The 66347-nt window shown below is 38.1% G+C and overlaps 3 protein-coding genes and 2 long non-coding RNA genes across 9 annotated transcripts; 1 reads left to right on the forward strand and 4 right to left on the reverse strand.

Moving 5' to 3' along the window:
- Positions 1-706: 706 nt before the first annotated feature.
- Positions 707-1374, reverse strand: LOC131310565 (uncharacterized). Its single transcript, XR_009195260.1, has 2 exons — positions 1250-1374; positions 707-1118 (listed from the first exon to the last, which is right to left on the reverse strand). It is a non-coding gene; the product is annotated as an uncharacterized LOC131310565 (long non-coding RNA).
- Positions 1375-7124: 5750 nt separating this feature from the next.
- Positions 7125-13901, reverse strand: LOC131310566 (triose phosphate/phosphate translocator, chloroplastic-like). Of its 2 annotated transcripts, none has more exons than XM_058337652.1 (12): positions 13230-13901; positions 12181-12252; positions 11459-11524; positions 11233-11311; positions 11021-11141; positions 10125-10220; positions 9720-9832; positions 9353-9430; positions 9136-9252; positions 8621-8720; positions 7734-7834; positions 7125-7496 (listed from the first exon to the last, which is right to left on the reverse strand). In XM_058337652.1, exons 1-12 carry the CDS (start codon positions 13520-13522, stop codon positions 7476-7478), a joined length of 1257 nt encoding a protein of 418 aa, XP_058193635.1. In that variant the 5' UTR covers positions 13523-13901; the 3' UTR covers positions 7125-7475. The 2 variants fall into 2 exon arrangements, with proteins under 2 accessions (XP_058193635.1, XP_058193634.1); XM_058337651.1 differs by having other exon boundaries at positions 7125-7499; positions 13230-13900.
- Positions 13902-21128: 7227 nt separating this feature from the next.
- On the forward strand, positions 21129-30336 carry LOC131310567 (uncharacterized). The gene is made up of 3 exons (XR_009195261.1): positions 21129-21333; positions 29423-29611; positions 30233-30336. It is a non-coding gene; the product is annotated as an uncharacterized LOC131310567 (long non-coding RNA).
- A 1517-nt stretch (positions 30337-31853) lies between these two features.
- Positions 31854-51569, reverse strand: LOC131310569 (14-3-3-like protein GF14 iota). Of its 3 annotated transcripts, none has more exons than XM_058337656.1 (7): positions 51337-51568; positions 48888-49194; positions 47205-47292; positions 46993-47102; positions 46729-46877; positions 31983-32032; positions 31854-31874 (listed from the first exon to the last, which is right to left on the reverse strand). In XM_058337656.1, the coding sequence occupies exons 1-7, from the start codon at positions 51407-51409 to the stop codon at positions 31869-31871; spliced, it is 783 nt and encodes a 260-aa protein (XP_058193639.1). In that variant the 5' UTR covers positions 51410-51568; the 3' UTR covers positions 31854-31868. The 3 variants fall into 3 exon arrangements, with proteins under 3 accessions (XP_058193639.1, XP_058193638.1, XP_058193637.1); XM_058337655.1 differs by lacking the exon at positions 31983-32032 and adding an exon at positions 46215-46264 and having other exon boundaries at positions 31856-31874; XM_058337654.1 differs by lacking the exons at positions 31854-31874; positions 31983-32032 and adding exons at positions 45878-46118; positions 46215-46264 and having other exon boundaries at positions 51337-51569.
- A 1007-nt stretch (positions 51570-52576) lies between these two features.
- On the reverse strand, positions 52577-60560 carry LOC131310568 (probable methyltransferase PMT5). 2 transcript variants are annotated; one of them, XR_009195262.1, is made up of 10 exons: positions 60315-60559; positions 58915-60148; positions 58562-58697; positions 58216-58456; positions 55427-55652; positions 55102-55262; positions 54656-54959; positions 54358-54490; positions 53521-53723; positions 52577-52945 (listed from the first exon to the last, which is right to left on the reverse strand). XR_009195262.1 is itself a non-coding variant. In XM_058337653.1 (9 exons), exons 2-9 carry the CDS (start codon positions 59424-59426, stop codon positions 53574-53576), a joined length of 1863 nt encoding a protein of 620 aa, XP_058193636.1. In that variant the 5' UTR covers positions 59427-60148; positions 60315-60560; the 3' UTR covers positions 53199-53573. The 2 variants fall into 2 exon arrangements, 1 of the variants encoding a protein (XP_058193636.1); XM_058337653.1 differs by lacking the exon at positions 52577-52945 and having other exon boundaries at positions 53199-53723; positions 60315-60560.
- Between the last annotated feature and the right edge of the window lie 5787 nt (positions 60561-66347).

The raw sequence follows: 66347 nt of genomic DNA on the forward strand, positions 1-66347 counted from the left end.
CCAGTTTTGGCTTTTTTTTCCCCGTTGTTTCCTTTGGCTGGCTCTCAAGGTTATACCCTTGGCTATTTTTTTGATGTAGTTCTTTATAAAAGAATGGGATGTATGGCTAATTTGTATCGAAATTTAGTTGGACCATGACCTTATTTAATGGCCTTCTGTTTTGTGGTTGTGTTTTGGACTAAGATTCTTGGCAAGTAAGAAATGTTGGGGGGATTTTTTGACAAGTAGTCCATATCCATGTCACGTCGTGTCCTAATGAATTTTTGGCAAGAAATAGCTATTTGTGGTTGTGCTTTCATTAATGTCCATTAGCTGTTACAGAAGAGGCATTTTCCACATGGTTTAACCAAGTAACAAAATATCATGCTACCATTGGTAATGAATGGAAGAACAGATGCCCCTTTTCAATTCCTGTTATTGTTCCAATGGTGTTTGTGAATCTAGATTTTACACTTCACACACTGCAATATTATGTGTCTAGTATTTTTGCTATCCAAGTTGGCTAAAAAATACCAGTGGTTGAAACTGTCCATAAATAAGCAAGCCAAAATAGAACTTCACTTGGTTGAAACTGTGTTCGTATTGTGTCGTGTCCGTAATCGCTTTCATGGATTAGCCCTTGAAAAAATTTAACATAGTTCCGTTGCTTTATGACCTATCCCGACGTCTTGCGTTAAAAACTTACAATAACAACGACAATCAGATAAAACTGAAATAGATATTGTATATAAACATTCACAATCCAATAAATTTAAAACCCATGCCGGGCCATTCTCATCACAATTATCAATTACATACAAAGTTAGGTTTCTCAAAACTAAAACTTGATACTACAACTAATTCCAACAAATTACAACTTGATATTCCAAATTACAACAAATTGATCATTTTTCTTGGCCTTTGATTCATTTGAATAGCTTCAATCTCTTTCACCGCCTTTTCGAGTTCCCTAACACTGCACGAGAAAGACTGGCCTTGAAAGTCCAATGGGAAGCAAATTAAATGGGCAGAGCATCACTCTGTTTGAGCCCCGAAACCACCCCAAAACTCATGGAATAGGGACTGAAACTTCACTACACTTGTACTGCCTTGGTGCCCTCTAAACATAACAACCGCTCCTGCCAAAAAACCAAATACTTGAAGTTGAAGGGGAATAAGGGATACTTTTGGTTAACACTGTTATCTGTTACTAATGGAGTTTGTTAAATCCTTCAATGACTAAGACAATGGTCCCCAAACAAATACTCACCACCAGCTCCAAGCACCTCCTACAAAATGAATAAGAACTGGTATCAATTGTGAAGGATGTATGAGCTTGATGACCCAAAAAATAATGTATGAGCTATAGAACATGAAAGAAATAGCGCTGTCCACCTTAGTCTTACAGTTATTAGCAAACGAAAATCTTCCGCAATCTGACTTTAGCACTGCTTGCAACTACATGATTATCACGGAAAATACTTTTAAGTTTCATAAAAGTAAGCATCAGATCGTAAGTCACAACTACGGAATACTATCCTCTTAGAAATGGCAATAAGACATCCACAAAAGAAACAAGCTATGGAAATAACTATGAGGATGTTATCAGACTAGTACAACTAAAAGCAAGAAAACCGTCTTTCTAATTTCGGACAAACAAATTTTCGCATTTTCGAACAAGCTAAGTCCGAAAAACCTCCGAAAAACAACATCGGCAGCAAGGAAAATCAAAACAGCATCAGTTCATCAACATTGCTTTGATTCAACAAGCAATCACAGAAACGTATTGAATAAATCTCTGGTTGTATCCTAACCAACAAATCCTAATTTTCGAGTTGTATCACAGAAACGTATTGAATAATTTTCGAATTTAAACCCCAATTTTCGAATTAGGGTTTTTTTTCATCAACTCAATTAAGGGTAATAATTGAAACAAGGAGAGAGAAACCTTCGTGGTGGTCGAAGTGCGCAGAAGCCTGGTGGTGATGGCGGTCAACGGCGGTGGGGGAGCGCTGGGGTTCGGTTGTGGTGGAGGAGAACTGGGAAGGAATCTTCTCTGTTAATCGTCGAATTGGGAACGGAAGGGGAAGGAGAAGGGAAAGGAGAAAGAGCTGTTATGTTCCCGACTTTTTTTTTTTTTTTTAAATAGAAAAACGACGTCGTTTTGCAATGGCGTCATGCTGACGTCAGCGGTTGTGTGAATTGTTGTGTGGAAGTTGTTGTGTTTCTAGCATTTTTGATAAAAAGCAGGTTGGTCGGTACGAGTCTGCCATAGCCGACACCGGACTTGTTTAAGACATGCTTGTTTGAACTCGGTTCGATTGTAAACGAGTCAAATTCTTAATGAGCCGAGCCCGGTTAATTTACTAAATAAGTCTTTTTAAATGAGTTGAGCATATAGGACTTTTAAATAAATTGGTAACTCGTCTCCTTCTTCTCAGTGGTGACCAAGGTTGGAGTCCCAGAAGAGGGGGGGCTTTGGGAGCCAGGGTTATAAATAGCTTCTGATCTGGACCTTCCTGTGCTAACCCTAGCTAACACACCTTACTAACACCAACTGATGTATATCGTCTGACAAAAAAAAAAAAATTGAGCCTAGCATATAGGGCTATACGCACAAGCCAAACTATTGCGAGCCGAGCCGTGCTTTCAAGTGTTTAACTCGACTTGTTAACTAAAATAGCCTAAAAGTTGAGCTCGAGCTCGGCTCAATTATTAAATGAGCCAAGCCACAAATTACTCGCGAGCAGCTTGGTTCACTTACAGTCCTATGTTGGGTCCTATCCTATCGTTTAGCAATCAACTCTGGGTATCAATAAAGATAGGTGTGTTGGACCTATTATAGAGCCTCACACAAATCATTCAAGCCATTAATCAATTTTAAAAGCATTGCTTGGGCTTTCTTGTAAATAATCAACTCAATTGAATAAATGTTAAGAGTTTGATTCTCTAGTTCTCCTTCAAAATTCATTTTACATTCAGATTCTGGATTTTGAATGAATAATTGAAACGTTTGACCAAATTAATTAAATAATTCGATCAAGCTGATTTTTTAGACCGCTCAAAAAATTATCTTACAATTAATGAACAATTTAGAACATTCGTGTGGGGCTCTAGATGGACGTGGTTGAATTATCTTACGTTTTTTGTATGGTTTGTTAGATGGACGTGGTTTGACTAATGTTTGGTGTTTTTTAGGACAAAATTTAAAATGTTGTACTCACAAATTTAGATACTCATTTGTCATAACAGACGTGGACTCGTTGATGTAAGATCACCGCTGTTGTGAGTATGTAGTCAGTAGTAGGTAACCACTTTTCTTTTCACTATTCCATCAACATATTTGGATTATGAATATGTTTTGACGAAATACAATAACAACAACAGAAACCATTTAGTTCTCAATCATTAGAGGTATGAGCGGAGGAAGATTGGAGACAGATCTAATCTCCTTTGGCAATATGCAGAAAGTGACTGCTCTCAGAATATCACTGAAACAGGTGGCCCCCTATACCTGTTTAGTTGTGGAACCATACCCCCAAATCAAAACCAAATGTGTAACACTCCGATTTTTCGGAAGCAATATAAAATAAAATCTTAAGATAATTTGCTAAATAAATATAATTTTCCAAAATAAAGTTTGGCTATTACAGTCACAAGATAAATTTATTAATTCAAAATACATTAATTTCAGAGTTGACTCTAGGCTTGATACAAATCCGAAACATACTCGATCTTCGTTCCTGATATTCTTTCCGTGTTGAACTGCAACATCTTTGAATCCTCTCCATTGAATCCTGCGCCCACTGGCAAATTGATCGCCGAAGCAACCGATTTGCTAGGATACAGACGTATCCGTGAGTGATAAATCACCCAGTAGAATAATCCAACCCAACTACCCCTCTTACTTTACAATTAGCAGGTAACAAGATAATATTGAATCGAAGAAGTCAAACAGATATTTTTCACATAAGCCAGTTCATTACTATTCATAACCTAATGTGAAATCTAAGATCTCTCCACAAGATCTTTCCTCCCCAACCGCTAGTCATGCTCGGTCTCATGAGGTCACTTTCCTTTGCTGTCGCAGGTACACCTAAGTTATATACCGAGTGTGCACCCCAATAACTACAACAAAGGAAAAGCTTATCATGCCTGAATCACAACTAGGGTTCGCCTATCTTATATACCACTTCACAATCATCACTGGACACACGCCAGTCTATCAATTCATCACTGGACACATGCCAGTTTCAATCAATTCATCACTGGACACTTGCCAGTTTCAATCTCATCACAAATCCTATCATGTCTCAAAATCACTCCTGCAGGCAATCTAAAAATAAAACTTTACAATTCATCAATTACTTAGTATCGTTTAGATGAATTCTATTCGCATACCACCCCATGTCTTTAGGGTCCAATCTAGCACTCAAATCAAGCAGTGGTACAGCACACAATTAATCGAATAATAAACAAACAATCAGTAAGCAATGTAATCACGCAACTTTTTATGAATGTGTCGTTGCCCTTAATCTTGTGTGGCCAAGGTGATAATAAGTAAGAGCTTTTTAAAAAAATTTAAAAAAAATATTTTTCTAGCCTCTCATTAATTATTTCTAAGTAATTAGATTGATTAAAAACTAATTAAATACATTAATTAGGTAAAAATATTAGAATAATTAACATGACCTTAATAAAAGTCCTAAAGGTCCTATGCAACCAGTTGAGTGTTAAAAGTTGGGTTCGGAGAGTCGATGAATTAATTTAAATGAAGACGTTAAATAAAGTGACCGAAAGTGAAGTAAATAGATAATAAATAATTTTATAAATTAAAATATGTGGAGGTTAACAAAGTTTCCTCCTTGGAATATAAGGAGTCTAAATAAAATTACCCGGGCATTAATAATATGGATATAAGGTCGTAAAGTAATTTTGATTGGAAACACTATAGAAATAACAATAAATAGTAAATTAATAAAAAAAAATTAATTTAACAAGATATCATCTTTGAGATACAAGGAGTCTAGAAAAAATTAGTTTGGATGTTAAAACATTGTTTAGAAGGTCGCAAAGATTTTTCGTTTGTAAACTTTGATAGATAACTAATAAATAATTTAATAAATAGATAATTAAATAAATAAAAATATGATCTTAACAAGTTATGATCTTTGAGGTGTGAAAAGTCTAGAAAAGATCGTCTGGGTGTCAAAAATGGTGTTCAGAAGGTCGCGAAATTGTTTCGAAACGTTTAAAATCAACTCAATCTACCAGATAAATTAAACTGATATAATTAATACATTTTATACTAAGTTGATATTATACTGTAATAAAATAATATCAATTAAGTAATTTTTCATAATATTAATATCAGAAAGATTGTAAAATAAATATCATAAGGGTCATCTTTTTCATAAATAATTATAAATAAAGTGTCGAGCTCAAAAATAATATTAAATTGGTGAATACGGCAGAAAACGCGCAGTGAATTATATTTTTTTCGTTCGGGACATAGGGTTAAGCATATAAACACTTAATATACTTGGAGAAGAGGTCGGATAGGATTATAATATCTTGAATCGGATCGAATTGATTTAAAAACGAATCTTAAATTTTGGGGAAGAAGACTTCAGGTTCTTTGATCGGGAGACTTTAGGATCGGATTGAGGCTTGTTTGGGGATGCTATGGGTTGTAAGAGGTGATCAGGATGGTTGAATTGAGTTTTCGGTTGGGCGTAGTTATGAAACCCATTTTTCTCTCTCTTTCTTTCTCTCTCTAAAACTCAATTGATTGGAGCTTGAGTTTCTTCTGTTTTTCTCTTCTTTTCTGGTCAGTGGAGTGTGGGAAGTATCGTGGGTCAATGGGGTGGGGTATTTATAGAAAAATTTTGGTGGAAGATGATAAGAGTGAATTTAATGGGATTGGGTTCATGAGATTTGGAATGGACGAATTAGGCTTGATTTTAGGGTTAGGGAGGAAGTAGAGATTGAGTAGGAGACGGAGAGACGAAAGGAGTTTGAGGTGAGGGAGGAGAAGGAGTGTGCATGCACGCATGTGTGTAGGAAAAAAATTTAAAAAGAATGCCTGTATATATTGCATGCGTAATTGTATTTTAAAAAAAAAATTGCATTAAGGAAAATAATTCTAATAATATTATATTTAGAAAAAAAAATTGGGTCAAAAATCCGGGTCGTTACAAAATGACATCAGAAAGGGCAGGCCTAGAGACCCAATTCAATTTATGATCAACAAAATTTAGAAATACGAATTGACGATGGATAAGGTTTAGAAAAGAAAAACCTAAAAAAAGAAGAAGAACGTGGTGATATTTGATTTCCTTAATTTTTTAATTTTAGTTAACTTTTTAAGTTTTCCATCATAAATATTTACTTTTTATGTTTCACACGTCGAGAAGAATAGTTGGTTCCAAAAATATGAAGCAAATGCAGTAAAACAACATATAAAAAGAGGAAAGGAAATAAGAGAGAAAGTAGAATCGAAAATATAGAGAAAGTATATTACGTTGTTTTTTTAAAAAAAAAAAAAACTTAATTTCACCTACATTTCTGTATTTCTTTTCTTTCTTCTCATCAAATAAGAACCGAATAAGTTTGGGGATTTTTGTTTTCTCTTCCTTTCTCTTCTTACGAACAAGTTATGACTAAGATTAATTTCATTTGTAGATTTCTGTACATAAACTATCCATGTAAAAAAAGTCATTATAAAGTCAAATCACATTTGTATTTAGAGAAAATGGACGATCCGAGTTCTAAACTGTTTTGACTGTCTATTAGTCATGTAACAAATACAATTCGTTTACATAGATAACAATATTCGACCAAATGAATTTTTATCCCCTAAACCACATATGCTTTGACCATTTCGTCCTTATACTTTTTTTTTTTTTTTTTTGAGTTAGAACATCCTTTGAGTACTTAAATAAGAATCCCGATTGTCATATATCATACTAACTCATAAGTATACTCAATCCTAGTCAGTCCTTCCGTGGAAAATTCGGCAATTTTGGTTGAAGTGCAGAGGCAATTTGGTTGGCATCACATATGACGAGAACTAATCGCATTGCATCGTAACTCTGAACACAATGAATAGATGTAGCTCATTACATTCCAAAAATCAAAAATATTGAACGCGCGGATGCAGCATTAATGTGTAAATTGATGTAATTGTTCTTGAGTATGAAACATTTGTTTCATTTCCCTTGACAAACAAAACACGGCAGAATTGTCTGCTAAGAAAAACATAGTATATATCTACCGGAAGATTTTTACTTTGTGCCAGTATCTCTCTTAAGCTTTTGGTCTTTCTGAAAAAGGGTCAGACCCATAAAGACACGTGTCTTAACAATTTTGGTAGCTCAATGTTGCGCAAAAATTGGATCCTCATGATGTTACAAACGTTTTCCAAAAAACGAAATAGTCACCCTCATCAATAAGCAGGGTACTTCGTAGTCAGGTAGTTTGGCTGCAGACCTCCGTTATGCAGGATCTTGAGCAGCCTTCTGAAATGGAGAAAATCTCTCAGTCCAAATACAACAACAGAGCCAAAACAAGTTAAAATGAGTTAAATAAAGGAAGTGGAACACAACGGATTTATTCAAACTTCATTATCAATCGAAGTGCCATGATTTTGGCGAAACTTGAAAATCTTGGTTTAATGGCCTAACATTTGATAGCATAACCATAGGCCTATTCTATTGGTAGGCCAACAAATGTCGTGGACAATAAACTCTTACCCGTTTTTGCTCTTCCATATTTGCCTTTATAAGGGAGTAGATGGCAACGCCTGCAATGGCTATTACTGTACCAATCCCAGTCTGTGTGGAAATCCTGTTACCTGCCAGATGCAAACGTATAGATGCAAGAAATCAAGTTTGGATGCGCCATCTAACTACTACTGATACATGGAATCCTCAGCAATTCCAGCACATTGCACAGAGCAGCAATAATGGAACACCTGTAATGTCGTATTGAACTGCAGAATCTACTTAGGTTCTAAGTCCAAAGTTACATTTTGACTGGTATAATAACCATTATAATCATGGCTGTTAAAATTATGGGATAGCATGGGGGGAGTGGCTGTAGACGGAAGAGCAAGAAGAAAGCTTGGCGGCCTGCCTATGCTTCATTTGTAGTATTTGGCTAGAAAGGAACAAAAAAAGCACTTTTGAAGAAATGAAGCTAAGTGCTCAAAAACTTAAGACGACTTTCTTGCGATAGTTTTCATATTTGGTATAAAGGATATTTTTCTGAAACCTTTCTAGCAGTTGATTTTACAGGAGAGCTCAACTTTTACATTGAGGCTTTTTTGCTCCTCTTTCGTATACTGGTTGTGCCCCACTTGACCCTTTCGAGACTTGTTCTACAGTACATTACTAACTAAAAAACGAAGAAAAATTTGGGGTAAAAGGGCTCAGGGTAAATCAGCACTTATGTAGAGTCTGCTCAGATGTTTGAGCAGACTTCCTATTGTAGACCTGTCTTAATTCAGCATAACAGGTCTGAATCATGGTGTGCTAACCCTACACAACCGAATATGGAGAGCCTTCTCTACTGACCACTTTTTTGTCTATTTAACAAGTACTGCATTCAAAATCATGTGCAAGGAACATCGAGTAGTTACCGAATACAATAATAGAGAAGCCAATAACAAACACTCGCTTCAAAACATTTCCGACTGCATGTGTAAGAGGTGCAACTCTTTCCAAAGTGTTAGCAGCAACCTGTCATCGTAAGTGTCAAAGTTAGAAACCAATGAAATGTCAACTTTGGCACGTGGTTGATATTCATAAATTTTTATCTGTAAGGGGTTGAGAGCTGTATATATTTGCAAGCAAAACACTCACTAGCTGAATATATGAGCAACAATCACTAGACCCTGTGTCCAAGTTTATTATCTACAGCGAATCTAAGATTTCAGATAGTCACATAGCTGAGCCAAGAAAAAAAAAGAAGCATTGACATATATTTGCATAATGGGGCCATCTGCTGTAGGCATTACATTGCAATCCCACAAGCTTCCACAACATAAGGAATGCAAGCAGAAACATGAAGAGGTCAATGCTGAGCAATGTCTCACTCTGGACTTTTTTTTGACTCATGCAGCAAAATATATAAAAGTTGCATGTGTATCGTTACCTGGTTGTAAAGGTGATAAAACATTCCTATCCAGAACAGATCTGACAATAACTTTTGCAGACCCACTTTCGCAATTGCATCTGCAAATCCATGTTGCATCAGCTGGGGCCCTTCAATCTGAAAGTCCATGAATAGAAACACTCGTGTTGAAATGGGTTTGATTATCAAAACTTCCCCCCATAAAAAAAGATTCGTCAATTTTATCAACCAAACTTACAAATAGTGCTGGTGGGATGCAAACCAGAAGGGCAATTATTGAGATATAAGCATACACATTTGTACTGTCCATTCCCGTCTGTTCAATGAGAAAATTAGACATATAATAAAGTCAAGCAAAAAGCAGGGAGAGAGAGAGAAAGAGAGAGAATTGTGCATGTACAAATGACTGTATAAATATCTGATAAGATTCAAGTTAATGTAGGTACTTTCAGATGCTAGAAGGCAGAAAGAGAAAAATACAACACGACATGGTGTCGGCATCAGCCACTGCCCCATTACGTTGTTCTTCCACACTCCCCCATCCCATACAATTGAAACCATATTTTACGATACAGGAAACAGTTACATTCATGGAGAAACCTTACCATTGCTTTCTTTGAATAGATACTCCTGTAGGTGAATGCAATATTTGAAATCATCGCACTTACAAAACCAGTCCAGTTGAAAGAAAGTTCCGTCAGTGATGCCATTGATACACCTAATATATAATTTTGAGAGGATCATCAAAAAATAGTTTGCTGGGCTTGGTATATAACTAAGTTTTAGTTGCAGTCACATGGCCGACTTGTTCTTTAACAAATTTATTCATGTAGTTCATATGTACAGATACACTTGACTTGTGCACTGAAAAACTCATGAAAAAGTTGTCCAAACTTATTTCTATGACAATAGCACTTTATGATGTAATTTAAACATCAAAACATGAACCAGCACGTTTGATTTGATTAAAGAGGACGAAAAAAGAGAAAGAAACAAAGCTGAACAATTACCAAAAACTACAGGAGCTAAGGATAGCCACAAGGACAATGGAATCTGGTGGCCCAAAACAAACTGAGAAGCAGCAGCACTGAAGAATGGCTCTAGTGCTGTAGAAGAACACACAAACATAGTTAGGTCAACATCAATAAGTATAACACACTTTCAGAAAAAAAATAATCAATTAGTGTAACACGGACTATTAAAAACTCAGTAGTAAGACAATTGATAATCATCAAACCAAGCTTCATATGTATGTCGCGAAATAAATCCACAAAGTACTGCTATAACTATGTAAATAATGTAATATAGTAGAAGCAAAATAGCTAGAACACTATCATCCTACATTCAGTATATTCCCAGTGACTACACGCAAATCTTTTTGATATTAGTTTCGACAGGCAAATTTATGTAAACAACACAAAAAAATGAACCAACAGCAAAGCTGGAATGAGTTTGAATGTCCACGGGTTTGAACAAATATCCTAGGCCATATTTCAAGGGAATAGTATCAGTATGTCATGTTTTCAGAAAACCAAAAGTATCACAATGTCGTCCATACAATAGATAGTTCATCAGCTGCCAAGGATTAGAAACCACGATCTTGCACTGCAACTACCCCTGACACCTAGTGAGGGAGGTAACAAGCGCAATACCAGTACCCCTGATACCCAAAGAGGGAGGTGACAAGCGCAATAACTTGCAGCTTGCATGAAAAGGGATTGGATCTTTTGCAAGTAGGATGCTCAGCATGGGTATCATCACAAAATATCGAACTACTTTGTTATTTAGATAACAAAATGAAAAGAGACCAACGCTAGGTATGTCTATTAAATATAGATAATTAGCAACATAGAGGTACAAAATCAATACAGTTTCTTAATACAGCTTTTCTTTGCAAAGGGCATACCTTTGATGGTATGCGTAAAAGACACAGCTACGGCGGCAAATGATACATTGGACATGACATGTCCAAGGGCATGACAGAACGCTACTGGAGTGAGGAGAGCCAATTGTTCCTTGTCAATTGGCTGCATATACAGATTAGAAATCAAGTAAATAATGCATGACAAAATGTACCCCAGCAGAGAAGTAAAAGAAAACAAAAAGGACAATACTCACAGCACGTTTTGGTAGACCAAAAGCCCAACTAAAAAGGCAATAGACCACACCAACAAGGAGATGTACCACCGATACAAAGCTGCAGGAGGGAAAAAAAGAAGATCTTTTAATCATTTCAACCCATGACCATTATATCTTTCAGAACCAACATTAAGAAGCTGAATAGAGAGCTTAATCTTTCACTAATCTGCCAAACTGTTGAAGTTGTTCAGCAAAGGAAACTTACTATGGATATGGAAAATAATTATAAACCTTCTTGTTCAGAATATTGAAAATGACATTTAGGAAGTACCTGCATAGAATGCACTAAATACTCAGCAAAAGTTTTTATGAACATATTAATAGCCACAACAATTAACTGAAATCTTTACACCCCACGATGCAGAGAGAGTAGGGGCATCACTAGATTCGTAACTCAATTATGACTATACTTTGGCATTCACGATACAGCCTATACATCATAAAGCGTATCCATGTTAGTATGCAATCGCAATCATGCCAGGGTGCAAATTTGAACTCCTAAAAATACACTGATCAATGAATAATAGTGATTAGCGCTTAGACCTTGTTGATTAAACGCCACAAAAGTTTCAGAAGGCTGTCTTATTAATTAGCATCATGAATTCCATGTTCCTTTGAAATCAATTCCAATTAGTAAAAGAGCAGTGCTCAAAACAAAAATATCCGGACACAGAGCCATTCGATGCACACGGCCACCTCATGATGCAGGTGGGCCCCAAGCGCAATGGACAATTACGGATACATTTTTGTACGGATATCCATGTCCAAAGCATTTTCCTTGGTCAAACTGGCTCCAAAGTCACTCACAATGCAGATTTAAAACCAACTTCCGAAAAAAAGCCCACAAAGTGCACAGGATAGGAAAGCACATGCATGATCAATATCCCTTACAACATAATAGACCTTCTTAAGCAAACTAAGGCTTACCACGTAAAGAAAAAGAAACCAGTAACCAGAACTGGGAATTTTTCACCAAAGCTCTTAGAAGGCTTAGATAACCTGAAATTACGATATCAGTAGCTAATAGACAGCGACTAAACAAAGAGAAGACGACAATAAAGTTAGTGTTTGAGTTTTTTTCAGTATAACAAAGAATTAGTTTTTTTCTTACAAAAAAACATATTGTCACAACCTTTTTCATCTTTTGGTTAATAAAAGGCAAACATTTTCGGTTTTCACAAGAAGAAAAACCACAAAATTAAAAGAAAATTAACAAACTTATTTAAGATTTCAGACAACAACAACAACAACAATAACAAAAAAAACTGTTCTTTTTAGTCATTGCCTAATTTCTTTCTCAATTGATTTTTTAGTTTATCTTTTCAATCTTCTCATCCATGTACTGTGTGAATTCGGTGGGGTTTGGCCGAATTTTATTTATGTATCGGACTGTTTTTCTAAAAAAATTATTCTTATGAATTTTGATAGTTTTGCGTCAAATCTTTGTAAATTATTGATTCATCTTGACGAGAAAAATATAAAAAAATTTAAACAAATTAAAGCTTTAAAAAGTTTACTGAGAAAAATTGTCCAAAACCAGATTTTTTTGCCTTGTTTTTTTCTCACTGAAATTTTCAAAATTTTTGGTCACAATATTTAACTTCTCAGATCCTCTCATATGAGACGAATCATTAATTCAAAAAATTTTGACACAAAAAATAAAAAATTAAATTAAATTAAGAAATCCAATAATAAGTAAGGCCAAACATAAGCCAAGTAAATTTTCATAAAATTGACCAAAGGTTTCAAAAAATTCCACTAAAGACAACATACTGCACAAACCGAACAAGGCCGTGGACATCCCAAACAGGGCCTTATGCTTTATTTGAAACTTGAGGAAAAGAAGACAAAGGAAGGAAAAATTTAAAAAAAAAAATCTAGATTGTGAATAGCAGAATTTCCCCCTTATTTTCCTTTCTCTTCTTTTCCCTCACTTTTCTCAAGTTCCAAATTAGAGAAATTGACAAAGTTCTAACCCATCCGAGACTTCAATTTCATAACCATCCGCATCGTCTGCTGCCGCCTTTGTAGTAAAATCACCCGAAAATTTTCGCCTCAACAACTGACTCCCACCAAATAACCCTAAACTCGTTCCAGACAATCCGACCGACGCCGTAGACAGCCGATACTCCGGCACCGGAAAAAATTCTGCTCTGGACGTAACTGAAAATCGAGTCTTTAGTTGAACTAAATTGGGTGAAACTCTAACTGGAGATGAAAATCGCGAAGGGTTTAGTAGAAACTGAGTCGAACAGGCAATTGAAGCCATAGTAAACGAAAGTAAAGAGAGAGAGAGAGAGAGAGAGAGAGGAAAAAAAAAAAACCAACTAGGTGGGCCTTTAGAAAAACCTAGCGCTAGTAGACGGTGGATTGATCAAAGATTAATGGAGGGTTAGTAAGCTGGCCCGGAAACCTAAGTTTGTATTTATAGAATGAATGTAGTTATATATGTGTAAAGAGGGGAGACTGAAAAGAGAATAGCAACTTCATAGGAGTACTAGTGAGATCAGAAACAACTGTGAGAAAGAAACCCCACTAGGAGTATTTTTCTGTGATGAAATCGATCAAACTGTGAGTAGAAGATGAGTCGGACAGGAAAGTGTAGCCAATAGTGAGCGGAAGTAAAGAAGAAAAAAAAATACCCTAATCCAAGATTCCAAGCTATATGAGGATTCAGAGAGAGAGAGAGAGAGAGAGAGAGAGGAGGGAAGGGAAGGTCGTTTGATTCGTTTGTCTTTTACTAGCCTTTTTTTTTTTTTTTTCCAACGTTGCTATTGACACATATTGTGCACCGATCTCAATGTGGGGCCCATTAAGGGTCTTACACAAATGATCCAAATCATCTATTAAATTTATTTTTTCCAGGTGCTTCAAAAAAATTAGTTCAATTCAATACTTGAAAGTACTCGATCTAATATCTAACTTTTCATCTAGATTCAAACCTGAATGAAAAGTTAAATGATTAGATAGAATATTTCTAGGTATCGGATTGAGCTGAATTTTAGTATGGCCTTCTAAAAAAATATTTTAAATTTAACGAATGGCTCGAATCATTTATGTAGAACCCTTAGTGGGCCCCACAATGAGATCAGTGCACAATCTGTGTGTGCTTTATCTATGTATACAGACTTGCTGTTTTTTTTCCAGAGGTGCTACAGGTGCATCAAAAGCTGTACATACACCATACACATATCAATTTTGGACCCGTCTCAAGTCTCACAAAAATAATCGATACTGTTCGTTTTGTTCAAAATATTTATTTTTGAGTTCTTGTAAAAAATTATTTCAATTCAATAGTAATAAGAGCATTTATGAATCATCTAACTTTGCTTTAAATTTGGACTAAATTCTGAAGTAAAGTTGGATGATTCGTAAACGTCTTACCTAAATCGGATTGAGATGATATTTTTTCAAGGGCCCTAAATAAAATATTCTAAACAAAATGAGCGGCTCCGATCATCTTTATGGGATCCAAACGGGTCCAAAATCAATCTGTGTACGTTGTATGTATAGCCTTTGTTGTACTCATATCCATTATGTTTTTTTTTTATTGGAGTCTTGTAGCTTTTTGCTCTGGGATGCTGTCGGGCAGATCTTTGTAGAGCGGATTCAAAGCGGCTGATCTAGTCTTTCATCTCGGCACGAATGGCTCGGATCAAATTTGAGCGCATATGAATTGCACACAAATCTAAACCGTGCATTACTCGGTTAAGATTCGAGTCGTCAATTGCCGAAATCAACAGTCGAATTCTCTGCACCTAGAGATCGACTGCTCTGCACCGCTCTAGGAGATGCTAGACAATATCTCCCATTCCCTAAAAATTGGACCTATATTGCCTCTCTCTTTTTCCTTTTTTCTTTTTATTAGAGTACATTTTTTTTCATTTTTAATATGATTCTTATAGGAGTGCTAGCAGGCTAGCAGCAAATCCGTGCGGGATTGACAAACCAGAAAATCAATAAATTAGTTTGAAACATAATTTGAAGAGAAATTTTTCAGTGCCGAGCCAGTATATTCTACGTGGTGTCCGCTCGGCACTCTCGAGCCATTCGATGCACTTTTGGACAGCTCAGATTGAAACATTCTCTCTCCTCTCACCCATTCTTTTTCTCTCTCCAAATCCAAGCCGTTCAAAATCGCATCAGACGGCTTGGATGTACTAAGCGAGCACCACGGAGTACTAAAGTTTTCAACCAAAATGATTTTCACGTAACTACATAATAAAGTTGTGATCTTGAGAATTGATTTGTACCAAATGAAAAAAAAAAAAAAACTTGAAAGGTCTCAGCCAAAAAACTATTTAATTAATTTCAAAAATCAAACAAAAGATATGGTCAACGGCCTACGTGCTGATAAATGAAATGAATCTGGCGTGGATACTGATGCAATGCTACTTCTATGTGAGGTATCTGAACATGTGTTCTCAAACAATCCAAAATAATTGAGCTCAAAAAAGTCATCAGATTAAATATACAATTTTCAAAAGTGATGTAGGAAAGAGTATAAAAATAAATAAAACAAATAAAAAATTAAAAAACCCTTCAAAAGTGATGTAGGAAAGAGTATATAAAAAAGAAAAGAAAAGAAAAAAGGATGGGCAATGCCAATCACAAATGACTTTCAGAGACTCTTTCAAATTCGATAGCAATAATCAACAACCGATTAGCATTACGTAAGTCTAATGACATTTTAAATACGCCGTAGAGAAACCAAAAAACGGAAAGAAGACCGAAATGAATCAATAGAATAGGAAGTTGAATCTCTAAGATTCACACATAGCAAAAATTATAAAAATATATGAGGTGAGACATACTTTTGACTCTGAAAAAATAATTGCACTAAAAAGATGTAACCAAATCAAATCTTTCGAAAACTATTAGTTTTCTTACTGGGAATGATTTAACCACATCAGATCTTTCTTAAAGCAATCAATATTCAATATGAAGATTTTGTTGGAGACCAATCCTTCAAGTTTAAGTCTGCCTTTTTCCTCTAATTTTATTGGGATGGGGCATTCGTAACACACCGTAGACCACGGCAATCCCCTCTTAAGTCAATACTTAGAACATCTTCAATATTTTTAGTAGTCAATACTTATTCCAAGTATCGTTTTAGTCGTCTTTTTTCTTAATCTTTATTAGATTTCTGTTAGATTTTTTGAATTAAACATTTGTCTTAAAAAGCATAACTCAAAAAGTAAAACATTACAATAAAAAAAAATTTTAAAAAAATCTAAAGACGGAAAAAGTTCGAATCTGTACTTTTTTTTTAAAATTTTGGTCCATATTTTAGACAACCTTGATTGTGTTTGGACATTGACACACTCACACAAGAAAGAAAGAAGAAAGGAAAAGGGAAGAAATAGGGAAAGGAAACGAAATTAGGGTTGGTCGGTTAACAAGTCAAACCAGCCAGCGAGAATGATTACATATGTCGCTCACGGATTGGTCGATCAAACGGTCAATCGTTCAAATGTTGAACGCATTGACCTTCCCTACAAATGTTCCCTCACGTTGGAAGTCTCACAAAGTCTGGTAAAATGTCTGCTCATAAATCCATCAAAGAAAAGCTAACAACTCCCGTTTTTGGCTAATTCAATGGTACCATAGAAATGAATTCCATATAGACCAGAGTGATGAAAGATCTAGATCCGATCCTACCTACCTTCAAGTTCAACGTTGTGATTCCGTCCAATTCTCCTTCACCCTGCTGTCCTTTGGAACCAAACATGGTTAGTTCAGGGAGAAAAGAAAAAAAAAAAAGGCGTGGAAATAGCAATCTCCTTTACAACTACAAGCCACAGTCGAGAAAACAGAGGAAGCTAGCAAAAGAAGAAACGGTCAAGAAACAGAAGCAATCTCCAAATTCTCCTTCATTCTTCTTCATTCTCCATAAGAACGTCACATGTTAAATCCAAAAACGAGTGCGGAAATAGCAATCCCCTTGCAAGAAACGGTCAAGAAACAGAAGCAGCAAAACTGCAAACAAATAACTCCCTTCGACCGTTGCTCGGATTTCTTCCCATCTTGTTTTTGCTGATTCCACAAACAACCTCACTTCAAATTGACCCAAATCCAGAAAATCAGTTTGAAAACAAGCGTGGAAATAGCAATCTCCACAAGAAGAAAAGGATTCAGAAACAGATTAGGAAAACAAGCAACTCTGTTTCTTGTTTATCTTGGCTTCAGTGGCTATATTGAGTACTATACGCATTTATACAAAGGGAACAGGAAATATCAAGAAATGCAAAGAAATTAAGGACCATAAAAGTTCTTGAGACAAATCTAGACTGGGAGGAATTTTTGGGTGTCAAGCGGGTACTAAGTGATGCCCGAGTGGAAAAGAAAAAGTGGGTTTTCTTTAGTTAATTATAAAGAGCAAGGGCGGACCCACCTTGAGATACGAGGGGTCACGTGCCCCACGCCCTTTTAATCTTTTTTTTCAATTTTGTATATATTATGTATGTTGAATATGTGCAAGTAATGTTTGGTGCAGTGGTAAAGTGCTGGCTTTTGTGAACAAGAGTGTGTGTTCGAGTCTCCCCTCACTCCGTAAATTTTTTTTTCAAAATCCTAAAAGTAGAAAATAGTGCACACCTTGGAGAAAAACGAAAAAACAGAAATCTCTCATTCCATAGCTAGAACCAATGTTCCCCCCCCCCCCCCCCCCCTCTCCTAACGTCTCCAATCATTTATGTAGTATTCAATATGAACCTGTACATTGCATTTGTACATTTTTCGTCCCTGAAACTTGTACTCGTAGAGTTAATAATAAAAAAATAAATGATGAACATGTGATAGTTTTGTTTTTAACACATATAGTTGAGATACGCAAGTTTGCCCAAATACATATATACTTCGAAATTGTTACTTTATCATGAATGCTAAAATTATTTTGGTGTGAATGTGCTTAAGTGTAACTCATATATTACAGTTACAAAGAAAATTGGTGCCCCCACTATGTCAAATTCCTGGGTCCGCCACTGATGATGAAGAGAGTTGTGGCTATAGACTAAAGTGGGTATTAACCATCATATGAAAGGAAAACGAAATATCAAGAAAGGGCAAGAGATTAAGAACGAGAAAAGTTCTTTGGTTTTTTTTTTTCCTGGGTCTTTTCTTTAGTTATTGGACCAGAACTAGAAGGGACCAATCAATTTCGTCAAGCTCAGATGGCGGTGATGGCGGCAAAGGAGGCGGAGGTGGAGGCGGCGAATTCTTGGTGGCTCGTAGCAGAATAGCAGATTGTACGTGGGTTTGAGAGTTGGGTAGTTGATAATGATGATGAAACTAGGAGGGAGAGATCTTCAGGAGGTGGGATTATTCTATACAAATTAGGATATTGAAAACCGTCAAATCCAGAGCAACCCAATCCCCCCCCCCCCTCTTCTTGTTGCAATCAATCATCATATCCATTAACAAGAAGAAGAAAAAACTTTGCCTCTCAGATCCATCTCCTTTCTCTCCCTCTTCCAACCCCACCAAATCTCATGCGATTCTTCTCTCAGTGATAACCCATGTAGAAAATTTCCTCTCTGAACTAACAATCATTCATGCAAACACATCAAAGACTTTTAATGACCGAAGAAACTGAAAAACACGACCCATCCCCCCCCCCCCCCCCCCCCCCCCCCTATATATATATATATATGAGATTGACAAGTTGCAAATCTTTCCCTTCATTTGTTTAGATCATGATAGAAATTACGTGGTCGTGAATGATATGATGGCATCGATAAAATTGAAAGATGAACGACTATTATAACGTCATCATCAACGAAAGAAAAAGGGTGCCGACCTGGTTGTGTGCAAACCGACAATATGACAGGGTTTCAAAATGAGAACTCTAGTACCGTTCTCCTCGATGATGTCCAGGGACGGGGCAAATTTAAGTGAGAATAAAAATATGGAGCAAATGAGAGGAGAGTGAATTGGGTTTGGAGAAAAAAAAATGCAAAGAAGTCGAACTGTTGAAGTGGGGAAGAGAGAGAGAAAGGGTATATAATTGGGAGACTACCAAAAAGGTTCGTGGTACTAAAATTTATAGCCGTGGCATTAGTTCCAAATATATATATTCGTCAACAGAAAGTTTGTCCACACAGACATTTTATGCACAAAAAATTTGTGTGGAATCCACCACGAATCCCTCACAAACGATTCGAGCTGTTCATTAAATATAGAACACTTTTTAAAGGGTTTCTGTGAAAAATCAGCTAAATCTGATACATATAAGTACTTGATCCAATCATTTAAGTTTTCATTATCCTGAAATCTCAATGAAAAATTAGATGATTGGATCGAGAACTTATAGGTATTGGATTCAGTTGATTTTTCATAAAAACCCTTGAAAAAATGTTTTACATTTAATGAACGGCTTAGATCGTTTGTGTGCAACCCGTGATGGGCCCCACAAAAAAACTTGTGCACAATATGTGTGCTTTTTATCTGTGTGGATAGTAGCTCTCATTGGTCAAAGTCCGAATAAAATCAGAAGGCCTTGAGTTTGAGTACTAGCAACAATAAGGTTGAAGTTAATTTTCATGTAAAAAAAAAAAATTTCTTCTGTGGTTGATAATCTTGACGAATTATAACATTTTTGATCATCTAAGTGGACTCAGAAATTTCTCACAAATAACCTAAAAAGATGGTTTAGTTTAAAACAACCGGTGGAGAGGATCTTCTTCCTTTAATTTTCTCGTCTTCCCTTTTCATTTCTTATCAAAAAACAAATAACAATATCTAAAAAAGATCCCAAAAGATATATTATTGTTCAAAAACGAATGATTTCTTGATAACTTAGGTATTTAGGCTAGCTGAGTTATCAAGAAAGCTCCATGAATGGGGTGCTTTCTAGAGTGGGGTGCTTTCTACAAGGAGCTTTCTGAAATCTTCCCCGAGAAGAATTTTCGGAAAGTACTTTTCCTTTATTTGATTTTCCACAAAGAATACACAAGAATTTTGTGTTTAGTTGCTACCTATGCAAGCTAACCTAGCCATTTCTCATCTAGGCTTGCAGAGTCCCAAAATTAATTCGAATTTCTACATAGAGCCTGCACATACTACATATTCAGTGTGCGTGGGCTCTACCCTTATTATGAGTATAGGTGCGTGAATGAGTGTGGTGTTAGAATTATTGTTTCTACATATGACTAATTTTTATGGGTTATTAATTCGTCTCGACGAGAAAAATCTAATAAGTAAAAAATTATGATCCAAACTCAAAATTTTATGAATAAAAATTCAATTTCGATAATAATTTTTACTTTTGCGAATTACTCTCGTTAAGACGAATTAATAAATCAATTTGTATTGCTTTGGTAACGTGGCAAGAGGCGACTGGTTTGGAGGACGGCTAGAGATTGGTTATGTGTTGTGTTTTATACAACTGTTGTGTGTGTAGCACTTTTGATACAAGAATTGTGCAATGTATGTTAGAAGTGTGGTGTGGAGAAAATCAAGGATGACAACTTACACCGACCCATAGGTACCTAAATCGATCCGTTCTTTTTTCCCAAACCATAACCTATTTTTTCCCACGGTTATGGGTGTGGTGGAGCGTAGGGAACACCCAACGGCGGAGGTAAATGGTGGGGGAGTGGCACATGCCATCCTCGGTCCAAAAATAATAGAGGAAAAAACGTAGATTTACGCAAAAGCGCTCTTTGAGCAGAGAAAAGTTTATTCTCCCACTCAATCTAATTCAATAGAAAAATCATTCTTTTCAAAAAAAAAATTATTTGATAAATAAGTGCAAATATCAATACATATCTCACGATATTGAACCAATATCCATTCGGTACCGTGAGATATGTATTTTAGAATTATATTTGTATACTACTAGTATATTATTCTCCGGAGCGGGAGCGTCAGTTAGCAAGACCGACGCATATTTATAGCACCTTTTAAGCTGATCCCTTCTAGTAATAGTAGTAGTAAACTTTGTCGCCTTCCTCATCCTTGTCCGACTCCCTGACCATCGGCGACTGTCGGACTGCTGGACTGGTCTCTCTCTCTCTCTCTCTCTCTCTCTCTCTCTCTCTCTCCTCCTCCGGGAATGCCGCTGGTATTGCGTGCGTGATGGTATGAAACTTGCCTGTCTGATCTGTATCTATTTGTATGTAGATGTATGAATCTTTGCACAAATACATCCCTGTATTTGTAACTTTTCCGATTTATAGCATCTCTGTATATGTATGTCTCTCTCAATGTAAAAACTGCAAAATGTCTTGTCAGATCTCAGCTTTTATTCTTGCTACCTCAAGTTCGTTTCGTAATCTACGTTGTCTGTTCTCCGTCTAAAAAATCTAGGATTTGTAGAATTTGTTTGGCAGCCATTTTGTGGGACAATTCGGTTCCCCATTCGGTTTGGGTTCGGTTATGGACAACTCTCTTCCCGCCGTTCAGTTATCAGGGCGGATTCAGGTAGGTTTTTAGTTTCGGGTATCCGATCATATCCGCTCCATTGCCATTCCGAGAGAAAATTGTGAGAGAAAAACAGATTCCTAGAGAAAATTGTGAGAGAAAAACAGAGCGTGACGGAGGCTGAAGGGGATGAGAAGGACAATCCCTCCCCCAGAGAGAGATTTGTAAATTTGTAACCTGAGTTTGCAAATAATAGTGTGAGCTTGCTTTCAATTTTGATTCGTTCGAGTCACTGCAAGTTATTTGAGCTTGTTTCTAATCATTGATATGCAATTCCAGCGAACAAAAGTTTGTGCATGTGTTGGGCGAATAAAAATTGCGTTGAAGCCTGTTTTCTCTCGGCTCACCCCTCCCTCCTCCTCTGGTTTTTCCTCCCTTACAGCCCCTTTGGATGCCCAGGTGAGAAAGGGGAAGAATGGGGAGTGGTCTCCCTTAGTAGTGAGAGAAGAAAAGAAAGGGGTGGGGTTTCTCACCATCCCATCCAAACGCACGTGAGAAATCAAACTCTCACTCCCATCTCTGGCGACTGGTCTCTTCTCCGGCGACCTTGAACTATTCTCTCTCTTCTCCGGCGACCTGAAACTGTTCTCCCTCTTTTCCGGCGACCACACAGCCACTGGTCCGAAGACGAAAAGACGCCGGCGTAGCCGGCACGCGCTGCCAGAAGTTGAGCGAGTGAGATCTACTCTCACTCATGCTCTCCAGTCGCTTGTCTCTTCTCCTTTCTCACGGAATCGCGCCAAAAGTGGCGAGAAACAGAAACGGGCAACGATGAGACTCTCATCTCCCACCCTTCCTCACCCTCTCTCGCGTTGTGGATCATCCAAACGGAAGAGAGATTGAGTTCTTCCTCCTTCCCCTTTCTTTTCTCCTGAAATCGCTCGATCCAAACGAGCTGTTAGTTCAGACATTCCTCTCCTCCTCTTTTGAGATTCTCCTCCCTCCCTCAACCAGCTCCCAACCTCCCCCGTTCTAGTGGCCGCCACCTCTCCGCAGCCCCTTCTGTCTTCCCTTTTCCACTGCCTTTTGCTGCCACTCATCTTCGTCGCCTTCGCTGCCTCTCATCCGCAGCCCCTTCGCCGCCTCCCATCCACCGCCCCCTCTTGCTCTTACTCGTGTGTCGCTTCAGATCTACTGAGGCCATTTGATCCTGTCCTTGCAATTTCGAGACCACTGGCAGTTTGTGCCTCCAGTGTCGCGCTGGGTTGTGAGGGTGTTGAGTTATTTTCTTTTTTTTATGTTGATTTTGTTTTACTTGTTTTGGGTTCCCAAATTAAAATTTCATAGAGTTTCAATGTGTAATTATATCTGAGCCTTGTTCTCCCCCGGAGGTTTCATGGTTGACTTGCACTATTGCCGAGCTTTGTTTCTATCTGCTTTTGCAGCATGTGTTAAGAGCGAGAGGTTCACTTCTTGATGTTAATCATGGGTTTTCCTTTCTGTTTTCTTTTCTCAAATAAGTGTCGTTGGGCAATTCGTGAATGAAACATTTTCCAATGATTAAAAAAATGTTATCAATATGAGCTTTATAGGGACATGCTCTTAGCCATTGTTAAGGTTTTCCTTGTGCTAGCAAGTAATTTCTAAAATCTAAGATGGATTTGCAATTACGTTTGTTTTTCTTTCGTGTTATTTTTAGTTATATGCTTTGGGTGGCATTTTGGTTGGTGCATTTGGTCGTCGTTGCGAGTACAATACCCAAGAAGATGTATGCTTTGTAGAAGGCATTGCCCCTCAATACATTCGGGTTGCTCAAGAGCTCAAGCGACTTATTAATCCTGCTGGCCCGAGGTTACCCTACATACACATTAGAAATTCATTGTTTCTTCGTATCCATTTTAATATTTGGCTAGAAATGATTTTGATTAGGTAGTTCAATAGGAGAAATATATTAGTGGGACAAGATTCTTATATATTGCACAGTGAAAATTGAGGGCTTTCATTAATTATAACACACATGTGTGATGCATTCATGTCTAGAAATTGGGAGAGAGCTAATGATTTATGAATAGTAAATGGAAACTTTAATCCACATCCACAAAGGCCGCTCACACTTTGGAACCGAGTATCCATTTACCACGATCCTGTAAGCGGTAAGATAAACCTCTAACCATTGTCGTTCAACAACCCCAACCCCACAGGAAAAAGAAATTACAAGCGCCCGTCGCTCACTTTGACCATCTCCAATGGTATTTTGGCACTGGCCCTAATAGTGTGGCTGACTGTGATAGCTACAAAAATGTTGCATTTGGTTTGTTTAGTGGAGATAAAGCCTATTTATTCATGACGGACAAGTATGTGTTTGGTAGGCTATGCTCCAAGCATGAAAAACGCCAAACTGCTGAAGGGACCGCTACGTATCTGCCAAGGGGTTCCCTTCCTCAAGGACACGGTCTTTTCAGAATATGGAATATACTTTGCTTTTGGGTCTGGTGAGAATGAAGCGATCATCTTCTCCGGAAATCTATGTGTAAAGATTAACTACGCATCAGACACAAGTGATGGCATGAAAATACAAGGCCCGATGACCATCACTCAGATGTTCCCTTCCTTAGAATGTACCCCGTTCGAAAGTTGCATAGATGTTGCGCTTGAATCGTCGACAAGTAATGAAACTTATCTCTTCAAAGACAACCAGTGTGGTAATATATGAACTATAGTTTTGATGACTGCGACCTTGTCGACACTCTCTTTAGTGAAGCCTTTCCTGTTTTGAGATATACCATTTTTGGTAGTAGAATTGCTGATCAATATGAGGTATACCTATTCAAAGAAGATTTCTATGCATGCATTGACTTTGGTCCCAACACCTAACCCTACCCTACTCCTTTCTATTATGGCGGGAGTAAAATCCTTCTCTTTTTACATGACATCTTGCCTTGCAAAAATCGTGGTATTGTTGTTCATCCCACTCGACCTGATCATAAACTTGGCCACAATAAACTTTAAAACAATGTGTGTTATGTGGAAATTGTGTGTTATGTGGCTAGGGTCATGATTAGGCCGGGTGGGATGAACATCAATACCACGGTTTTTGCGAGGCAAGATGCTATGTAAAGTGGGAAGAACTTCATCGCTATAAAAGGAAAGCATACGGTAGCGTTGGGTGTTGGAACAAAGGACATGCATGCATATTGGGCTCCTCTGAATATGTATACATCATAGCAATCAGTTTTGTGTGAAGCAAATGCTGCCTCAATTCCATTGCTAAAAATGGTACCTCTCAAAACAGGAAACAAAACAGGAAGGCCTCAGTGATGAGACAGATGGGGCCAACGAGGTCGCAACTATCAGAATTGTAGTTTATACAAGCACACTGGTCGCCTTTGAAGAGCTAAGCTTCATTACTTGTCGACGATTCAAGCGTAGTGTCTATGCAGTTTTCGAACGGAGTACATTCCAAGAAAGGTAACATTGGAGTGAGCCTTGTATATACTTGCCATCACTTGTGTCTGATCCGTAGTTAATCCTTGCACATTGATGTTCGCAGAAGATGATTGCTTCATTCTCGCCAGACCCAAAAGCAGAGTCTATTCCATATTGCCCTTGAGGAAGGGAAACACTTCACAGATGCGTAGCATTCCCTTCAACACTTTGGCTCTGTCGTGCTTGGAGCATAGTTTAACAACACATACTTGTCCTTCATGAATAGATATGCTTTATCTTCACTAGACGAACCAAATGTAGCATCTATGTAATTATCATAGTTAGCCACAATGTTAGGGCCAGTGGCAAAATACCATTGACTGGGGTCAAAGTGGGCGGTGGAAGCTTGTAGTTTCTCTTGCATGTGGGCGTGGGGAAGACATCCTCAGTACATCTCACTTCTGCTATCTTCTATACGAGACTGGCCCTAAAACGGATGACATCCTCAGTATACATATAGGTTTAGGACAAAAATTACATTCAAAGCTGCATTTTGAATACTTCTGCTATCTTCTATAACAGATGCGAATTCCCAAGGGGGAACGAGTTCAGACACGCTCAAATGGATGTCCTTGTTGTTTTCTCAATGATCAGGTTCCGGAGGTTGAGCCTTCGCCCTAAAAGGCAGGCCGATCCAACTGCCAACGCTTCAGCTTGAGCACTTGATGATGCTCTCATGGTCTCACCGTTTTAACCACTACATCCACTACTCTCTCCCTTTCATCTCGTATGACAGCTGCGATAACTCCTCTAGAGAGCTCTCGATTAAATGCTGCGTCACAGTTGATTTTAACAGTACCAGAAGGGGGACGACTCCAATTGGCTTAGACTGAAGGAGGGAGAGGTTACTGATGTGACCAAGAGTTGTAGAAACAAAAGCACTCTGAAAAAGCCACCATGCTTCTTCAGTTGTGCGTAGAACCGAGATAGGATTCCACCCGCCTCACTTTGCTGTCCGTTTCCTTTCTTCACTGCCTCAATACAATCACGCACAGCCGCCGCCAAACCAAAGCCCGTACACCCAGTGTTCTAAATGGTGGCCGCCCAGGCCGCCTAGGCGCTTGGAGGTATCCTGCCGCACGCCAATAGCCCTTGGCGTTTGATTTGGCGCCCAGGGGTGTTTGGTGGCCGCCTAGGCGGTCTTGGCGGCCTTGGCGTCTTGGCAGTCTCGGCAGCCTTAGCGGTGTCGTCTGCGTCTTTAGAGGCCTAAAAAAAAATATATAAAAAATAATATAAGGGAGGTGAGCGAAGTCCTGTTACTTATTGTCTTATTCAACTTATTTGCTAGTTGTTACTACTTAATTTCATTTGGGTTTGTACTTTGAAGTTTGAACTTGCATTATGGATACATGAAATATAGTTTGATTGGATAAAGGTTTGTTAAAAAAAATAAAAAATAAAAAAATTCGCTGAATTGCTTGGCGCCGCCTAGGCGGCTTGGCACTTGAAGGTGGGTCTCCGCCCTACTACCGTCAAGCGCCATTTAGAACATTGCGTACACCCAATGCCACATTCTCGGCGCCCACATTCCTGGCGGCTCAAACTATACGGCTTCCAATCGGCTGCTGCCAACTCTCGCGACATCTCGAATACAGAACCAAGCTCCACCACGGCCGCCTATATATGTTGGGCTTCTTCGCCTATACAGAGCCAAGCTCTGCGACGGGCCGATGGCTGCCATTCAACTCTGAACTACTACAGATTTCGTGTTCCTACTGTAATATCCCTTGTTGGTGCTCGACAAATTGAAGAGGTAGGTTAAATTTTCATTTCTCCAATTCTCTACTTGGTTATTTGAAGAACCAACCAAAAACGTTTTATGGTTGTCTATTTTGTTTATGTTCAAGTGAATGTGAGATGAAAGTGTGACCAATGTTAGTTCACTTGTATTATTCCCGTGAAGGTTTGAGATGTAAGTCTGAATTTTTTAGGCTTTTGGTTTCAAATAATCAGGTGGTAGTCCACGTGTTCGAGAAAATGTCTAAGTTATCTTGCTTGGGACTTGAGGGAGTTGTTCTTCGTATATTGAATTCCAGATTAGGGGTTGGTTCCAATTATTTAAAATTATAATCGTTCGATTATGATGGTTAGGTCGGCTATTTAGTGCTGCCTTTGTCCCAAAAGGCAGCAATTATACCTTACTATATGGCCAACCGTTTGTTGCCAGGAGTAGATGGAATGACTTATGTCTATGTCGTGACTGGCCTAGCACTTCACTTCTTCAAGAGTAATTCTACGTTGCTTTGTTTTGGATTGGAGTTTTTCCTATCTTATGCGCTGCATCAATCCGGTCCTTAATCTTTCATGTCAAAGGATGACTTTTGGGATTGCTTTCTGCGTTACCAGCACTTGGAAAATGTGAATCCCTGTAGTCGTTGAGATTAGAATGTGCCTCTTAGTATACTTTTTCTGTGGTTATTTTAGTCTTGCTATTCTCCATTAACCACATAGTGACCCAAATTTATCATGCATGCAACAACCATGGGTTTGGGACTTGTGAAGGCAAAAGTTGAGTATTGCTGGAACTGTTAATGCTCTTTTCTGTTTTCTCATTGCAAACAAATGGAGTTTGCTTCTCATAAAGAGCAATTCTACCCAGCATTTGCTTATACAAATATTTACGTTGTAGACTACGACTTGGAATGTTTACGGCAGCCTATTGTGTAACCACCTACCACTATTTTTTTGTTGTCGTCCTAAATAATTACTCATCATGCTCTTATTTTTGGTTATCTGCCCACAAGTGCAACATGTATGTGGATGCCAAAATATGTCCAACTTCCAAGGTTGTTAGATACTTGTACCAATAAATATACAGGAGTCATAACCGAGTTTTAATCCACACAAATAAACCCGAAGTTACCGGTGGGATTCATGTAGAAGTGTTGGATTGCTTTACAAATGCACTGGTGAATCTCAATATGGAGGTAAAACAAATTGTAAGTTGTATATGAAATGAAATTTGTTGATTCCATTTGCTTAAGTGCCAGTAATCTTACTTGTAAACGTAATTTTCTTTCATTTTAACCAACTTGATTGATGCATATACCTTGGAGTTGAAATCGATGGGGACAGATTTCCACACGTAGAAAGAAAGTTCCATCATTAGAATTTTGTGCTTTAATGTCCGTTTACTGCTTTGACACTTAATAGTTTTTGCATTCAACCTTTGTTTCTTAGATGATTTGCGCGTCTAATTTTCAGATGACAATGGGGATTTCCATGCCATGATGAAGCACATGCATCGCACATGCATGGCGCTAGTCATATAAAAATGAAAACTTGATTCAAGACGACCGCCTGTAATTTCTCTCTAGTCATTGTACTCTTCTCTCTCTAATTCCCAGCCGCATACCTCTCTCTCTCTCTCAATCTCTCTCTCTTCTTCCCCGTCTAGGCTATGGAACACCATTGGACTTGTAATTTCTAACTTTGTTTCTCGTCGTGATGGAAAATCCTTAGATCGCTGGACAACACTCCAATGCCACATGATGTGGCCCACATCTTTTACAAAGTGTAAGTGTAATACTAATTCCGTACCTAAACCATTGAAATTAAATGATATATGGGTTGTGCATTGGATCCTTGCCCCCTTTCAATTGCACAACCCAGATATCATATAATTTCAATGGTTTACTTCTTTGTAATTAAGTAGCAATAGTTTACTTCTTTGTAATTAAGTAGCAATTAGGTAAACACACTATGTTGTATGATTATAGGGAAGGAGTGCATGGTTATATAGCAGCCGATGACGACGACCCAATGCACAAGCTTCATCCACTGGCCCAATTGTTACACACCATTTTTACAATAGCTTTGTTTCGTTTCATTGATCCTCATTTTTTAAAAACAGTATGGGTACAGAATTAGTATTACAGTTACACTTTGTAAAAGATGTGGGCCGCATCATGTGGCATTAGAGTGTTTTCCAAGGATCAAGGGTTTTCCATTTGTTGCACGGTTGAGTTTGAATCACCCCGTATATGACTGAATTTATGGTTGGTACAACTTCTGGGGAAAAAAAATTCTTTGTTGTTAACTACTGATGTCTTAATTATTTGATAAAAATTATCTCCTTTTTCGTCCACTTCGTTTTGTCCATGTTATTTCATCTGAAACTCAATTCAACTTCTTGAATCCCCTATATTGTGTGAATTTGATTCTCTATTCCATCTATATTGCTTGGGATTGCTTCATGATTTTGGTTGGGTTTTGGAGTCAATAGTAGTGCTAATATTGAGAATTTTTTCTATAAAAGAGAGGGAAAAAAAGGATTAGGGATATTGAAAACTTCAAATGTTTACGCAGATTCTTTTTGCAGTAACAATGATTTGATGGTCATTTCAACAAAGATGGCAAAAAGTTCTTCTCCCGCTTGCACCGCAGAAGTTGGAAAGAAGTCGGAGTATTGCTTGATCAACCTGATCTTGCTCACGAGTTTTATTGAGAATCCAGTGTATTGGGCCGGCCTGGCCCCAATGGACTTATGGTTAACGTGACAACCTTGCAAGTAAGTTTCTTTACTAGTGTGTTCCATTTTGCAAAAAATGTATGTTAATTACTAGTTGTGCATAATTTGTTGAAGTATGTGCGTAGTAAAACATGGCTATGGCTGAAAAATCTTTGAAGTCTCAGGGAAGCGAGCAAGAGATAGAGGAATAGTCGCTCATAGATGTGAATTAAGAAAGCAAGTCCGCACAGTTTTATTACCGGCGTTGTTCTGGTTTAGGATCCTTTGTGTCTTGGGATGGTTTACATTGAATCATTATGAATGTTTGCCACAGCTTAAGTTTGACATTTACTTGAGCACATAATTGATGAATCAAAACTTACGTAACTTACCAAGGGATTCTTGGCATTCATTAGAAGGCTTAGGCAGCACAAGACAATTCTTTCTCACAAGGCACACAACATTTTACAAGAGACTTTCAGTCATTATAGTGGCATTGCAGTGCCCGACACAACTCTTAAAGAAAATCGGAAGATTAGATAACATATAAGTTTGTGGTGGACTTTCACTAAATTTATGATACTTACATTTGTAAAACTCGTGGAATCCCAAATTATTGCTATGTGATTGTTTTAGTGTTATATCTACATTTGATGACCGATTTTATGTATCTTGGAACAGGCCATTGAATGGATGATCTCATTGTATAACTACACTGCCTGTAAGGTTGAGATAAATGCTGTTGATGCTCAAGATTCTTACATGGTCAAGAAGCTTCTCGCAAACTTTCTTTCTGGCTCCACAAGCAAAAGGCTATGCATTGGATGACATTTTTGGTCGTCTTTTTTTTTTTTTTTTTTAATCTTTAGTAGATTCCTGTCAATTCTTTTGAATCAAATTAATGAAAATTTTTTCACCTTTCAAAAAAACTGAATTAAATATTCATCTTAGCAGGCATTACTCAAAAAAGTAAAAAATTATAATAAAAAATAAAAAGAAAATTCTAAAGGTGGAAAAAGTGTGAATATGAACTGAACTTTTTCCAATTGTGGTCCGTATTTTAGACAACGTTTATTGTGATTGGACGTTGACACACACACACACGCAAATAAAAAGGAAAAATTGGGAAAGCAAACAAAACGAAATGACAAAATTGTGTTTTTTTTTGGGTCGGACTCGAAAACAGCGTGTATTGAACCCGACGTGTGTTGAAAAGAAACTCTTCAACTTCATGAGCCACTGCCTCCCTCACAACAATGCCGGTGGCGTGAAGCCCAATCCCCACTAGTTAGAACTTACCCGAATAGGAAAATCTTTTACGGATCCAAACCACATCATCATTCTTTTATTTTAGTGTTCTGACCAATTTACGAGCACTTTGATTAAACCATATCATCTTAAGAATACAGCATAACCAAAGGTCCACCTTCCTAGAGAGTTGAAAAGCCTCCTCGTAGAAGGAAACGCAAAGTTTACTTTTAGCCAAAGTAGTTGCCGCGAACGGGAAGTGGAAGGCAAAAAATGGCATCGGCACATGTCGCGGGACATGGCATGGCAATTATCCGATCACGAGGACGGATCCCCTCTGATTGTTACGGACCAGTTTGATCTATCTTAAAGTTTGGTCAAGTGGGTACATTATGTTAAAAATGGACGAAACTAATTCGTAAAACTGTACGGGAATCCCAAGATCATGTGTGCGTCCTAGTTTCATACTCAAATACACTCCCCCGAATGCATGAATATGCGGGTCGGTCAAATGTTGGCATGGGGCAGCACCGACTTCGTCATTATTCTTGCTCACTCAAGCAGGGGATCGGAAGTGGAAAGCTCTTCTTTCCGGATGTCTGGGCTTACATAAAAAAGTGGCACTTGTAATCCCATCTACAACTTAGACCACTCGACCGATCTCATCCACATGAAAATTTGTGTAAAAGTTGATAAATTCGACTTTCATTTATTGTGCTATAAACCGAAATCCTAAGAAGTGCTTTAAAGTGTGTAACAAGATAGAGAACAAAGAAAAAGAGCATTCAACCAAGAACTGGTCGCATGGCCCAAGGAAAAGAAAGGAGAAATACAAAAGCTGAATTAGAAATACTCCATGTATTGGTGAATGGTGATAAGAACTCTACAGGAGAACATGCAACAACAAAATTGGTAGCAAATGCTCAACATAGAAGAACAAAAGATCGACAAAATTCTCATCCTATTCTGGCTATAAATGGCCTCAAAAAATTGACCCGCCTAAGAATTCCATTACTGGGAAAAGTGGACTTTTGCATATTCTTGTATTGTATTGCTCCTGGGCACCTCATCAATGCTTCACAAAGTCAGAAAATTTAGACTTTTAATATCGATATAAGCTATGTGGTACTCGTTAAAGTGTAAGATGACAATGACAAAATCAAGTGAAACACTAATGGCTAACCTCTGGCTCTGCTGCTTTTGGTTTTTCAGCTTTAATGTTGTCCTCGTTCCCTGCACAATTTATTCGCAATTGAGATTGTATTTTTGTTCTTCACAAGAATTTTTCCGTGCCGGTGTAAGGTTAAAAACACTAGAAAAGAAATCCAAATTCTGGCTTGTATTCAGAGCATTAGGAATAGCATTTTCCGTGTAAGTAGATTAGTCATTCATATGCACCTCACATTCTGTCTAATCCTTCACAAATTTGTTGATCGGAGTTTGTTAATGAAACAATACCAATTAATCTAGCTTGTTTATTTTTGAACCGCGAAATGAAAATTTTATTAACCTTTGAATTGTTACAAAGATTAATAGGACAAGGAGAGAATGAACGTCCAATCCGAGATCCTAACCCTCGATTGGCAAGATGCCAACAAAGGCAACACCCAATGGGAACAAAACCTCAACACCTAAGTGGCCTAAAAGCCCAGATAAATTAGTTAAAACACCATGGGACGTAGCACAAATACCTAAGAGCAAGCCCAAACAAACCCTAACCCTAGCTACACATCACAGCCGGCACACCACACATTGCCAAAACCCACGGCTGCCAAACCACCACAACAGACAGCCATCGACAACCACCGCCGCCTTGCAAGCCGTTAGGCCGAAGACCGATCGAACCCAGGAGTAGGACCAGCGGAGACGCATGGGCTTCACCCCCAAAACCACGGAGAGCATCTAGCCATTAGGCAAAACCGGATGTCCCAACTAGGGGTGACAAATTGAATCTAGACCCATTAAGAAATTCAAATCCACCTATTAAAAAATAGACCCAACCCAACCCATTTATTAGTTGGGATATAATGGGTCCAACTCATCTAACCCATTTATTATTGGGTCTTAATTGGGTTTCAATTGGGTCAACTTAAATGCCCAATGGACATGAACATTACCCAAAAAAAAAAAATAGAAAAAAACAAAAGTAAACTTGTCACCTGAAGCGAACCTTTTTCTTGGTTAAATCGGGAACTGATGACTCGGTTTGAACGGTTTCATGTTACGAATTTCAGTTACAGTATGAGCCGAGTCAAGCCGAATTTTATAGTGAATCCATAAAAAACACTATATTTTTTTCCCGTGTCGGACCTCGAGCTCGTCGTTTCTCTCTCTCTCTCCTCTGTTTTGCGTTCTTCGTTCTCTGCTCAATCGATCTCTTCTGTGTTCGTTTCCCAGGTATGAGCTTCCCTCTCACCTCTCTCTGTATGTACGTGTAGATATGTATACGTATATCTCAATTCATTATACGTAACAAAAAGCTTATATACATGGGACAAAGCAAATTTGGACCCACCGATTGTGAATCACCGCATTTCTCATAACTATAAAAGCATTTCTCATAACTATAAAAAGCATATTTTGGACCCACCGATTTCGCATCCCTTGGTTCAATTGAGCAAATCTTGTGATTAAAGAAATCAATAACAATGGAGGAGGGATCCGAAAAAGATAAAGGACCGACGGCCGTGCATACCAATGGGTACTGATGATCCCACACAAAAAATCTGAACCATTCACTTGTTAAAAAAAAGAAAGAAAAAACATAGTGGGCACAGAAAAATATTAGCTCAATCCAATCTTTTGATTTTTGAAAAAAAGAAAAGAAAAGGGAAGATTAGATGAAAAATGTAAAGATTGGATTTAAAACATACATATATCGGATTGAGCTAATTTTCTACAATGCCCATTCAGTTTCTATTTAAAAATTATTGAACAACTCAAATTTCAAGTGCGGAATTCGTAGTGGGCCCCACGTGACCGTCGGTACCCATCGATACCTACAGCAGTTTTGGGAGGGATCACAACAATGAGGTTCTTGTGGAGCGTGTCGAGAGGAGTCAACAAGAGCTTTCTCAACCGACCTCCAATATCATCGTAGTCAGCCCCTCTCTCTCTACTTACCCGTTTCTCCAAATTTTAACAAGTTCAGATTTGAGACTCCCTAATACTAGTTTCACACTCCAAAATTTCAGTGGAATATCCATTCAGTTCAGTAATTTTAGTATAAAGCGGTAATTTGGTCATTTTAGGGTATTATGGTAATTTTAGTATGCAAGGGTAATTTGATCATTTAAATGTACAAGGGTGATATGGTCATTTCAGTGTATATAGGTATTTTCGTCATTTTTAATTTTAATTGGGTTAATGGGCGGGTTGAGTTTGATTTTAAATAAATGGGCTGGGTATGGGTATGGGTAATTGGACTCCTAACTAATTGGGTCTAAATGGGTCAATAACTCATTAAAGACCCAACCCACTTATAACTTATTTAATTTGGTCCAAATCCGCCCATTTGACACCCCTAGTCCCAACAGAAGCAACTAGCAGACGAAAACCTAGGACGGGGAGAAGGCCAGACAGAGGTGGCAACCACGAGCAGGAGCAACGAGATGATGATGAGAGCAGCAACGGTAGCATCGGGTTAGAGTGAACTATAGGGTGTGTGAACGAAATGCCGGCAAGAGCCCCACTACGAGCCGAAACTCCATGGACTGTCGCTAGCCCCAAAAACGCTCTAGACGTCGGTGATAGGAGCAGCACCGACAGATCTACCACACAACCTGCCGCCTTAGACGCACAATGGAATAGAGAAGCCCAGGGGAGGAGGGTGGAGACCGCCTCCCCCCTGCAGCAGAATTGAGGTCGGGAGGCGAAAGGTTTTTAGAGAGAGGAGCTCTCGATATATAATATATATATATATATGTATATATATACACACACACACACTCGAGATCCAATGACAGATCCCGCACAGCCTTACCGTGCGGGACTCCCCTTTTCCGATCGAATTGCGACGATCCGAGCTGCTCAAAGTATGCAAAACGTGATTTTAAGGGTACCTACCAGAAATCAGCAAAAAAAATGATCGGGAATGGCTTGATCCGAGCAGTTTTTTACTGAACCGTTCAATAAAAAACTGTTCGGATGAAGTCCTTCCCGATCATTTTTTTTTGCTGATTTCTCGCGGATACCCTTAAAATCACGTTCTGATCACTTTGAGTGGCTCGGATCGTCGCAATTTGATCGGAAAAGGGGAGTCCCGCACAGTAAGGCCGTGCGGGATCCCTTAGGAGATTCGGACTGTATATATATATATATAGAGAGAGAGAGAGAGAGAGAGAGAGAGAGAGAGAGAGAGAGAGAGAGAGAGAGAGAGAGAGAGAGAGAGAGAGAGAGAGAGAGAGCCTATTTTAGCTGTTAATTAATCAAGCTTGTGAGTGTAACATAGCACAACTATGGCTATAACTTTAAAATATGTGATCTATTCCTTCAAATGTATAAAAACGAGCATTTTGTGTCGCACATGTTTGTCCAAAAAATGGATTCTGGATCTAAGCAAACGATATCAGAAGCAGAGCCAAGTTCGATGGCTCGAAATCTCAATCGAAAAGATCAATTGCTTCATCAAAAGCTTGTTTAGCCAAATGGCATGCTCTAAAAATTCAACCAATAAGAGAACATATAATAAAAGAATGGGACGATGTTACTGCAAAAAAAAAGAAAATAAAAATCTTGAAGCAATGACACCAGGTGTGTAAGATATATTAAGAATTACCTCTCTGGAGAATTCATTATTTCATAGTAGAAGACAAAAAAGTTGAGAGCAAGGCCGAGATGAATTGGGTGTGGTGAAGGGAGATTTATATTAGCAAAGCAGCCTAACAAAGAACCAAGAACAAGAACATTCATTTAATGAGAGTTCATATTTGCAAAGCTATGTCATAGGAAGATCAGTGCACTGAAGACAATTTAAACATGCCTCGTAGCCCTTCAATGACTGTTCAGCTGCTTCTTTCTTTTCCTGGTCAGACTTGAACTCAGCAATATACCGGTAGTAGTCCCCTTTCGTTAATTAGCTAGAACACAAGAAAAGAACAAACACTATTTTTGCAAGGCAACTTATCAAGAGGAAAAAAATGTAAAACAAATTCAACACCACCTCCTCGCTTCAATCAAATGGGAATAAAAAGAGAATATCAATTGGAAAGTTTACTTCCTCATCATTTCACCAATAGTACAATGCAAGGAAGTAGAAAAAAAACAAAGAGAGTATTCAACATGTCGAATATTTATATATATACACACACACACACACACACTTGGATTCTTTTCTCTTTTTTCTTAATTGTAAGAAAGAAAGAATTTTTGTTTTGCATGAAAATAAATATTACTAAACATTAGATTAAAGAAAAAGGAGACTGCTTTCACTCATCCATTCTCCATCACATTGTATGTGAGACTGAAGCACATTTTGAAGCAAGATGGTTGGATATGATTTAAGTATATTGAAGCAATGTTAGACATATAATCAACTAGGAGGCATATAGCAAACAATAAACTCAAAAAACGGGCACTATACCAAAAGATCTTTACAAGCTAAGGTGTCTTCCATCATTCATCTTGTTTGGGCAGTGGCACTGGCTAAGGGCCAGAAATAGAGTTATTCCGAGTATTATTGCCCGAACTGATGCTACTTTAGTCCCGATATCTGAGGTGGAGGATTCAGTTGACTGGTTGCCTGGTTTAAATGGTATCTACTCTGCTCAGTCTGCTTGGGAAGCTGTCTGAAATTGATTCCTTGTTCAACATTGGCCTAAGAAGAATGTTCCTAGCTGGTCCTTTATCCTATGGTTTGCTTTCAAGAAGAGATTAAGTACTAAAGACCGGATTGTTTGCTGAGGGATGAATGTAGATGAGACTTTGCTCTTTATGTTCTCAGGCTAATGAAACTCACCAACATTTGTTCTTCAATTGCCCTTTTTCTAGATCCGTTTGGCTTAAAGTGTGGGGCAAATTATACTTTTGTAGTGGGCCTTTTGCAGCTCTCGGATATGGTGGAATGGTTTACTCTTAATGTAAACAACGAAGATTTTTGAGGTAGAGCCATGAAAGGTTCTTTAGTTGCTACTGTTTATGCAATGTCGAGGGAAAGGAACTACATAGTCTTTCAACAAAAGTCCTTGCTAGCAGACCATGTGGTTCAAACGACAATTAACTTTATTTCCTGAGTTCAACAAAAGGGGCTCGTTAGCTAACAGGCTATTATGTGCTACCAGGGGCTTCTCTGAAAGATCTATTCTCCTTTGATGGATCTGTGTTTCTGTTTTCATTGATGAGTTGCTGCAAGTCAGTTGTATAGACAGGGCCATCTCCCTGGATTGGTTGAGCTTAATAAAAGTAGTGCACTTATCAAAAAGAAAGAGTAAAAAGAAATATACCACTAGGGCAATAGAACTCACATCTTGTAGTAAAAAACAGTTGCTTCTACTGACTTGGAAGAGGGGATGAGGTGCTTGTCAATTATGGTCAAAATGTTATTGCAAATCTTTGAAAGCTCCTCCTCTACCTTTTGGCGATAACCCTTGATGATCTTCACATTGTGATCATTTCCCTTAGACTCTTCCGTCTGCTCAATTGAAGACATAATACACCAGTTCTTGTACCCACGAAAAGTAGGTTTCTTTCCTCCACAGTTAGCTCCACATCAAGTTTTGCAACATTCTTCATACTCTCAACCATTTCTGCAATAACAAAAAGGATAAAGTTTGAAAGCGACCCCATGACAGTGGAATATAATTGGCCAATAATTTGGACCATAAAATAGTTTACTCTTTCTATTGGGACGAAGTACTTACAACGTATACACTATGCACAGCCTCATTGTTTGACAGAAACTTTCTACCATTTCAATGATCGTATATCACAAGCCCATAACTTAGCAAACAATGTTTTGCCACAAGCGAGCTCACATTTTATGATCTCATTCTAAAGCTTCACAAAGAAATTTGAATGTTGAAATGTGTTTACACTTGCAGTTCATGTAAAAGTATGTAGTGGCATTATGGCAGAGAGACACCAGGAGGGGCAAATGCTCCTCCTCAATTTCCTAAAATAATTTTTCCTACAATTGTGGAACATATATTGGATTTACCACCTCTGAAAGGTCATACGCGCCCCTGTAAATTTTTTTATCACGCCTCTTGTAGTTTTCCATTAGATCCCTAATAACTCGCCGCTTTCAAATTTCATTTTGCTAGAAAAATCCCCTTTTGTACAATCCTCTAAGCATTCATGCAACTCTGTCTTCTTTCTTAAGCAACTGCTTACCTATAACCACCACTATGGTCCAACTTTTAGCTCCGCCCCTCTTTGTATTTGAACGGATTATGCATTTATGCCTATTATTAGCCTACTTGGTGTGTACATATCAATGACTCTTTTCTCAAATATCAGACTCAATTAGGTGGAATAACGGGTTGCCAATCCCTATGTTACCAGAAACATGGATCATTCTGGCACAAGGATGGGAACGGGAACAGGATCATGGTATGCCACATTCCTAACATGCAGTACTGTAGAAGTACGCTTCTATAAATGACAATATCAAAGTGTACTTATTTCACGGATCAACATCCAACAAAATAGAGTATCACTTGTCCAATTAATCATATAAAACACTGTTTTAGAAGTATAATGACAAATGATGCCATTTCTTGCCTTCCATTTCCCCTGGTCTTTTATTCATATATGAAAACCCACTCAATTGAGTAACAAAACAATTCAAAATAAAAAATATCAAAAAAAGAAGAAGCATTCACTCCTCTTCTTAGCCACAACTACTTTGGATTAAGTAACTTACAATAAGATATTGAAACCAACTAATGAAGATGTGGTTTAGTCAAAGGGAACATTTGGATATACAGGAATGTGATGGTGTTACTCTAATGCAAGAATCGTAGTTGGAAAGGAAACAAAACGAGCAAATCTATGTGGAAAAGGAAAGATGAAATAGAAAGAAGTAATTGGACTTATCTTCATTATGATCAGTGTAAGTTTCTTGAATCTAGATTTCGAGGTGGTAGACTCATTGTGTTTTCTTGATTGATGTGTTTGTTGCATAGCTAAATTGTTGCACGACTGTGGCTGAATAATTAGCGTACAGAGTTAGGAATGATTTGTAAGTAGTGGACCGAATGACGATAAGCAAACATATGGTTAGATTATTTCTTTCGGATTGAACTCGAGGCAAAAAGGAAGATGTAGATGGTAGCATTCAGGAAGAATTGTTTGGCATGCTTAGTAAGTCATGTTTGTTCGATCTAAATTGGGAGTGTTAGCGTTGTGTCATAAAATGGACAGGTCTAGAGTTGGACGTTGGTGCATCTTTTCGAGGAGAGACTGGTACGTGTTCTAGATTTTTGTGGTCATGTGTTCAGGGAAAATGTGATATATGTAGCGAGAGTTTTGTGGAGTAGTTAGAGCAAGGAAGAATCGACGTAGGAAAGGAAAGACAATGTTAGAAAAGAATCCTTAATTAATTTCGGTATAGTCAACGTAAGTCTTTCGGGTTAAGATTTTGTGTTTATTGAATGGTGGCATAACTTTGCCCAATTTAAGGGGTATTGTAAACTATAGGTGTTTAATTAAAATAAAGTGAAGTTTAGGTGCTCATGGGACATTTGGGTGAAAATTTAGGGGTCATTTTGAAATTTTTCCTAAAGTTTTTCACAGATAGATAATGTCCACCAATGAAATTAGAATGTTCATAACAGTTCGTCATGAATTTTCATACTCCCCCAAGTTACTCAAATGCTTCCCAACAAGGAAACAAAAATGCCTCATACTAAACTAAGCCTGATCATGATTTAGGCTTGCCATGTCGATTCTAGAGTTGAAAAATACAGCTTGGGTGCCAATGCAATACATGAACTTAACAAAAGAGGAGCTTCTACGCATGCCGCTACGGTAACAAGGGAGTCTGCATCAAGGTTCATACCTGTTCAATGAAGTAAACAAGCAACCCCTCAGCAAGTTTGCGATCCCCAAACATGTAGAGAATGTCTTTCTTTGATAATGCAGTAGACTGCTTCCATCTACCAGCTTTTTTGTAAATATAGGCAGCAACACGCCTCGTCTCCAGAAGCTCGTGCTTCTCAATCTGCTCAAACAAAGCCACATAGGTCTGCAAAATCAGACTTCACAAACAGAGAAGAAGCATAAATTATAGAGAGTTGCAACTACCTTCTGTGCCAGTCCAATTTGATTAAAGCTATCATGCAAGTCAATTGATTCTCGCAATTGAGAGCATCATTCACAGCGGTCACATTGTTGCTCTGAACAGCAACCATGTATGGCTTCACAAGAAGCAAGTGACCAGCTTGAAACGCGCCAACAAGAGGAATTATCCAACATGGAAATAGTAGGCTCCAAAGAGATGCACCATGTAGTGAAGCGCATATAAATAATACACAAGGAAAGAAAATTTGAACCGTTTCCTTCAAACCATCCGAAACAATTCTTTTTCCTTGGAGGCACAAGCGAAATTGGTATAATCCATATTCCAACATTTCGACCAACGCATACAAACCACACCAAAACATGTTGAAATTCTACGACTACGAGACATACCTAAAAACTTGGTGTCACTAGTTATAAATATCCAACAATGACATTTTCAAACATTCTCAATTTTTTTGACATTATTTTTATTATTTTCCAGCTACGTCTCCCAAACATTTGTATTACATACCCAAATTTTTTTGTTTTCCCAGATAACTGAACCAGGATATAGAAATGAGATTTTGATTCTTGGTGATATGAATAGAAATATTTTCCTGGAGAATTACAAACCTTTTGCATTATTTCAACCACAGGTGCATGGTCCACGCGAAGTGCAAGCACGTTAAGCATGTAACGTTTATAAGATCAGGATGCTCTTCCAAGTAGAAGTGTCCAGTTTTGTAATATAGTTCTACGTTAGAAATTTTGACTGCAACATCTTTGAACTGCATGTGGTCCCATGCTTCTGGAGAATGATTCATGATGGTCGTGGTAGCATTATCAAACTTGTCGTACTAAATTGATGCAGGAGCATATTAATGGTTATTGGGAAATATCGTGAAGTTCATGCTGAGTGACTTCCGTTGCCCCCGATGAGTGGCATCCCGGGACTATCCCATCCTTTGCGGGTTTCGGCATGCATCAAATTGGTATCAGAGTGGTGATCTTGCCCTGCTGAGTTTTCATCCCGTGGCATTTTGAGATAAAATGTTGCTTGTGAGTGAAAGACCGAGGAAAGATCATGTGTGGGACGAAATTTTTTCCGATGAAGATTTTACAATTTCACAACCATTGGTGGATTGGAATTTGCCTCCAATCTATGATGAGTACAATGGAGAAGGATTCTTAATCGTCCAAAGGCATCAACATCCAGGTTCAGTGGTTTATGAGCAATGTCTTCCTAATTTCAATGGTGATAATACTTATGATGGCGGCAAATGGTGCAAAGCTACAACTATGGTAGCCAAGACTGATTGGTCCGAGCCTCCTATCTATGATGAAGACCCGAAGACGAGGGCATTGCATTGGGAAAGCTGACCTCTGTGTTGCCGATTCACAACACCCAATGAAGTCCAGCTTGGGTTTCAAACACACGCAAGTCTAAAGATTCAAACTGGATAGATGAATTCGTTTATGAACAGCGTACCAGTACCTGTAAAATGAGACGGGGAAGAAGAGATAGGAGTGGCAGAAGTCGTCGTTTGGTTGTCCGGACGGAAATAGGAGCGGAGATCTATGCCTTCACAGAGGGAGACAAAGTATTGAAAGTAGGAGTCTGTGGCATCCTGATCAGCCATCGACGGAGCTACCATTGAATTTTCAGAGAGAGAGAGAGAGAGAGAGAGAGAGAAAATAGATGTTCAAATTTTGAATTCTCAATATAGTCGCAGCAGTCATGAGATGAAATGAGTGCGGAAAAAAAAAGTTGGGAATTTAGAGGGATTTGGATGGAATAAATCGTCGGTACCTGTCATCGCTGCAGAACTCGTGGAGGCAGCCGCGGCCGGAGAAGATGAAGAGGCCAATATCGACGTCGCAGAGGACAGAGAGTTCGCTGGCTTTCTTCATGAGACTGATGCGTCGTTTGGAGGAGGAGACCTGACGTCTGTTTTTGTCTTCGATTCACTTCAACTCAGGAAAGGCTACAAAAACCAAAACCCCAACATCTTCTGGAAGAGGATCCAAGATCACTTTAGGGGTCTTCTCCATTGGTGAATATGGTTGAGCATGGAATGGGGGTGGCTAGTGTTTTTGGTAGAGTGGCGTTGTTTGGCCTGGGGTGATTGGGCCTTGGAGTAGGCAAGGGTTTGGGGGAGCCATTCTCAGAGGAGAGAGAGAGAGAGAGAGAGAGAGTAAAACGAATGAAGGGGTGTGCGTGAGGCGCGATTCATACGTTGAGAACGGTAACGATAGACGGCTAGGATTAAGCTACGGTCTGAGATCGGACGGCTGATGCCTGTTTTTTTAAAGGCGGTCCAATCGTTCCTAGCTGGATTACTTCATCAACAAGGCCACAAAACAACGGTCGTTTTTTTGAAATGCGACAGTTTTTTTTTTTTTAATGGTTGTGTCAATATTTTGCCAATTATTGGTTTGTGGCATATTTGATGGTTTTTTGTTAATATTTTGTAAATTATTGATTTGTCTAATGTTGGAGACCACATTATTTAAAACAAATTCTGGTCTAGCTTTTGCAAAATACTTCCTCCGTCCCAATTTGTTATGCCTATATTGACTTTTTCAAAATTTAAAGGGACATAATAATTACATTGACTTTTTGTCAATTTTACCCCTTTAACAAAATATTATAATTTTGTAAAAAAATTAGAAAAAAAAGGGTCTATTCTTCCTATTTTTTGCTCTAGTATTTTTTCGGTATTATTTAATTTTTAATAATTCTTTATTTACTATATTGTTGTAACTTTTGTGATTAATCATTTGTCTTGAGGAAATGAAAGAATAGTAAAAAAAGTCAATTGAAGTAGAAAAAAAATCATACAGGACAACACTAAGAAAGACATTTGTTTGGTATTTTTTGTCTTTAGTGAAACTTTTTTTAAACTCCCCTTCTCGAGACAAATGACCTATATAAAAAGTTTACCTCGAACCTAATAGGAGCAAAAATTACAAAAACAAAATTAATACCAAAACCAAAATATAGTAAGGACAAGGCCTTAGTACAAATGCTTGTATTGGATGACATTCAATAAACATAAATTTTGCTTTCTTCTTCTCTATTTGCTTATCACCAACTTTATTATTATTATTTTTTTGACAAAGAAAATAGATTGAAAGAGAAGAAGGGAAAAAAAAAAACTCAAACCTAATGCATTAGGCATTTAAGTGTATAAGTGAGCATGGGTGTAGATATGGTATCATATTGTAAGCCGAACGGAGGAAATGTAAGCCGAACATGCTTAAAGAATTATCCCTCCTTTTTATTGGAATTCAAGTGCAAGTGGGTATGGGTGCATATATGGTGTCATATTGTACGGTAAGCTGTAAGTGACAGATATTCTAGAAAACCACAAAAAATATTGATAATATTCAGTACAAAGAATTAGAACAACTTGAATCAAAATAACCAATTACGAGCTTCCATCAAACCAATTGAGCTGCTATAGAATAGTATATAAATAAATATATCAAAATGCAGAACAAATCTTCAACTAATTCTTAAATTGCACTAACATGTCACAACGAAAAAGACCATACCTTAAAAAAAAAAATGGTCAAAATTAGTTTATCCCGAAAGGTAGACTCAGTTATAGTCAATTGTGAGCATCTTCGGCTGGTAGCCTTTTTTGTCTAAAAAACCAAAATCTTGGTAAAAACCCACCTAAACCTCTTTCATGTCCTAACTCAAACCTATATGAGCTCGAAAGTTATTCATCTTTCAACTCAGAACAAGTGAGACTAATATCTTTCAGATGGAAAATTATTTCCACCTGTGGTGGAAACCACCGCCGCCCGTTACGAGTTCCACCAGACTTTTTTTTGTTATAATCTGAACCGTTCACCTAGTAGGAGTAGGACCCGCAGAATAGCATATTCAAGCAAAATATGAGCTTGATCGGATATCAATAGGTATATTAAAAATCGAATTTCAATTTAGGAAATGGACAGTCATGGATAGTTAAACTTCAAAATCTATGACCGTTAATTCTGTAAACCAAAATTCAAGTTTTGATATACTTATCGATATCCAATCAAGCTGATTTTTTCCATGGATATAATACTCTACTTATCCTACAAAACAAACGATTCAGATTATAACAAAAATAGTTTTATGGGGCCCATAGACGACGGTGGAAACCATGGGATTTCCACCCATGGTGGATAGAATTTACTCTCTATCTTTTAAGGCTATTTCCTCCTTCCCAAATATACAACTCAAACTTTATACCAAGTTCATACCAAATTTACAATCATGCATTAATGAACGCTTTTACTCCAAGTTATGGTTAGAGTACTTGAGTTCATACAAATATACAACTACACCATTAACGAACTTTCTACTAAAAAATATACAACTACACCATTAACGAACTTTCTACTCAAACTTATGTTATTAGAGGGGTGCTAGGGACACATCGGGTGTGGCACATGCATCTCAGCCACACCCCTCTCACATACAGGTGAGGCCCACTGAACCTGTATGTGAGAGGAGTGTGGCTGAGGTGTGCCACACCCGATGTGCCTCTAGCATTTTTGTAGATTTAAGTCCATACGAAAGAAGCCTTTTTCTTCAATTTGTACTCAAATTTGGGTAAAAATTTCGAGTAAAGATGCTCTAAGAGAACAAACTATGGTTTGCACTCAAACCAAATGAGCAATGCTAGGAACACAACTACATTCTGAGCCGTTCGATGCACGTGGATCCACACATACATCAAGCGACTCCAAATACAATTTTGTTCAAAGTTGTGTCGGGAAGTTGTGTTCCTAAACTTTTTGATGCTGAAAATGAAACACAAAGGAAAACTACATGGCCTCCACCTCAAATATTTCCAAAAAAAATAAAAATAAATTGAAGAACTGATTCAAATGGGAAGAGGAGTGAGAGTTACCGTCTCTTTTGATGGTTTTGCAGTGTACGGCGTTGAGGAGCAAGGGCATGACGAGGATCAGAGGAAATGCATTTGAACACCAACTAGTGGGCACCCTTCCAGCAACAGCAGTAAACGTAAAAGTAGACCGCGGCAATCTGGCCCTTTTCCTCTTACTTTTCTTGGGATGAGGCGTTTATAACACATCGTGTAGACTGCGGCAATCCCCTCAAGTCGATACATAGAATTTCTTTTAGTCATCAATACTTGATTCAACTATCTTTTTAGCCGTCTTTTTCTGAATCTTTATTAGATTCCTGTCACTTCTTTTGAATCAAATTAATGAAATTTTCTTCACCTTTCAAAAAAAGTTGAATTAAATATTCATCTACACAATGTCGAAGGCAAGAAATGGCATCGGCACATGTTGCAGGACATGGCATGGCAATTATCTGAGAGGACAGATCCCTTCTTATTGTTATGGATCAGTTTGATCTATGTCTTAAAGTTTGGTCAAATGGGTACATTATGTTAAAAATGAATGAAACTAATTCGTAAAACTGTAAGGGAATCCCAATTAAGATCATGTATACGTGCTAGTTTCATACTCAAATACACTCTACTGACGCATGAATAGGCAGGTCAGTCAAATGTTGGCATACGGTAGCACCGACTTTATCATTAATCTTGCTCACTCATGTAGGGGAAGGCTCTTCTCTCTGGATGTCCGGGCTTACATAAAGTGGCACTTGTAATCCCATCTCCAACTTAGACCACTCGACCGATCTCATCAATCACATGAAAATTTGTGTAAATTTTGGTTAATTTGACTTTCATTTATTGTGCTATAAACCAAAATTCTAAGAAGTGCTATAAAGTGTGACGAGATAGGAAAAAAAAAAACATTCAAACCAAGAACTGGTTGCATGGCCCTAGAAAAAAAAAGAGAGAAGAGAAATACAAGAGCTGAATTGGAAATACTCCATGTACCGGTGAATGATGATAAGAATTCTACAGAGAACATGCAGCAACAGAATTGGTAGCAAATGTTCAACATATAAAAATAGATTCGGAACAAAAATACGAAGATCAACAAAATTCTCATCATATTCTGGCTATAAATGGCCTCAAAAAATCGACTCCATTGCGGCAAAAAGTAGACTTTTGCATATTCTTGCAATGTATTGCTCCTGGGTACCTCATCAGTGCTGCACAAAGTCAGAAAATTTAGACTTTTAATATCAAATATGTGGTACTTCGTTAAAGTGTAAGACGACAATGACAAAATCAAGTGAAAAACTAACCTCTGGCTCTGCTGCTTTTGGTTCTTCAGCTTTGATGTTGTCCTCATCTCCTGCACAATTTATTTCAATTGATAGTGTATTTTCATTCCTCACAAGAATTTTTCCGTGCCTGTGTAAGGTCAAAAACACTAGGAAAAAAATCCAAATTCTAGCCCCAAGCTTGTATTCAGAGCATTAGGAATAACATTTTTCGTGTAAGTAGATTAGTCATTCATATGCACCTCACATTCTGTCTAATCCTTCACAAATTTGTTGATCAGAGTTTGTTGATGAAACAATACCAATTAATCTAGCTTGTGTGACATAGCACAATTAAGGCTAGAACTTTAAAATATGTGATCAAAATATTTTCCGTGAAATGTATAAAATGAGCATTTTGTGTCGCACATGCTTGTCCAAGAAATGGATTTTGGATCTAAGCCAACGATATCAGAGGCCAGAGCCAAGTCCAATGGCTCGAAATCCCTCAATCGAAAAGATCGATTAGTCTACTTTGTTTCCAGCCAAAGCATACCTCCATCTTCAGGCAAATCAGAGGTCCAAAGTGTGAGATTATCTCTCAAAAGCTGCATAATCAAGGTGCTGTCTTTGTACGAATCCTCACTCAACGTATCCAACTCCGCAATTGCTTCATCAAAAGCTTGTTTAGCCAAATGGCATGCTCTAAAAATTCAACCAATAAGAAAACATCGAATAAAAGAATGGGATGAGGATGTCACTGCAGAAAATAAAACCTTGAAGCAGTGACACTAGGTGCGTAAGATATAATAAGAATTACCTCTCTGGAGAATTCATTATTTCATAGTAGAAGACGGAAAAGTTGAGAGCAAGGCCGAGGCGAATTGGGTGTGTTGAAGGGAGATCTGTATTTGCAGAGGCAGAAGCAGCCTAACAAAGAACCAACAATAAGAACATTCATTTAATGAGAGTTTATATTTGCAAAGCTATGTCAATAGGAAGATCAGTGCACCAAAGACAATTTAAACATGCCTCATAGCCCTTCAATGACTGTTCAGCTGCTTCTTTCTTTTCCTGGTCAAACTTGAACTCAGCAATGTACCGGTAGTAGTCCCCTTTCCTAAATTAGCCAGAACATGAGAAAAGATTAAACACTATTTTAGATGGGCAACTTATCATGAGGAAATAATGAAAAATAAATTCAACACCACCTCTCTGCTTCAACCAAATGGGAATAGAAAGAGAATATCAATTGGAAAGTTCACTTTCTCATCATATCACCACTTATACCATGCAAGGAAGTAGAGAAAAAAAAGAAAGAAGAGAGTATTAATGTAGTGTTTGGATGAATTTTTGAGAAAGTTTTGAAATTTTTTGTAGGGTTATGAGTGGAGAGAGAAATGAGAGTAATGATTGGAGAGAGATAGAGAGAGAAATGATAATAATGATTGGAGATAGGTGTGAGTAATGATTGGAAGTAGGAGTAATGATTATTTTTTGAGTTGAGAAATTTTTTTCAAATCACTATCCAAACAAACGTGTCGAATATATATACTTGGATTCTTCTTCTTTTTTTAAAAATTTAGGTTCACATGTTAGAAAGAGAAAGAATTTTCGTTTTGCATGAAATTAAATATTACTAAACGTTAGATTAAAGAAAAAGGAGACTGGAAACTTAAGTCACTTTCTCTCATCCATTCTCCATACTCAAGCACAAGGCAACGCCACTTGTACAGTATTGGAGTGAAAAGTGACCTCTATTCATCATTTTGCTTGTAGGATATGTTCAATAAGATGGTTGGATATGATTTAAGTATACTGAAGTAATGTCATGCATATATCAAACAGTAAACTCAAAAACTGAGCACTACACCAAAAGATCTTTACAAGCTAAGGTGTCTTCCATTATTCATATTGGACAGCGGCGATGGCCAAGGGCCAGAAATACAGTTATTCAGTTGCCTGGTTTAAATGGTACCTACTCTGCTCAGTCTGCTTGGGAAGCTGTCCGAAATCGATTCCCCGTTCAACATTGGCCTAAAGTTGTGTGGTTTAAGAAGAATGATCCTAGCTGAGACTTTATCCTATGGTTGGCTTTCAAGAAGAGATTAAGTACTAAAGACCAGATTGTTAGCTGGGGGATGAATGTAGATGAGACTTGTCCTTTATGTTCTCAAGCCAACAAATCTCACCAACATCTGTTCTTTGATTGCCCTTTTTCTAGATCCGTTTGGCTTAAAGTGTGGGGCAAATTATCTTCTGCAGTGGGTCTTTTACAGCTCTCGGATGGGGTGGAATGGTTTACTCTTAATGTAAACAATGATGACTTTCAAGGTAGAGCCACGAAAGCTTCTTTAGCTACTACTGGTTATGCAATGTGGAGGGAAAGGAACTATAGAGTCTTTCAACAAAAGTCCTTGCCAGCAGACCATGTGATTCAAACAACAATTAACTCTATTTCCTATGTTCAACAAAAGGGGCTTCTCTGAAAGATCTATTCTCCTTTGATGGAGTTTTTTCTTTTTTTTGTAGTATGTGTGTAGTTGGGTGTGGAGTCTGCTCTTGTTATTTTGTTTTCATTGATGAGTTGCTGCAAGTCAGTTGTATAGCCAAGGCCATATCCCTGGATTGGTTGGTGATTGGTTGAGCTTAATAAAAGTAGTGTACTTATCAAAAAAGAAAAAAGAAATATATCACTAGGGCAATAGGACTCACATCTTGTAGTAAAAAACAGTCGCTTCTACTGACTTGGAAGAGGGGATGAGGTGCTTGTCAATTATAGTCAGAATGTCATTGCAAATCTTTGAAAGCTCCTCCTCAACCTTCTGGCGATAACTCTTGATGATCTTTACATTGTGATCATTTCCCTTAGACTCTTCCTTCTGCTCAATTGAAGACATAATGCGCCATGATGCTCTCCTGGCACCTATAACGTTCTTGTACCCCACAGAAAGCAGGTTTCTTTCCTCCACAGTCAGCTCCACATCAAGTTTTGCAACGTTCTTCATACTCTCAACCATTTCTGCAATAACGAAAAAGGATAAAGTTTGAAAGTGACACCATGATAGTGGAATATAATTGGCCAATAATTTGGACCATAAAATTAATGTACTCTTTCTATTGGAAAGAAGTACTTACAAACGTATACAACATACACAGTCTCATTGTTTGACGGAAACTTCCTACCGTTTCAATGATCTTATATCACGAGCCCATAACTTAGCAATCAATGTTTTGCCAAAAGAGAGATCACATTTCATGATTTCATACTAAAGCTTCACAACGAAATTTGAATGTTGAAATGTGTTTGCATCCGCAGTTCATGTAAAAGTATGGAGTGGCACTGTGGCAGAGACACTGACCTTGACACCAGGAGGGGCAAATGCTCCTCCTCAATTTCCCAAACTAATTTCTCCTACGATTGTGGACATTTATTGGATTTGCCACCTCTGAAATGCCATACGTGCCCCTGTAAAAATTTTGTCGCGCTTCTTTTCTTGTAGTTTTCCACTAGATCCCCAGGAACTTGCTGCTTTCAAATTTCACTTTGCTAGAAAAATCCCCCTTTATACAATCCTCTAAGCATCCATGCAATTTTGTCTTCTTTCTTAAGCCACTGCTTACCTATTACCACCACTATGGTCCAACTTTTAGCTCCGCCCCTCTTTGTATTTGAACGGATTATGACTATTATTATCCTACTTAGTGTGTACAAATTGATGACTCTTTTCTCAAATATCAGGGGTTGCCAATCCCTATGTTACTAGGAACACGGACCATTCCGACACGAGGAACGGGAACAAGGGATCATGGTACGCCACATTCTCAAATAGGAGTCTGCTTCTAGAAATGACAATAGCAAAGTGTACTTATTTCACGGATCAACATCCAACAAAATAGAGTATCACTTGTCCAATTATTCCTATAAAACGCTCTTTTAGAAGTATAATGACAAATGATTATTTATCTTACTACAGCTTCAATCTATCTAATTTTGTAGGAAAAACTTTGGAGAGCTAAATTTACATTTTGGAACTTAGGTGTACCATGTTTTGGAACATAAATCCCAATCCGCAATTTGCTAGGGTATTAGCGTTTTCTGATAACATGGTTCAATACTTTAATTTACTGATCTTGCTTCAACCTATTTTTGATGAATAAGTTCTATGGCTCCCCCACTCTATTTGGACATTGAGTAATGCACACGCATGCATGGTATGATCATAATGAACCAAGGCAATTTCAATTACGGGTCACTAAACGATCCCAATCATTGAATCTCTACCATTTAACCAATAAGTTTCTCAACTCAATAATAGAAATACCAATCAGATCAATCAACACTTCTATCTCACTTCTCACATTAATCAAAACCAAAATACGAATATATATTACCTCCCAGAGAATGCTATGGTGGACGCTAAAGCAATGTTACGTATTTTTGTTGTTGTTGTTGTAGATATGATTACGTGTGTCCGGTAGAAAAGTGAAGCTATGGTATTTATGGTCATCTATTAATTCCATGGTTCATGTATTACGCATTTCTTAGGTTCGATTTGTCACGTACTTTTTTTTGGTTCATTTGTGAAGACTTTTTTGGTTGATCGACTTTTTAAGTTTCATTTGTTACGACTTTTATGGTGTTTTTTACAAATGGGTGTATACGGTATGGACAAACATATAACATATTACGAATCATTTGACTAATTACAAAAATATTTGATGCTAGTCACGAATCATATGAGTAAAGTTACCCAAATAAAAGGAACCTCAAGTTTAACAACGAAATAAGTCAACTTTGCACCACATTTACAAATGACGCAACGTTACGATGATCAAATCAAGCAAATCGGGAAAGATCCAACCATATCATAAATAAGATTAGAGAGGTTATTATACTTGAGATCTTGATCAAATAGTATCTTGAAATATGTACAATTCAAAAATTTCTCCAATTGAGGAACTTTTATGATTATTCAGAAACATGTATGGGTAGTTGGGTACACATTCAAGGTGCCATTGCCACATGCTGACATTCAGAAAGCATTGGAAAATTATCCACGCAACCGATTTGTACGTATATACATAAGAAAGGAAATCAACGGTCAAAAGAGATCGAGCTAATTCGTTTCGGAATGAGAGAGAGATAGAGGGAGAGAGAGACCTTCATAGCGCTCGGCTTGTTCGGCGAGCTTGGCCGTGTAAACGTGAGCCTCTCTCTCCTTTTCGGTCGACATTGTTGAATGATGGCGCCTGAGAGAGAGGATGCAGCAGATGGACGAACTCGAAGCTGGAGAGTTGTTTACAGACGGTTTCCTGCTGCGTTTAAGATAGAGAGAGAGAGAGAGAGAGAGAGAGAGAGAGAGGCGAGAAAGGGAGGGAGAAATGGAGGAAGTTAGTTGGGAAACGAAGACCGGATCTCGACCGTTGGATATAGGTGGAAAGTTAATACCAAATAGTAATTATTTAGTGATCTTGAAGTACCACTACATGATGTCCAACGCCCATTCAAATATTGAATTTTTATACGCGTGTTGGGAGCACCTAATATTGTTTCGTTTGTAGCACATGAAGAAGAGAAAGGAAGGGGAATCACGACGACCAAGACCAAAAACATTGCTTGAAGGTTAATCTTAAAGTCACCGCTATAAAAGTTTTATTGAAACCAAATATGTGTCGCTCATGTGTTTGTCGATATCCAATCAATCTCATCTTTTAGTGTTAGATGGCAAACTCAACGAGCCTAAACAAAGGAAACACAAAATGGTCTCAGACGTAAGTGCACAACATTCTGCAAGCCCTCAAGTCTCCTAAGATAAGGCCCCTTTATAATGATGTGTTTGGTTTGGATTTTTATGGGGGACTCAAAAGTAATTTCAGACTGGCAAGAGCTGCAAACGAGCCGAGAAACAAGTCAAAAACTTGAGCTTGAGCTCAGCTCGAGTTTTAACAAGCCGAGCTTAGTCATTTACTAAACAAGCCTCATTAATTGAGCAAAGCTCCCTTAACGAGCCGAGCTTTTATTGAACGAGCCGAGTGGACTAAACGAGCCAAAAACTCGAGTTTAAGCCCGGCTCGTTTACTAAACGAGCTGAGCCAAGCTTGCAAGCTAGCCCTAGCAAGGGCCCAATATGAGGGTCATTCCAAACCCCGGGTGTTATGAACAATCCAACCGTAAGAGACCAAAATAACCAAATACATGTCCCGTTATTGTGGAAATGCCCTTCACATAAACCCTCATTTGGCCAAACAAGATCCTCACCCCTCTCTATACGCGCAATCGGTGAAAACCCTCATCTCCCTTAATGAGAAGGAGACTAGAACTTTCTCCGGCAGACGACGGACCGGACCATTAATCGCCTGCTCGCGAACCTTAATGACAACAATACTTGCTCACTGATTCATTGGGCCAAATAAGGACGAGAGAATTATCGCATTATACGGCAAACATCTTACAATTCATGGCCATCACCCCTCTCCAATAGTAGAGGTTGTACGGTACAAAATCACAATTAATTACAAAATTGACAAATAGATATAAAAACACAGAAAAAAATAAGATAAAAAGAGGAACAAGACATTGAAACAATGGTAACAAATGAATGGTTACATCGTCCAACTTTAACCTTCAACTCTGCACTTTCAAAATGGCTTCTTTCAATACCAAGGATCTTCGCCAAAACTCCTAGATAAAAATCAAGCTGAGTTTTCTTCTAGCATCGTCAATCACAGATTGTTATCATATCGACACGGATACTAAAACAACCGGCATCCTGCAGAAAATCCAGATATTTCTTAACTTTGAAATAAAAATAATCTGGTGTCTGCATAAAAGAAAAAGAAGTTTAGGACTCTGATGGTTCATGGTAAGACAACTCACAGGAGAATTCTACATAGAGCATTTTACATGGGGAAAAAAAATGCTCACTTTCTAGTGTTGTTTCAAGTGTTAGGGAAACGCTAAAAATTCTAACAAAGCTAGTATGTCAGAAAGGGTATCCACTCTTGCAACAGTTGTATCCGGTCTTTCATAGAAACCCAGGTAAAATGTTTTATGATCAACCAAGCATTGTTTTGATAGGCAACAAATCTGCCAATTCCTAACAGGTACAATCCCCTGTTTTGATGGGCAACAAAGCACACAACTGATCAGGTACAATCTCTTTCTTATGATTAAGACATACCGAAGCCTGATAGTGTTCATCCATCTTAAACACCCCTAGCAATGGGAAAAAATAAACTCTTCTTCCTTGTCATCACTTGCTTTTTCCGCGTATAAACATAGAGAGGATAAGAAACTGGAGAGTTCAAGATTTGCCAAATCTCCTCGAAAGTTGAGAGAAATTACCAGATGTTAAAAACCGGAGAGTCCAAGCATGAGACCACCAACAGCTGAACCAATCATTTTCTTAAAAATGGCTTTTGACAAACAAGTAACCGCTGGTCACTGCCATTCTGAAGGTCAATTACCCTTGCTTCCCATCGGATCTGTGTGGCGAGTGAACGTGCTTTCTCTATAGGCCCAAGTTTATCACCAACTATAACCCATCCCTGCTAACAAACAATTATATTACATATCAGAATAGTCTGTTTAACCATATGAAAACTGTAGAAAGTAAAGAAACATGCCACTGTCTAAACATGCGCCTCCCACGAAAAATGTTATAACCTTCCTTTTTTTTTTTAATAGCCCAAGTGGTATTTGGTAGCAATAGGTATTTTAAGATACAGTGAGTGGAAAATTTCCTACCAGCGGAAACCAAAACCATAGATGTACCCATATCTATGTTATAAAACATAAGAAGTTTTTTTACAAGATGTCTATGCATACAAGGTAACATCCACAACCGTTCTATCATATTTTCATATTAAGTTTGTCGATATCAGATCATTCCTTTTCTAAGAGAGAAAGAGGATATTCTTCCAATAAATCTACCCCATCTCTCTCCACACTTTTTCAGCAATGTATCCCTATTTAAATGTTGCCTTTTATGATCAAATAGAAAATGTCTCAAAATTGAAACTGACGGCATGCATAGATTACATTTTCCGGGTAGTGCAGGGAGGTAGAGCAGGTAGCTCATTTAAGTTGAGACTACATTACGATGTGCCTCTAGGCATAGGTTTCCGCTAGTATATTCAAAAATATACACATACAAACACGTCATAAAATAATTGGAAATACCTCCGGGCGTAGAATACGATCCATCTCCAAGAACAAGTTCATTATACTGCATCCTTCGGATATAAGGTGTGAGAGGAGCCCATTCGCATGAAGCATGTCATATGTTCGGGGATACGTGGGGAAAGGATCGCACCTATGCAAAAATGTAAATAAAATAGCAGTCAGAGCAAGAAAAATTTACATACATGTACCCAGTACCCAAATGGTAGAGCTATTTAGTGCCGCAAATTAGATATTTCTATCATTCTATGTATAGACTACAGTTTTTTTTCTAGAGCCATAAACATCGGCATCTTACCAATTATGCAAAACACCTGCAAAACCTTGATCAAGTATCAGAGGAAGCGTATTACGCACCCCAAGGGGCACAACATTCATCACCCAAACTGATTGTTTGCCTTCGAGAAATGCAGCATTCAAACCCCCGTAATGAGCATTCATGTCCATCACGTTGCGTATCATGTTATATGGAGGTAACGGGTCTTCATCTCCTGGCCTCTTTGGATGGTCAGAAAAAATCAAGGGTGTAAGCAAAGACCAATAGTTTCTCACTACTGATTTCCAATTTTCAAAGTCTTCATAGAAATCATTAGGTTGAACTCCTGTAATAACACAATTGGATCAATAAAATAAATAGGTTGAGAGCTAACAAGGAAGATTCACAAGGAAACTATAGCATCAACAACTATGTAAAGATTAAAATATGACAGATAATTAAAACGTTTACGTTAGAATAATACTTGCCATGAACTTCAAGCTCAGCTGGACTCAAAAGGAAACCAGAAGACCTGTTCTGAACTGGAGTCCAGCGTTTACTGGTGGTCCCACTAATACAAGGTACCAGGGTTTGATAATATGATTGAGCATCCTGGCCTTCTTTACAAAGAGGTCTATTACTCTTCTTGCTAGGAAGGAGGGAGCATCAAAAACCACAGTAAGGGGCTTTAGTACAAATGAAGGAAACAATAAGGAAAAGAAAAAGAAATAAGGGGCCATTGCAGATTAAACATGTGAACCCAAGGTTTCAATGATTATTTACGGAAGTGTGTATCATGGTTACTAGTCTCACCCAGATGTATAGCAATAAGCATCCACAGTTTTTTGCCAGATAAAAGAATCATCTTGTTGAGCCAAAAGACTCCAACAGAGTTTTTCTGTGAGTTCTTCAATTGGTTTCAACATGCTTTTCCTTTTTGTTCTCAATGAATTTCCATGTGGCTCAGTTGCTGGTGAGGTTAAAACAAAGTAACCTCCAGGCTTGAGTACCCGGTCAACTTCGATGAGGAGCATCCCGTCTGAGAGAAAAAATCATTAGTGTGGGAAAAAATTTAACTATGTAAGACCAAAATGTCAACTTCCTAGGTATACCAAAATAAACAACATAAATTTCAAGATAAACTCATAAACTCAGTTACAACAGCAAACAACTACTAGCAAGTAGACTGATTAACAGGAAATTGACACGCTAACAATGATTCAGCCACTATCGCAATAACAAACTTGGTTCAATGGTGTCGTCAAACTGATAACTGGAAATACATTGTTATATTATCAGCTTCTTGAATTATTTTTAATACTAAAGAGAACTTCAGATTTATGTGCTTACTAAAGTGAATTGCATAGTTACCAAATTAGCAGCCTATTAAATTACAAAATTGATGATTATGCCAGACATACAGTCCAGGCCTTCACTTCAGCCATTACAAAGATAAGTGTTACAAAACCATACAAGCCATTTGGCTAAGTTTTTGTGCGTTGTAGGGCTGGAGTGGGTTAATTTAAAACACTAAATGTAAAATTTCTAAGAGTAAATAGCTGTGGGGGCACTAAACATCTCTAGTATTTCCCAAAAAACAAATGAAATTTTGATGTTATGCTAAACGACGTCGTCCAATGCGACGCGGCCACACGCAACATTGATATAACTACAACCCCCCAAACCCGTTGAGTTCTTGAAAACTGTCCCTAAACCATGGCCGCCGATAGAGAGCATGCCTTGGACTGTTTAGTGCAACTTTGTTGTGAAACAAAGTTTCAACGTGTGATTCAAAGGTTCATCAAATCCGCGAATGGTAACTATATTGAAGAGGGCGAAGAATTATTAGTTTTATGGGAATGGGTTCTCCTTAATTTCCTTGGAAGGGAAGAGGCCATGCATGCTGAGAGCTTCATCCATTTAGTGGATGAATTAATCCAACAGTGCAAAACATTTTTTATGAGCATGCAGGACAATTTTTTCCTCTTATAACTATGAGCATGTGGTACAATTTTTATAGAAGTACATAATGACAATAAATAATTCATACTTGTAACACAGAATGTATTTTTCGCCCAATGCAGAATGTATGTTTCGCCATGTTGGCGTTAATCACTTAATCTTCAATTTTGGGACTACAATTTAAGTTCATGCCTTTTTTGTCACAGGACATCATGAAATGTTATAGAAATAAATGGATTGAACAGAAAACTCTAAACCTAATCCATATATCAATAAGATGATAGTGTTCCTTCCATCACAACGGGATAACGCACAGCTCCTCTATCATCCAGAATATTTGTCATGAGTCAGAAGCACACTTTTGGTGGTATGGCTTTAGTTTAACCTGCAGTAGCTTTATTATGCCTCGCACTGAAATATCCAAATATGACATTTTCTTTTGACCAGCTTCAACAAGTTTATGCATTAACACTCTGTTACACAAGTACACATGCAGCATGCCCTGCATAAAGTGTACTGCTTTCACAGGTGAACAACTTTATCCGTTTTGATGGTCACTTATCCCGTACATCACCACTGCAGGATGTTGCTCTATTCTTTGTAGGAGTCAAATATGTCAGGTGCGTGGTATGAAGTCAGTACAGAACTTGTCAACAAGCAAAGATATCTGCAAAAAATTCACGGTCTCTTGACTCGATCTATATGTGGTCTGAATCATGCAATTGACCTGAACGAGAAGGACCCGGTTCTCAGTCATGTGCTTATGTGTACACATCCAATATATTAAACTACCTCCTTTCCTCATTATTTCCTTCAAGAACCTACTAAAGAAAAATGATTCTTTTAAAAGGACCTTTCCTATTCCCAGCTGATTCCAAGCAACCTAATTAGGGTGTACTCATATAAAAAAAAAGGAGGAACTCATTAGAAGGACTTAAGAGTGCACTGCCATACCATTAGCCTACAGTTGTATATCTTAAGTACGCATCCCGAAAGTTGTTAGAAAGCAAAGACAGAAATGATACACAGAATTTAGTGCACAAGGGCTCTAGGACCAGATAATTAAATGGTTGAGAGACATTTGTTAGAAGGCAAGCTCCATTCCTCTTGTAATCGTTTGTGCTCCCCGGTTGGAAATGTTTATTAGCAATAACATATATCCTCAAAAAGGGAAAAAGTTAATGTTTAAGCAACTAAATTCCTTTAAAGATATTTCAGCAAAACAGAAATACTCCACAAACAAACAAAAAAATAAAAAAATCCAAGGTACATGGTTTTAGAACATTGTTATGGTGTTTCGAACTCCGAAGAGTTATTTTAACACATTATTTCACAAGCAAACAGTTACAACTTACAAGGGCCAGACATCATTCGAATTTGAAAGAAAAAGAAAAATAAACATGACCAGATATTGAGTAAGATTTGTTGAACAACAAGTAGAGTTATATTTGTCCAAGGAGCTTTATATAGTTGTAGTTTATGTATTCAAACAAAAGAGTTAAGTACTATTAGAAAAAAAAAAAACACAAAGTCACTTCAATAACTGAATCATACAAAGCAAAAAAATCCAGGCATGATATTCGTCATAACTTGGAGGGGAGAAAATAAGTTATGCTACTTGAAATGAAGTCATACAGTACCTTTCTTCTCCCAGAAAATACCACATTGAGCACAGTGAACCATGCTAAATGATAACGATGGATATGGAAGCTGTCTTGAAATGAAGTTGCCAATGATTGCAGGAAGACCTCTCTCAAGGGCCAACTGAACTTGGCTACCTGTTACCTCATATGCCGCAATACAAACAACCATTAACTTCAATGATAGCAAATGAGCCCCAAAGCTTCCAAACCCGCACCCAATATCTAATACAGTGCGCACCTGTATTAGGAATAAATAGGATAGATGAATGACATAAGAAAATGCATCCATGGCATCGTTGAAGTCAAGACACGTTATTTTTTTCTGATTCAAGCATATACTTACACCAGCTTGATAAAATTCAGCGTCACTTCCCAACCCTATCATCTCTGCTATTTGGTGAGAGTAATCTTTGACACCATCATATATCAAACCATCCTCGGAGTGGAAAGAAATCTGATTCTCTTCTAGTAGCATTAATCTGCAGTTGGTCAAGAGAAATAAAAAAAGGAATCATTGCACGAGTTAGTAGCCACCCAGAACTTCTAAGCATGTGATGTGACAGTCGGATAAATTGGATCAATGCTATACTGCTTTGCGAACGTCTACTACAGAAGTTTCAGTAAAATTACGTACCGAACATCAACATTTCCCAAGTTTCACAACATCACTATTAGCTTGCTTACAACAAGAATTACCTTTTGGTCATGCTTCCAGAAGAGAGGAATTGGTCTTTGCTAATCTTCACATTTCCACTCCATATCACATCTTTACCAGCAGGCCATTTGAGAGGGATCTTATAGTCCTTAGGAGGACGAACCAAGCAATGCAGTTGTTCTTGCAATACTTCACAATGCCTATCAAACTCCTCTCCATCCTTCAACCCAACTAACAAATTTCCAGATACATTATAGCAAGGCACATAATTCTCTGTGTCTTTGCCACAAAAACTAAACTCCCTTGTACTAGTAGCTTCTGACGATAAAGACCTCAACTCCAAGTAATCACTTGCTGCTTGTTCCTTTATTCTTCTGTAATTCGTATAGATGTCAGGCCTTGGAGTGGGAGATACTGAATCAAAGGCACTCGAAGAAGAAGAACCCAACAATGCAACTACCACAATTACGCCAATCAGACACAAGAGTAACCAGTTGCGTGGCGGTCTAGGGCTGAATATAAGGGATAGTTTACTCAACCAGGGACTTCTCATGTCCGAAATTGGCGACCTAACAAACCCACTACAAAAATCTGTTGCTCTACCAAAATCTTGAAAAAATACGGCAACTATAACCGGTCATGACTTAAAGGCCCCAATATCAGTTATAACCTTTTCAAGCAACTTCTACAAGCATTGGACCCAAGTTAGTTAATTTGTTCACAAAGTCATGATAGTTCAGCTTCTGCAAACTATGAATGGTTTTGCCTACCACCAAATTCGCTCTGCATAGCGGGCCTGATCTCAACCACAAACCAAAACCCCCTCTCTTTTCGGTATTCCTGAATAACTGGGCATCGAAGAAAAGATCTAAAGAAAAGGTTGCCAACCACCCTTTAAGCAACCACAAAATTCACTGACATCTTTGAATCACATAATGCTCATTCATCACGAAATCATCAGAATGCATATCAAGAACACATAATTCAGATCAGATGCCTAACTACGGATCAAGTACCGGCTAAAACTGATGCCAACCACCCTTTAAGCAACCATTAAATGTTCTGATATATCTTCTAATCACATCATCAATGAATCACATACTGGCTACTGCACACTCATTATGAAACCATTAATACAGATCAGACTTGACTACTAACCCAGTTACCCTAATTTTCAACTGTGACTCTAAACTAAACCAAATAACGCATCAAAATTGTAGTCCCTCGTTAATCAACCAATGAAATATACCACATAGCAACACCACTCCGATCAACCTGCGATAAAGCATCAAACTTTCATAAAACACAAAAACAAAAAAAAACCCAAAAAAACCTAACAAAAAATCGATCTTTTTGTCCAGAAAGACACAAAAGACACATTTAGACCATAATAAAACCAACCCAGATCCAAAAATACGCACAACTAAAGGTTTGAGCATACCATCGACACGGATGCAGATCATACGTGTGTATAGCTGTTGAGACAGGTAGAAAAGGTAGGAATTCGCCAGTGAAATGTAGAGAGAGAGGGAGAGAGGGGGGGGGGCCGCTCTGTGGGATTTTAGTTGAATAGGATTGGTTTCTATGTTGCTTTGAGATCTAAAGGCTCGAAAAACAAAATCGAATGAAAGATTCGTTGTGTTTGGTTTTTCTGTTCTTTTTTAGTATTTTATTTTTTCTGGCTTTTTCCAGTTCTTCTTTTGGGGTTTGACAGTTTGCCCCCCAAATACGGTCAAACAGAGTAAATGGTCCTCCTAAAATAGTAGTAATAGTATTAATTGGAGAAAAGTCCTTGCTTTATTTAACTTTCATGTAACAATATACTGTACTTGTTAAATTATGTCGACTAGTATTTCTGTTCGTTTTGGTATCACCTACGAGGCTACCCCAAATAGGGGTGAAAGAAAAACCGGCTGATTGAAAAAACTGATCGATAGGGTCGATTTCGATTGGTGTGAGGGTGGGTTTGATCAGCTTCGGTTTGGGTCGAACCGAATCGATCAATTTTTTGTTCAGTAAAGATTACCTGAAAATTTCTCCGAACCGAACCAAATCGATATATCCTAAAACCATACTGATTTGGACCGAATAATCAAAGTCGTCTATCTGAAACACAAAAAAAAAAACAACAAATCTCAGTCTTTCATCTTAATCTCAATCGTCCATTTCAATCTTAACGCCTGACCAAAAAACCAAAAAAATTGACCCGACCGAACCACCGCGAACCGATTTTGTTCCATTTTTTTTTCCGATTGGGATTGGTTCCCAGCTACACTACTCGAACACCCCAAAAACTACTTTGTTCAAAGTTTTCAATCTTGGCAATATTAACTCTCTTTTTTCATTTGGGGAAAAATGCATGTAACACCATAAGTGAATTTGTATACACGCATATTTATTCAAAAGTTAAACAAATTTTACGGGTAAGGTGCCGTTCTTGTTTATCCACTTAAAAAATAAATACTTATTTGCAATTTTGAAACTTAAAATAATAGTCTTATTGAAATTAAAAAAAATATGCAATATGGACTTTATTTCGTAAAAATTTATTTTCGTAAGCCCATTATTTTTGAGCTTGAAGATATGTCATTATTTTTTAAGTACTTATTTTGAAATGCGGAACTGGGTCAGTTTAGAGAATGACAAATCCCAGAGACGGCATGTATTTTGTGAAAATAAACCAAACATCTGGATGATGAAGTGTTATATTCGGATAAAATTGTAACAATTCATATCAATTAGGAGTATATTAATTACGGAGTAATTAATTACTCTTTTAAGCCTATGGGTAGCAATCAAATGTCCTTTTCTCTAATTTCTTTTAGGACTGTTGCACATGCAACGCACGCAGGCCTAAACCAGCTCAGGGAATGCTAGGGTGAGACAACTGACAGGCTTTGTGGATGGTAAAGGAGAACTCCACGCCGTTGGTTCCGTGGACTTTGACCTGTGTTTTTTGTGCCTTTCCACAAAATAGACGGTCGTAATTCGGCCGTCAGTAGGCGGTAGTATTTAATGCAAGAATATCAGGAGCCCAGGATAATTAATCCATGTGCAGGAGTAGGATTAAAGTTAACTGATTAATAAATTAAAGTTAACTGATTAATAAATTAAAGTTGCTATCTAACCAGTGCGTCTAAGGTAAGGTACAGCGACCCCTTGACTTGTGTCACTGTCACATCAATGTGCATTTAAAGATCAAAAATTCTACAACCACATTCAAAATCACATACCCAAATACATACCCTCTCATAAAACACAAGGGTCCCACACACACTGCGTGTGCAGTGTGTGTGGGACCCTTGTGTTTTATGAGAGGGTATGTATTTGGGTGTGTAAATTTGGGTGTGGTTGTAGCATCTCTCAAGTTAAGACAAGTTACTTTCGTACCTCTAATATTTTTAGGGCTCATTCTAGTATATTTTTAAATAAGTACTTAAAAAAATAAAAATTTATTTTTAAGTTTAAAAATAATGAATTTACGCAAATATATATATATATATATATATATATATATATATATATATATATTGCAGAGTTAACAATATCATATTACATATGTTTTGATTTTAGTAAGCCTATTATTTTTTAATGGGATAAATCGAAACACCACCTTAGTAATAGCAAGAAACCCCTGAAGTTACTACAATTGATCTCCATCCAATACCTTAAGTCCTCTTCTAGGGTTAGATCCTCATGACACGCACCATCTTTAAAAACTTTTTGGTGCTTTTCTCCATTTGGACTCTCTAGAAGTACTTTTATGTAGTAATGATTAGGGTCAGATTTTACGTGTACATGAGTAATAGGCAAAGGCTTAAGGATAACTCTAACCCTTACAAAAAAAGAGGGGCGGAGGGAGGGAGAGGAGAGAGATAAAGGTCAAAGCATTTTTTTTTATCAAACCACAAACATATATATATAAAAGAAAGTAAAGTACAAAAGGGATACTACCAGTCCGGAAATTCAAAATAAAAACAAAAAACCAAAACCAAAAAAGTGGTTCAACGTCAATGTCGAACCAAAAGCTCCGCTCATGGGGGTGGATGGGTGGAGAATCGCCACTGGATCTGCACTAAGGCGCCTGTGGGCAGTGTGCCCTTTTCAAAAGAATTCCGTTCCTTTCAAAAATGCCGGTTCGAGGGAGCACTTAGCTGGACGATAAGCGCTCGCAAAAATACAGAGTCGCCACTTGGGTTTTGAAGGTCCGACACCCAAGGAACCGTATTTCAAAGCATCTGTCACGCTATTTGATTTGAAAAAGATGAAGGCACCAGTCTGTCATAACCATATCTGAGTTCGGGAGCCAGGTTACGAGAGGGGAAGGGTTTTAAGGCACCCCTCTCGCCCAATCCAGAGATCGGTATCTACTTAAGCATTTGCGAAAAATGTTTGCGATTCTGTTTGATTAATCAATTCTTTAGCCATTTAGGGCGGGGGAACAGTTTAATGGGGATTAAAGCTGTAACATGTTTGCAGAATGTGATAGATAGCATGGATGAGCAGTTAGTATAGGATGAGAATAGACTGCTGTGGGAGTTTAAACAAATTGGGAGGCCCCTGTTTTAGAATGACGTGCGCAGGAAGAAACCAGCATGCACTGAACAAGTCACTGCATGCTGTTCTCTCCTGCACTTGCAACTCCAAAACAAATGCGCGACAGTGAGCTCAAACCCACAGCTCTTATTCTCAAACCCTCTGAGCTCTGGAAGGACCAGTGCACATCCAGGACAAACCAAGCAGTTTATAAGCAGCTTAATATACAGTTCTAAACAATTAAAGGCTAAAAAGCCCTACAAATTAATAAAACACCCCATAAACAGTGTGGGGACAAAATAATGACCTAAAGCTAAGTTACCCATGCAAGGTCACTCACTGGTCAGAAGCACTCTGTTGCGCGATGGTGTCATACTGTTGCGTGATGGTGTCAGACTATTGCGCGATGGTCAACGGTCAAACTTTGACTATTGACCACCACCTGGCAGTTTGACCGTCGCGCGCCGGAGTCAGCCTAGCACGCGATGATTGCGCCCTGGCGCGCGATGGTCTAACCAGTGTTTGGTTTACACGTTTCTGGGTTCTAGGACAAGCCCAGAATGATCCCAAGGGTACTCCAAAATAGCAGATATGAATATTGAACTAAAATCAACAGTTTATACTAAGGAAAGCAGTAAACTGGTTGTTAGCATGCTTTAACAGTGACCTATATGCAAAGTAAGGCATGAAATAGTAGGACACCAATCCCCACGCGGTCCATCGCGCGCAGACTAGGACAGTCGCGCGCGGGAATGGGCGGGAATGGGACCGTCGCTCGTTGGTTACAACCATGACGGTTTTTGAAACCTTGCCAGCTTTAGGACCAAGACTGGTATTGATTACCAGCCTAGACCCTGCCAGCCCCCCTCAGGGATCAGAATAGTGAGCAGAACAAAGGAATTATACCTTTGGTTTTTGGGTTTGAAATAGTATTGAGCTTTGAGGTTGAATGGGGTGTAAGATTTTGTGCCCTTTTTTCCCCAACCTTCCTAACCCAATATGTATGGATTTTTTTGAACTCTTTAAAAGATGAACCATGGGGGTTATTTATAGGGCAAGACCCTTCCATTAATGGAAACCCTCCATTAATAAAAACTATTCCATTAATGGAAGTCTTCCATAAATGGAAAGCTTTTAGAAACCTTCCAGAAGTGGAAAGTACAAGGTTGGCTGCAACTTTAACCAGTGCACGCAGATCACAGACTGGCGCGCGCGAGCAAAACCAACACGTGCTAGTAGGATTTTTGGCTTTTTGAAGTAGCTTAGGATTGGTTAGGTTCAAGGGTTTTGCAAACACTCGACGTTCCCGGGGTGTTCTTGATCCAATTCATCATCGGGGAATCAAAAATCGAAAGTAAATTAATCTGGAAGCCCAGATTGGGGTGTCTACAGCGCCACAAGATCGCCACTCCCGCCACAAGATCACCATCGAATTTGCATTAAGATGCCTTCATCGACGCCGTTGGAGAGCTCAGGAAATCGCCGCCCAAACTGAAGTCGACTAGGATTTCCGTGCAAAAGCCAGTACCCAAAACTAGAACTCTAGATCTGAGTCTTAGAAGCCCAAAAATGATGGGAAGAGTGAGAGATTTGCTCACCCTTAGGGGAGCATCTCAACCATCTCACAACCATGGTAGGAGGAAGGGACGATAGAGAGACCAGTGAGAGAAAGACTGAATGAGAGGGGGACTGAGAGGTTGAGAGGCATGAAGAGAAAAGAAAAAACGGGGAATACAAGAGCGTGAAAGAGGGGAGAGAGATTTATGTGTAGCTCCTGTTTGGATTTCTAGAATATTTTTTCAAAATTGCTCATATAAAAGTGTCTAAATCACTAAAACTCTATAATAGAAAAGTATACCCTAAAATCTTATGAAAGTGCCTAAATATAAACCCTAGGATACCCTATGAAAGTGCTTAAACCTAAACCTTAGGGTACCCCATGAAAGTGCCTAAAACCCTAAACCCTATGAAAGTGTCTAAACCACTAAAATCCTATAATATGAAAATGCATCCTAAAACCCTATGAAAGTGTCTAAACTATGTGGTGGTTATTGTCATCTTGTGTGAATTTCACTGATATTTCACTAGCCGTACGAGAGAGAGAGAGAGAGAGAGAGAGAGAGAGAGAGAGAGAGAGAGAGGCATCATTGGCACATGAGAAAAGGGAAAGAGGGGCGCGTGTGTAATCATTGCTTGTAATTAAATGAGCGTGCAATCCTTGATGGGAATTACGTTCAAGTTCTAAACTTGAACGTAATTTGCTGAGGGGAGGGGACAAAGGGGAGGAGGAAGACCGTCCCCAGGGTGCTCTTCTCTCTCTCTCTCTCTCTCTCTCTCTCTCTCTCTTAAGGTTATAGCATGTGTATATGTATATTTTTTGTAGCACCCTTTATATTTGAGGTATTTTAATGTTACATTTAATAACTTAAAGGGCTAACATGCATTTTTTTAAAGAGTTGTGCATGTATGTCGTGTGTGTTGGTGAGGTGCGTGTGTGTGTGTGTGTATTATATCTTATAAAAAATAAAAAGAAACCCAAAGGAGGTTTGTCTTCTCTACGTTAGAAGAGAGAGAGAGAGAGAGAGAGAGAGGGGAGAAAGAAGAAGAAGAAGAAGGGGAAAACCTAGAGAAGATTATGCTAGCCTTGAATTGAAGTTTAATTAGGTAATTTATCATCTTCTTAAGTGCTGAATTTCATGTTTTTCATGCTAGGTTTCATGTTCTACATCTAGTATGCTCTTGATTGAAGTTATTAGAGTTGGATTGAATCCATGGGAGAGGGTTTTAGAGGTTGAAATTGGGTTTTATTCCAGAAAATTCGTGCATCTTATGGTTATGCTTAATTGTGTTTTGAGCAAAGTGGAATCTGTTTTATTTTTGACGAATTTTTCTCATTAACACGTCGACCATGTTATTTTTTGGTAATTTTAATGGAGAT

This window comes from Rhododendron vialii, chromosome 12a (genome assembly GCF_030253575.1).
Source record: "Rhododendron vialii isolate Sample 1 chromosome 12a, ASM3025357v1".
NCBI classification, from domain to species: Eukaryota; Viridiplantae; Streptophyta; class Magnoliopsida; order Ericales; family Ericaceae; genus Rhododendron; species Rhododendron vialii.

What these genes read in the sequence shown, in the direction of transcription:
- LOC131310566 (XM_058337651.1), bottom strand. Translation starts at nt 13,522, where the DNA reads ATGGCTTCAATTGCCTGTTCGACTCAGTTTCTACTAAACCCTTCGCGA. An exon ending in AATTATTTTCCATATCCATA is followed by an intron (nt 11,312 to 11,458) that starts GTAAGTTTCCTT and finishes TCCCTCCTGCAG; the next exon opens with CTTTGTATCGGTGGTACATC. An exon ending in TTTATCACCTTTACAACCAG is followed by an intron (nt 8,721 to 9,135) that starts GTAACGATACAC and finishes TTACGATGACAG; the next exon opens with GTTGCTGCTAACACTTTGGA.
- LOC131310569 (XM_058337656.1), bottom strand. Translation starts at nt 51,409, where the DNA reads ATGTCGACCGAAAAGGAGAGAGAGGCTCACGTTTACACGGCCAAGCTC. An exon ending in ACTGTTTTTTACTACAAGAT is followed by an intron (nt 47,293 to 48,887) that starts GTGAGTCCTATT and finishes TGGCTAATTTAG; the next exon opens with GAAAGGGGACTACTACCGGT. An exon ending in AGTCATTGAAGGGCTATGAG is followed by an intron (nt 47,103 to 47,204) that starts GCATGTTTAAAT and finishes GTTCTTTGTTAG; the next exon opens with GCTGCTTCTGCCTCTGCAAA.
- LOC131310568 (XM_058337653.1), bottom strand. Translation starts at nt 59,426, where the DNA reads ATGAGAAGTCCCTGGTTGAGTAAACTATCCCTTATATTCAGCCCTAGA. An exon ending in TATTTTCTGGGAGAAGAAAG is followed by an intron (nt 55,653 to 58,215) that starts GTACTGTATGAC and finishes TTTTTCTCTCAG; the next exon opens with ACGGGATGCTCCTCATCGAA. An exon ending in AGCTGAGCTTGAAGTTCATG is followed by an intron (nt 54,960 to 55,101) that starts GCAAGTATTATT and finishes GTGTTATTACAG; the next exon opens with GAGTTCAACCTAATGATTTC.